This window comes from Homalodisca vitripennis, chromosome 5 (genome assembly GCF_021130785.1).
Source record: "Homalodisca vitripennis isolate AUS2020 chromosome 5, UT_GWSS_2.1, whole genome shotgun sequence".
Lineage (NCBI taxonomy): Eukaryota > Metazoa > Arthropoda > Insecta > Hemiptera > Cicadellidae > Homalodisca > Homalodisca vitripennis.
The window spans coordinates 144,868,395-144,940,483 of NC_060211.1; the positions used below are offsets into that span (position 1 = coordinate 144,868,395).

Sequence of the window (72,089 nt, forward strand, 5' to 3'; positions counted from 1 at the left end):
TGTATAGCTACAGAAACCTTACGAAGTTCGATTCTGGCCGAGTAGAAGGCGCCAAAGTGATGTTGGATTCACTGGATAAGAAAGAAAAAGAACAAAACAGAGCTTCACTCAAGCGTATAATTGACACAACTATATTATGTGGAGAAAATGAAATACCCCTTTAGGGACATTCGGCCACTGACGGCCGAAAACCCTTTAGAAAAGGAGACAATTTTCGAGCGTTGCTCGGGTACAGATCAACTAACGGTCGGAAAATGCACTGGAAAAATTCTACTAATTAGAAGTTTGGCTACTTTGGATTTCACTGATTGAGGTATTATGAATGAGTTATATGACGATTTTTTGTATCATTACACTGTAGACGAGTATATTATTATCGGAAAAAAATAAAAAAAATCACTTTCTGTCGGAAATAAAATACACCTGAAAAACTCTAATGAATAGAACTTAAACTACTTTGGACTTCGGTTATTGAGGTAAACGTGGTATTTTTGATTGAGTTAGGACGACGATTTTTTGTTATCATTAAACTGTACTCGACTACGTATATAATTATCGAGAAAAAAATCACTTCCGGTAGGTAAATGCCGAAGAAAAGCTCTCTACTGATTCAAGTTTTGACGATTTTGGATTTTACTGGTTGAGTGGTTGAGGTAAAAGTAGTACTTATAAATGTTAGGACATTGATTTTAGGTATTCATTCAACGCCGACTAATAAAATATATCGTTTGATACTTTTATGATTTAACGAAAGGACAATTATATTTTTAACAACAGTCACTTAATCAATTTAATGTTTGTAGACAAGAGTAATGATAACTCTCCTTTTTTTCTCCTGCTCCATGCTTTATTTTTTAATATGTCTTAAATTTTCGGGGGGGGGGTCCGGACCCCCCCTTCGCTACGCCACTGACCTACTTATACACGAAAAACAGCTTGAAGTCCAGGACTGGAGAAAATTTAATCCAGGCAGTTGGTCACTGCCACAGAAGTCATGAGCACAAACAACACCTCTCACCCGCACCAGTGAAAGTAGAACACTAACTAGAAAATTGTTGTGGTATCGTCTGGGAAATGCCGGCGGGAGTTATTCACATTTCCAAGGAAATTGCAGATCCTGACTACTTGGCACACAACCTTTACTTTGTGATAGTGGTTATAACAAAATATATGGACATGTTTTCAGTTACGGTTATTTAGGTAGCTAATCATGGCACCATGGCTTTTATTACGACGTTGAATCTACCCCATCCAGGCGTTCAAAGGCACACAAGCATACAAGGGACAAGTATTCATACTATATAAAAGCCCCAACAGACCGATGCAAGGAAGTAAAAAAGAATACAGTAATTGATTAACTCTTTCCCTGCTGTTAAGAGCGCCTTCTATCATATGCCTGCAAACACCAGCTGTTAGTTGTACTTTTATCCATGCATTGCGTTAACTACTAGGCGCAAGGCCTTTGGCTTTTTAGACAAAGCTTTGCCGCCTTTCATGCCAAAATCTAAGGAGTTCTTCTTTGGAACAAGACGAACATATGTCCAATCTTCTAGCCTCTTGGACCACTAATATCAAATATCATACAGAAGGGGATACAATGACAGGTTTATGAAGAACCTTCGATCCCTGTCTCACACGCTCACCAGTTTTGGACGGACGGAAATGTCCAGACGTCCATATTCGCTTAGTGTCTGGAGCCGTAAGACTTGAGGCTTACTTAAGGTCCGTTAAGACTGTACGGGAGTTTTCACACACAACGTACAGGGCACGGCGCCCCCCCACAGTTGGACCTAACAACCTAAATGCTGGACATTGCAATTTCAACACCCGCAACATTATTGGATTGACTCAAAACTTTTAAAATACATTGTAGTGGGTCCCATAATTACGAGAACCATTTCCATCATTATAGTTGAATTTTATATATATATATATATATATATATATATATATCAAAAGTACTCTTTGGTCTGAAATAAAAGTGTGATTCGATAAGTACTCTTTGCATTCATTCATGTATTAATTTTTTTCTGTATTAATTAATTAATATTATTTCTTTTATTTGTTGATCACATTTTCAAAATTGTTTGTTTATTTATGTAAATTTTGTTTGTTTGATGTACTATTTTATTATTTTTTGTTAATCCTTTTTGAGAATGGCAAATACCGAAATATTAAAGGGACATTTTGTAACAAGAAGCCTTATTAATGTTTATAATTGAGCATTTTTGCATTTATATAACCAAAGGTGAATATAGTATATATTTATATAAAATATATATTTTAATTAGAAAATATTGGTATTTGTTGTCTAATTTCTGGGACTAAGCAACTAAATTGTACTGGTGATTGTAGACGTAAATATTAAACTAGAAAATAACCATTCCTATATTATTTAGTCGTTCTAGATTTATGAGTATTTCAATACTCATTAACACTTATTAAATGCTTTCATTGACTTTTTCGTGAAGAATATTTTGTCATACAGATATTTATGTAGATCCAAGGAAAGATATGTTATAATCTGTTAAAAATTTCCAAGACTAGTAAATTTAAAAATGAAAAGAGAAGAATGTATTGTAACATATTCGTTTCGTTTTGAAAGAAAGGACTGTGATTATTAATTTCCTTGTAGCTTCTAGAAACATGTTCATTTTTGTAGCAAAAAGTAGTTCTTCTCCTGTATATAATTTACTATCTAAAGTTCTTCAACTTTATGGTATGGTTTCAGCAAACCATTATGTTGCAGGTAATTAAAAATACCAGATCCATACTTAATTTTGACTAAGAAATTAATTTTGTAGTAACCACTGTTTTTTTATGGTCACGTTTCTGGTCAAAATTAAATCACAGATATATATATTTTGGGGTCAGTAAGATGAACAACTTCTATTATAACAAAATCTTTACCCACGTTTGAACTTGCATTAGGACTATAAAATTGTATTACAAGTTCTAATAAAATGATATCATCTTACAATTAATAACATGAGTTATAATACATTAAAGTTTTAATAATTGACTCATTCTCTTCAGTTTTTAAAATTGTATCTCAGTAAAGGACTGATAATATCTTGTTCTTCTTTTCTACATTATTATTAATTATCATCTGCACATAAAATATTTTAAATATTTTTAGCTAACTAATGATTTACTTTTGAACATTAGGCATCATCAGTCCAAACTGTTCCGACAGACACAGAGTTAGTTACATCAGTTTAAACTTCTAATTTCAGCAAATTGTAGTTGGGATACAACTGAAACATAATTAGAAGGAAAAAATGCTTTGTTTAAAGTTTGGCGATGCAAGGATAACAGTATTTTGGACATTGTTATGTTACAAAAAGCATTAAAGGTTTGGGGATTTAAATTTACCCTTTACAAGTGGGGGCTATTAATATACCTTTTGTAACATATAACAAACATGCTCTTGGTAAGTAATTATTTATTACACAGATATATTATTGTACAATATATATTTTGTTATAAGTAGTTTTTAACAGAATAGACTTCAAATCCAAATTTGTGTTTTCGTTAGAACACAGGTTTTAATTATCCTTACACATACACTTAATCAAAACAGTAAATTGATATTCAAATAATTCCCAAGATTTATTTTTATTGTTGCAAAGATAGTCCAATAAAGTAAAAAAGAAAACCCACTATTAATTTTCTCTGACCCAAGGGATGCACCTACAGAAAGGGATTCAGCTCCAGACTATGGCAAAGATGGTGAAATCGCCAAAAACAGCCAATACTCTAACCACTGAAATAATGTAACATGCACCACCCCATTGCTTATTAATGAAACAAAAACGGAAAAAAAATTTGTTGTATGAAAGTATTGCTATACAAATAATACATACAGTAATTAAATGTCAAGATTTTCCATCCGCCCAAAACTGTGTGTCAAAGGATCCTGTTGGATCTTTAATAGCAGTCTGTAATGGTAGCCATCTTGATTAGATATCAATCAAAATCAAAGTACTTTTTTAGTTTTCTATGCTTTTATAAGTATTCAGAAAAAATACACTTTACAGTAAAAACACAAGCCTTTGGTTATGAATTAATATCTTTAAAATTGCTTTTAAAAGGGAAAAACTCAAGATCCTTTCACCAAAGCCGATCTTTACATTAGATTGAGAGACCACAGACAAGTAATTTCTTCTGTGTTCCACTGGCAGTTTTCTAGAGGTTGTAGTACTCAGTCCAGACAACTATTGGAGGTCAGGTATTTTAGAGATTTGAGGCTATGGAGTATCACATTTCCTTGTTAACTGGACATCTGCATGTAGCTAGACAACAGAAGCTTGGTATGTCTAGATCATGCAGTATGGGTTAAAGACCCTTACTGAGGGTTATCAGTAGGCATGAGACCATATAAACAGCTATGGTTCGCTGTGTAACATAATAGCGTCTATAAAAATGCTAAAGTACAAACCAAGTATTATTTCAGAACTTCTTGAATGTCAGTTCCTTTTCATAAAATGTAGCATAAATCATACAACTTACTTTAGCAGTTTATAATCAATAAATTTCAATACTTTATTATTGTCTTATAGTTTTGCCTTAGCAAATAATTAATATTATTTTCAATATGCCAATCCAGAGGTTTTCATTCATTTTACTTTACTAGGATCTTAACTCAAATAACAATAGCAAAATATGTACATTATCCTGACACTTTTCCCTTTCCCTCCCCATTTAGGAAATACCCCAACCTTAATTTAAAAAAGATGTTATATTTTGACCTCATTCTTACTAAACTCTAAATTTTATAATTTCTTTAACTTTCCTGTGGTAGGAGGGGGGGGGCTAAATTCAACTAAATGACATTGAAAAGCGTGTTGGGTTTTAAGGACCTATTCTAGTACCATTATGATGAAATTATACCAAACAGCAAGCACAGAAGTGGTAATGAAAAAGGTCTGTATTAAAATACAATAAAAAGACCCTCCCCTTAAAAAGTTGTATAATTTAGAGCAGATTTGTTTTAATACAGGTTTTAATTTATATTTTCGGGAAAACAAACTAAAATTTTGTTTACCTGCAAACTTTGTTTGCAAGCAATACAAAACCACAAGATGAGACATGACAAGGATAAGGGGGGGGGGGATAAAAGTAGAGTTTCATCAAACATTTTATGTTGACTACGTTCAAAAGGCCCTCTTTGTGTAAAAGTACCATGAGCCTCCTTTCAAAAGTTGACAATTTCTTACCAAATTGCTTTAACTACTCTTCCAAGAAAATTAATTTCTTTATGTGTTTATATATCTTTTTTAAATAAAATTTAAGAAATTCTTATCGGTATTAAAGGAAAAGAAGAGACAATGTCAAGCGTGGATGGAATTTATTGTTCCAACAGTAATCCACATCTACTGATCAACATGTGCGGCTGGTGTGTGCGCAGGGCGGTGGTTTCTTGGCCAGGTAGTCAGCGAACTCTGCGTATGGAGCCTTGCTCAGAGCCATGTCCTTCCACAGGTCATGGTGTCAGGTAAGCATAGGTCTTTAGCGATGGCAGCATACGTGGCCTTGGCTGGAACAAAGCACATATTCTATTATTTCTCACTTCTATCATTGTATAAACGCAAGCAGGGTTTCAATAAAACAAGAGTTTTGATATTGTGGGCAAGAGGCCAAACATGTTTATAAACTGTAAAGAAAAGAGAATTGTGTAACATTCATCGGGAGGCTGACCATAAATCATATAGTCTGCCTTGTATGGAATGTCTTTCTGTCCCCTGTAAAAATCGTGAAGGCAAGAAAACAAGCCCACACACATGCGGTTTTCAGGGGTTTTAGCACATTTTCTGTGCCAATAAGGTTAAGTCATTATAAAGTGAAACTGCCAGATAGCCATCACATCTGCTGACAATCTATCAATATCAACTAAAGTTACTACTATGTAAGTAAAACATTTATGAGACTAACAAAAACAATCAATAAATCTCTTCATTATTAATCCATTTACTACTGGCCCCTCAGTTGGTAGTGCATGTTTGATATATAATCAGAAATCATTTTGTGGTGAAGATTTTCATCATAGGCCAATGTATAATGATTGAAATATTCAAATCATAATCTATTTCAAATACTTCTGTACAAAAAAATAGTTCTAGAAAAGATAATTTTTCAAGTTTAAGCAAATTTGTTCTGTAACGACTAGTTTTCTTATCCGCCTCAGTTGGTGATGCATGAACACTTGTAATCAAAAATCATACACAGGTGTTATTTCGTCATCATAGGCTTTCATGGAGAAGGTAGAAACAAAACTTTTAACTATACAATATTTGTATATAAAATGCTGTAGAAAAATTAATAAAAATGTTATGGAACTGTTGGCTTTAGAACGATTTTACATAAAGCCAACAATCTAATTAATAAATATTGAACCAATCCTCAGCCAAATGCCTCGTATTCCACACAAAGTAACAAGTGAATGGATTTTTGTTACTTCAGGGATACGGTACGAAGTTGTCCATCATCAGACTAGTTTATTCTTAGACCAAACCTCAGAAAAAATTTGAGATATCCATGTGAATTAAGATGAACTTATGTTCGAGTGATCAAACTAATGTTCAAATATTATTGTCTCTGAAAAACAAATTCCCAAAAGAAACATACAAAACTAGTATTCTACATAAGAGGATTGAAATATATCAAATGTATCAGATTGATACAGTCACTGATTACTAAAATTGTACAACTCAGATTTTTCAGCTCTAAATTGAAAGAAAAAAAAATTGTTTTGATAGGCTAAAAAGCTATTTTTTATAAACTTGTTGCTATTTATCGCTAATTCTTTTCTGCTTGTAAAGCAATTCGTCTGTCCAATAATAATAATCAATATAAATAATAAATCAATCCTCAGCCAAATGCCTCGTATTCCACACAAAGTAACAAAGAGAATGGATTTTTGTTACTTCAGGATACGGTACGAAATTGTCATCATCGGATTACTTTCGAATTCTTAGATAAGACACAAAAAAATAGGTTTGAGATATTCATGTGTTATTAAGATAACTTATCTTGATTGATAAAAACTTTGTTTAGATATTTAGTATTTGAATCTGAATTCAAAAACACATATAAAACCTAGAATTATACATTAGATGATTGAAATATATTAAATTTCTCAAGTTTGAAAAGTTTTTTTTTTTATGAACTAAACACTATTTTAAGGCAAATTCTATTATGCTTGTAAACCAAATCCTCAGCCAAAGCCCAATGCCTCGTATTCCACACAAAGTAACAATGTGAATGGATTTTTTGTTACTTCAGGATACGGTACGAAGTTGTCCATCATTGAACTGGAATTATGAAATCTGTTTCATCATAAAAGCAGAAATACTTTCACTTGTTGATATAAATTAAATACATATTTAACTACAAATCTTTTTAACTCTGACAAAGAATTTCATTAACAAAACCCAAAATGAGAAAAATTAAATCTACAGAAATACGTGAGCTTGACACTTACCAAAGTTACCAAGTGTGCCGAGTGTGTCCGGTTGACCCACGGGCTGAAGGTGTAGCAATCTTCAATACCCCTACCGGCCATCTGCAGCAGTTTCTTGGGCACGGGAGCTCCTACAATGCCTGTACCCCTAGGTGCGGGAATCAGACGCACCTGGACTGATCCGCACTTGCCGGTCACCTGTGGACAAACTCTCATTGTTATATGTAGTCCAGGGCATCAGGGTTAAATTCTGAGTTTAAGATAGTGTAGGTTAAAATCCTCTCTGTGACCATTAGGCACAGGCGGCCGGACTGCGACCGGCCCGGCCCAGTCCGGCCTTTTGTATAACTCTGTCAAAATGCATTACAATCAAATAGACTGGGCTACTTGGTAGCAGTGGGCGGGTCGTCCAATTTATTTGTGTTGTATTTCGAACCTCACAAAAAAACCGGCGCCCAGCCACGTGCCTTAACTCTTTTGAACATTAGTACCAATCAGCGCAGTGGCCTCTGAAGATGGATTGGAATAAGGGCTAAAAGAAAACGACTTGGCCCTTCTTATATTAAGAAAAAATTGTATATAAGTTTTAAATAAGATATAAACTAACTAAATTTCTTTATAGCTCACTTTCAAGTGTAATAAAAATCCAATAAATCATTTTACCCCACCAATTTCAAGAATGGAAATTAAGAAAATGTATGCGTTTATTGATAAAAAAAATTTCGGCCTACCATTGTCAAAAACAAATACAAAATAGAAGATTTCATTAGTGTTTATATCTTGCTTTTACTGTCTGCTGTACCAAATATATCCCCCCCCCTTGAGGACTTATATTTGACAAATAATCTCAAAATATTAATGTAGAAGGATTCCTGTATTTTTTTTCCTCCCATTTTTGTTAATTTAATCTCCACACTATTCTTAAAAAGTAAGTAATTCTCTGTGAAATGGAAGAATAGTTACTATTTATAAAAATAAAGTAGTATAAACATTTTATAAATCTTACATACTGATATTTACAATTGTACCATTTCCGTTGGAACACTCAGGCAGGCACAAAGCATAGAGTTGTGTAGGATATGTTTTACTGTACCCTCCGCATATTAGCACACAAGCAGCTACATACAAGCTGAGGTGCATGCGTATATAGGGGGATGGGATTGATCTAAAAGGAGACAGATAAGAATGACTTTATTTTTAATCGAGCATACAAAAAACATGAAAAGAGCTTTAGAAATACATAGAAATTTTTAAAAAACATGCAAAATAATAACAATTTAACTAATTATAAAATAGTATTTTAGTAGTCATTTCTCGTTTTAAAGATAATTCTTTAAACCGCTTAAATAACGGTTTAGTCCTCTCTTAACTTAGAATATATAGTCTTGTTAAGTAATATAATATACAAATTTTAACTAAATTCAAATTTCTTTTTATAGCAGTCATTTTCTGTTTAACATAAATTCTTGAACCGCTTAAATAACTGTTTCATTACTTTATAACTGTTCAGTTCTTTTCTTACTTAGAAGTATATGTCTTGCTCTTCCTGATATGCTCAAAGGCATCCGCATTGAACTGTTTCTAATCTAGTGAACATGCATATTACATTTTGATTTAAGTGTGCTGGTGTGCAATTTAATGGGCATGGGAGCGATTTTGGCCTATACATGATGGATGCGAATTATTTTCTTATGAAACTTTTGCTTGCTACCAGTATTTCCCATATACCTGATAATTTCCCATCTTACATTGATGGGGCCTTATCTAGCGATAACATATTTCCACATTTCCACTAACACTTTTGAATAGGAAAAACAATCTTTTGTAGGAAAACTCCTACTGATGTCCCCCTACAAACCGATACTCTGATTTTAAACAAAGGGCTATTTTTTACTGTTTTTTAAGTAGTACTTATTCTTCATATTCGCATGTAAGAAAGAAAATTAATGTTAATTTACAAAAAAAAAACTAATGGAAAGTGATAATCTTTTACCTGAAATAGGAAGGTTATAACGTCACAACTGAGATCATGGTTTAGAACTAGAAAAATAAGGCTTTGGTTTGCCCAAGCTACTTTAAGACTTAAAATTTGTTTCAGAAAAAATGTTAGTAGCATAATCTCAGACGTCTCACACATATCATAAGGTGAAGCCTTCTGGTGGAAACCGCCTCCAAAAAGTTTTTTAAGAATAGGATTCAATTCATTGATTTGCTTTATCCAACACAATAGAACTAATTACCCGGTATTAAAATCAATATTATCTAATTTTTATTAAAATAAGGGAGAAGAGCAGCCAGAATAGATATCCTTCCTTTTTTAAACGATTTGCACTTTAGGGTATATATAGCAAATCTCCAGACGTCTCAACACATACATGAGGTGAAAAACACTTCTGGTGGAAACCGCCAAAAATTTAGTTGTTTAAAGAATAGGGATTCATCATTGATTTTGCTTTTATCCTACACGGACAATAGAACTAATACCGGGGTATTAAAAAATATTATTCAAATTTTATAAAAGGTGAGCCCTTAATAGAACCTTTTTAACAATTTGCATCTTTAGGGTATAATTAGCAAAATCTCAGACTTCTCAAACATCTTAATGAGGTGAAAAACTTCTGGTGGAAACCGCCCAAAAATTTTTCTTTAAGAAATAGGATTTCCATTATCATTGATTTGCTTATCCTACACAATAGAAACTAATACCGGTATTAATAAAATATTATCATTTTACAAAAGGGTGCCTGGAATAGAACCTTTTTTAACAATTTGCACGTTTTTAGGGTATATAATAGCAAATCCTCAGGGACGTTCTCACAAACATCATGAGTGTGATAAAAACACTTCTGGTGGAAAAACCGCAAAGAAGTTTTTTTAAGAATAGGATTCATCATTGATTTGCTTAATCTAAACACAATTAGAAACTAATACCGGGTCTTAAAAAAATTTTATATATCAATTTTACAAAAGGGAGGCTGAATAAGAAACCTTTGTTAACAATTTGCACTTTAGGGGTTTAATACGCTAATCTCAGGAAGTCTCACACATCATAAGGTGAAACTCTTCTGGTGGGAAACGCGCAAATAGTTTTTTTAAAAATCCCCCACCCCCCCCCCCCCCCACCCCCCCCCCCCCCCACCCCCCCCCCCCCCCACCCCCCCCCCCCCCCACCCCCCCCCCCCCCCACCCCCCCCCCCCCCATATATCCTAAGTATGTATCTCTTGAGTCTATAAAACTGAGTCTTTGATATGAGTAAAGATATATCTGTTTTCTGTATCCAGCTATGTTATTTAACATTTCAGTGTAGTGTGGACAGCACATGTATGGAGGCTATTTCGCTGAATCATCCCCAAAGTGATAATGACATCTATTCAATTTTCTATTACATAATTTTTTTAACTAAGTTTCTTTGAGAATCATAAAGAAGATAGCCCTTGTAAGGCTTATTGTTAGTGCTTTCCATTTTATTATAAAATACAATTTGACTTAGAAATAAGAGAGTAAATAAATAAATAAACCAGATTGTTTTAAAAGTATGATAAGGTCTAATTATATATTTTTCTTTGTTTCAGGACTATTTAATCTGAAAAGTTTATTGCATCAACAACGGGTACTCATTTAAGTGTTCCTCAAAATGTTGGACGAAAATACAACATGCTCTCCACCAATATCAGCGTCTGTGGTGGCGTCACCAGGTAATGCACCGAGCGGTGCATCTGCTGCGCCGGGTGGAGCGGTGCCGGGTGGCACGAGGCTTCGCCTCACAGAGCAGCAGCTGGAGTCTGCGTCCAAGGAAGAACTGGTCGCCCACTGCAAACAGCAAGACACTTACATCGACTCCCTTCTCTCACAGGCAACCAGCCACGAAGGTAGAAATCATTGTGGTTCCGTTCTATGAATGATTGCTTTTCGTTTGACGGTACTGTAATCGTACTGTTTCACCATACTTTACATCGTCTGACTCAGTGGTTATGAGTTGATTCAGTTTGACATGAGTTCTGTGGGTTCACCGTGATGATACTTTGTGTTCAAACTCTTATGATTTTCTCTTGTTTTAATTTTATGGTAATATTTAAGACATTGAAGTTTCATGGTTAGAACATTGATTTTCGGGTGTAAAAACTCTGAACATAATGATAATTTTGAACTAGTACACCTTGAGACAATCTAATATGAATAGAAACACAGAGCCTAGTCTAAGTGGGCATATTCTACAAAGGGATTTTCTACAATTTAAAATGTAAGTTAAATTTACTATAATTTCTTTATAGAAGTATTTAATCAGTTACTTTTTTAAATTACAGCCCATTAAATCTATTGGGTACCGTTAACCGATTGTGTGTTTATTTATATTGATTGATTACTAGTTTTGGTAATTCATTATAAAATTTCAGAAATCATATCTTTATCAAACTGAGAAAGTAGAAAACTTATTAGTCGTATCCAGTATCACAGATTCTATTTAAATATAGCTTAAACCTCTATAGATAACTAATTGGATAAATGGAGACTGCTATATAAATATGCATCATATTTACATCATATATTTACATTAGATGTAAACAAGCAAGGTTAAATACTTTTCACAACATGAGTTTAAATTCTGGAAGAGAATAACAAACTGCATGAATTGAGTCATATAAGTTATTTATTTTTAACCTCTTAGGCTAAGCAATTTTAGTTTTAAAAGAGCTAATAACCTTTCTTAGTGCTTAAGTTATGTTAAGTACGGAATGTATAAAAAGTTTTAGCTGGTTGTAAAGTGAAGGAAATAATGTCGGCTGGTGCAGGTGTGCTGGTATTGATACCAGTATTTGTGTGGTGAAGATGTGACGTGCTTTAGTGCTCGTGAAGATCTACGTGCTCAGTGTGTTCTTATCTACATCATCAATCCATTCATTTCTAGTGCCATCGGATTGTTGAAGTGCGTGTTTTTAACGGAAATTCGTTTGAATTGAAACACCCAATATGGAATACACGGTTTGTTATTTAGCTGAGTTAAGTAGTTTTTCAGCAGAAATTATTGCTTCTAGTTGTACTGATGGTTACAGAGGTTTTTCTGTCTAACTGAATATGCTAGTATTAGTGCACAATTTTATTGCTTTATACTGTGCTCCTTCATGATACATATAAAACACGACTTTTGTCAAGAAGAAAATGTTTCATGGCAGTGAGCATAAATAACCAAAACTACAAAATGGTGAAGGTAAGTGCTTTGCAGGTACAGTATGGTTCGGTAACCTAGGTTCAGTAAAATATACTCTAGTTCTAAGTTTATCACTTTGTTTCTTAAACTGAAGATAAATCGATCTCTCCATTAAAATTTGTACAAAATCACTGCAAGTTCATTGACTTAAGTTTATCAATTCTACAAAACTAGTAGTAAAGTTTCATATAAGTGTTCATTTTAACAATAGGGGACCTTTGGTGTGCTGGACCAAATTTTAATATAAAGAACTTTTTCTACTTTGTTCCAAGTATTTGTTTTTGATGGCTCATTAGAGGCTTTTTTGGGCCCACAATAGACATTATAATTGATTGTCACTCCATATTACATAAACTACATTAGAAACATTTGGTGTCCTGCAAAACAGTGGCAACCAAATTTCTGTCCACCAAGTGTTAGTGGCTATTTTCAGTTTGATTGATGAAGCATTATTGATTGCTGTATTGATTCATAGTTAACCTTGGATACCCAAGTCTCATTATCTTTTAATAATTTATTCAGTCAGGCATTCGTTTGAAATGAAAATAAGATGTGCCACCCATTGGGCACAAACATTCAATACTGGCCTAGATTCCTGTGGAAAACTCAAAGTTCTAATAGCGTGGAAAGCTTTTTAAAGATTTTTACATACTTATTTAGGTTGAATTTTGTAATCTTGTTCTCCAAAACCTGGCTGTCCATCAGTAGTTTTTATCATAGTCATTACAGATTTTCACCTACTTGTATATGAACTGATGACAGCATTCATACTAAGTTACATTTGATTCATAATTGCACAATTTCTCAATGATTGTTACTAGATTTGGGGTTTTTCGAAAGTAATATCTACACTGCTACACACTGCTGTGTGTTTTATTTAGTTATTTGGTAATCTTTTAGTAATTCATATTTTTATAATGAGCCAAATATTACCAATTAATATTTTTAATTACAAATACTTTTTAATGATGACTGTTTTTCAAGAAATACCTTGAATAGTTAATTATATTAATGGTAATAAAATACAAACAGGTAAAAGTATGTACATTTAGTATGGATAAAAAGTGCATACTTAAGTGCAAACACCGCCCGCCCGCTTATCTGCACCAGAAGCTTGCTCACGGTCATTACCTAAAAACGTAGTCAGCGTGATTTAAAAACCAAAATTAGATTGTGAAACAAGGAAATCCCAAACACGGCCACAAGTTTACCGAACTATTTGATCTTATGCGACTGGTCAGCCTGCGACCACAACTGCAACAACCCTGGTGTATCCTTAGATCGCAGTTTAACACTTCTTGGAATTTAAGTCTTAAACCTCAGGACTGCACTCAACCAATATTCATAAATAACTTAATAATACATAGAATGGTAAGACATATAAATAAAAAATTTAAAAAAACACCAAAGGTAAGAAAATGATAATAAATCTGCTAAAGTGAAAAATACTCTATTAAATGTAAAAAGAACAAAAATTAAAACCAATCTAAGTTAGGAAGTTAAACTAAAATTAGCTTGGTTATTCTTGTTCTTAGTTTTAAATTACCTTAACAATAAATGAAAGTGCAAGAACTCCCAAGTAATGGATACAAGCAGACAAAACAGATAAATCTAAATTACCAAACACAAATTGTTGTGGTAAAACAAAACTGAATGGGTTAGCCAATTAATTATATATCTAATTTATACAACAATTTATTGCTATTGACATTACAAGTTAGATGGTGATCTGATATTTCCAGCTTCAGTCTTGATCAGTGGAACTATAAAATCACCCAACCTTCACCAAATACAGATTTAATTCATAAAGGAATTTTTTCCCAGACTTAACAATAATCAATAATAGCGTAGTGAGCTATAACAAGCCCAAACAAAGCCTTAAACACACTTAGGCTTGGACAAGTCATTACAGGTCTATGCTAGTCGTAACACAAGTAATAATGTTTAGAGGCAAATTAACCCTTCTCACTCGGAATTTATCTTTTAATTTTGACTCATAACGCGTAATTAACTTTAAAATTTTTTTTACATTTTACCAACTCTAATTTTTTTTTAGTTAGTGGTGGCTATAATTGGGAATAAAAAATAATACAGTATCACATAATAATCAGACCCCTATATTTTTTTACAAATTTTCAAATTTTACAAAAAATCGTCAGGATTCGCCATTGCATAGAATAATATAGTAGGCCTATAACGACACAACAAATAAAGTAATAACAAAATAAAAAGATAATATAATGCTAAATACAACAGGAACACGAACAGTAAATAAGGAAATATTGCAAAACAGCGTTAAAAACTAAAATATGCCGTGCCGGGATATATCCGTTTACCGCGTAATGGTTCGCCGCAGACTGATTCTAAATCACACCACAAGGGACAAAGCCACGCCCTCCCACCACTGCGACGCGCCAATGAGGTTCAAACTGTAACATCTGCTTTTCGGAACAAGTATTCAACACTCCCTTGAACTCTAGCGGATTCCACGGCAACTACAATTTATTAAATAACACAAAATAGACTTTGAAAGATATATCCATTTACCACGTGGGAAGGGTTAAAGCGTGGCAAACTAGTTAGTGATTGTTAAATGCATTATACACTATGCAAAATTGTATAAGTCAATGCAGGCATAGACATGTGACAATAAACAAATTTATTTAGAAATAGAATAAATTGATTTTGATAAAAACTAAACCTCCTCAAAACTAAATAATAAAAATAATTAACTTGTGATTTACCTTCAGTGGTCACCACACCTACCTCTTCTACACAACAGCAACACAACGTAACAACAGCTACAGAAAATACGGCTCTTCTTACGGCATCAGTATCAACCAAATCGCCTGACTCACTTCACTCATTCGCGTCACAATTCACTGACTGCCTCCCACCTCCTCTCCCCACCACTAGCACGACCTGGCTCAAACTGCTTAGTGGGGGCTCATACAAAGTCATACGCTTACATCAAACACTGGGAGCACATTTTGAACTGACACAGTGTGGTGGTAGATGGGAACAGTGACAAGATAGCAAACTGGATGTGTTTCATCCAGTGTTTCAATCAATTGAATTACTTGTTGCATTTTGTGTACTTTTTTCTTATTTGAAGTACTATACAAGTTATAATATTGTGGTGATACATACAAATTATATTTTGTTTAAAAAAGTTTAGTTTTGGAAAAGGTTGGGTTTAGAAAATTTTGGTATGTGTATGTAATTATTGGCCATAAGAAAACAAACCGTAGATCTTGATCATATTTGACATGTGGATTTAGTTGGTAAATATCCAAATATAATTAGTTTTGTTTAAAAGTTAAGTTCTTTAGTTTTAACAAAAAAACATGTTTTGGTCCAGATTATTTTTTACCAGTTTCCTTAGTATTAGGGAAAGTAACTCCTCGGTTGTTTAAGTTTAGAATCAGCTAACAGTTTTTACATGCTGTCTACTGCTACTTTATTCACAGTATGTATGCTAGCAGAATATCCTCTGACATTTCATGTCCTGTTGTACTCGCTTCTGATTTATTGTATATGCAAGGGCATAAATCACTGTTATCTGGTAATTATGTTCCTATAATATCACATACTGAATTTAAACTATGAAGAAAACTTAAAAATCATGTTTGTAGAAATATTAAAAACATGATGTTCCATAAAGTGACTAATATTCTTACGCGAGTTATAAAAATACGTTCCTTGACATATAAATTAATAATATTAGCAAGTACACGAGTAATACAATTGGTTAATCGAAATTAGACAAATGATATCCATCTAGTAATCTTTGTTTAATATTTATAAAGATTGAATTAAAATTTCGACGAGTTTATAACATTGATAGGAATACAGACAATCTGATACGAATTGTCTCATTTTATGTAGATATGACATGAATATGTAATGTATGAATTTTTCAGAAAACCTTCTTATTTTTGAAGATTATTAGAAACTAATAAATTACAATTATTTGCTAAAAATAGGAAAAAATCGCATATTGCTGCTCTATTGATTTTGATTTAAGTAGCCGTAGGAACCTATTATCCATTCGTAATAATTGGAGATATAACTACCGATATATATCAAACTTTCAAGTGGCAGAGTATACTTATGCACATTCTGTGTAACTGTTTGGATACTGGTAAACAATTAATTCCTCTGAATATTTTCAAAAGTTATTGGCTGAGCGTTTGCGAAGTGTACCATTTGAGGGGCTAGAAAAAAATTCATACCTCTGTCTATCTGTCAGTACAATATCTCTAGAAGTTACCTTGTGATACTTCGCATGAAGCTTTATTTCTGTAATTGATTGTACAATAATTATTGTGTACAATCACTTGGAGCACTTAAAAAGGCATAGTGACATTTACTGTGATACTGCCAGATGCATACTAAATGTAGCTACCAATCACTTATTCGGTGACCAGATACCTCGGCAACTTGTTCTCTGAACAACCCTTGCATGTATATGCACTATAGGCTGTGGAGTGGTTGTAGAAATACAGGAATATTTTTTTTCCATAAATTCTCAAATTACTCAAAAATACTCATACTAAAAAGTTTTTGTATTTTACCATGATACAATGTCTCTAGAAAATTTCTCCTTTCAAAAATAAATTCACAAAAAATGGTTTGTAAAATACCCATTCAGACAAAAAATAGTCTTCTATAGAAGGTTTTGGATTTAGTGCTATGTTTATTTAGGATAACACCTAATAATGCCTATATTTCCTGTAAGGAAACATTTTTCCCAGTTGACCAGATAAGATCTAGGCCTAAGTGGTCCCCGCTTGTTTATTTTTTTTCTGCATAATGATTAGTTGAACAGCAACAATTTTATTTAGTATTTGAATGGTAAAACACAAGTCTGCAATACTCACAGGATTATTTTGGTCCATATACCTACCTATCAAAGGATGATGAAAATGTTGTAAAATATAAAAGAACAATATAAACTAAAGTAAACAAACAGTGAATAAATAATAAATACAGATGACTTGAACTAAATATTTCTTCCATTTGTTGTTTTAAAATTTAGACGTTTGTGGCATTAATATATGAGGAGGTGCTACATTACTATATCGTCAGGTATTTTCAGGTAAAGACATTAAGGGAATTGATGTGTAGAATGAGGACAAGTTTTATTGCCATCTTACTTAACCTTTATAGTGCTGTATGGAAAATAATCTTTGTGCTTTAGAAAGTTTTTGAATTTGTTCATGGAAGTACAGTGGTCTTTTCACTAAGAATGTATGGGTTGAGGAGAAACATTCTTGAAAAAGTTACTACTATATATGTGTTTAAACTTTGGTTTATTTTACACATGTTTACATTTTACAACATGTATAAGATGAGATAAAAAAATCTAGTGGGAAAAATGTCTAGGTGGCCTTATATAACATTTGTACAAATACTATTACACCAAAGTTTATTTAATTCACAAAAAAAATTTTAATATTATGTTAAGAGGTTTTTTTATTAGTATTAATCCAGTTAATATTAATTTTCAGTTCAATTTTATAATTCCGTTTAAATAAAATTAATAATGGTAATTGCATTGATAAATTTTAGAAAGAAATGTTTGAGTTATTAATTATTGAATTTATTTAAAGTTTATCAGTGAAAGATTTTATAACAATTCTACGTATTAAACACACTAGTTTAATTCATCGTGTGGTTAAGTAGAATGGACTAGAAGCTCCTGGAATGGTTCTGACGGTTTTGAATTTCTGGAATACTTAATGTTCTTATAATGTCCAGAAACTTTTTAGAATTATATCTAGTCAATTATGAGGGGATTCCTGCAAATTCTAAAGTTTATTTTAATTTAATTTACATAGTTTTCAGTCACTCATAAATCATTGTGCAACTTTTTTGAGACCTACTACACAATTATGGAATCTTATTAAAAAGAGATCTTTGTTGTCCTTTTGTATTTGAATTATTTTTTAGTTTTCTTACTGACAAGAATTTAGAAAAATAAATAATTAAAATTAAAGTTACAATAACTAATCAACCTTTTGTTAAAATGCGAGCGTTCCTGGATATTACTGTCATTCCCATGTAGTCTGTGCCTGTCCTAGTAATATTTGGAATAGCTGGATGATTGAAGGGATGAAATAGTATAAAGTATTTAAATTAGTTTCATGAATAATCTTCGTTAATTTCTTCTATTTTATTTCATATCCCCAAAAGAATAAATTCACTATAATATTGTAATTTGGTTATTAACAGGTAATGACTATCTAGTGTGTGTAAGTCACGTTTAAAGTTAGGAAATTGAAACAATGTAAAAGTGGAGATTGTCAATTACGTTCATACTAAATAGTAGCTTTTTCTAGTTTATAAATGAAAAAGACATTTAAATTCATATTTAAAGTAAAATTTTACTAGGATATATGTGTTTTTTTTAATGCCACATCCAGTAGCAGTGAGGAAGTAAACTGTTGTACTCGACTCTAGGTAGTGAGAATTAGAACTGTCAAAGTTTATATTGTATACGGGTGGGGGGCCGTGTTTTTAAGTAAGTACTGTTTTGAAATTCCACCGCTGCAGCACTGTGGTCGGTGTCCTGTGCTTGTCCTGTTAGCATACCTTCATCTGTTAGCAAGCCACAGATGCAATTATGGCAAAAATCTGTAATTTTTACATCTGTTGATGCATATTTCAAATGCCCCCATCAATTGAAACCCGCAATGCATATTTCAAATACGCCCGTCAAATCCGTTGGAACTCGCTGACTGTGAAGTACGTGTTGTTTTTTATTTCTTCGCACTCAAACCGTGAAAGCAGTTGAAATTGTGAAGTGCATGAACATAACATTAAGAGTATTGAACTGGCATTTATATGAGCAAGAGCTTAAAAAGATAGACAGTAGAATGCTCATGATGAGAAATGTAATTTTCCGGCGTCAATGATCACTGACAATTTGATGTAAAAAGTGAAAAATAAAGTGAAAATGAACAAATATTTCATAAATTCTTCGTTATCACAAGAGTTTTGTCAAGTTTCATGAAGTGCTCTCTATGACAAGTTAATCGAGAAACATGTTTTGCTGTATGATATGTCCGTCCACTAGCCTGTAGTCAAACAAACTCCTTACAAACAACAAACAAAACAAAGACCTTATCACAGCATTTTGCTAGGAACAGTTTGATAATCCCCAAACAGCCCCAATTTAGTGCCCAGTGACAATCGTTTGTTTTTTCATTAGAAAAAGCATCTTGAAGATAAGTGTTGCAATGACGACAATAATGTCAAAATTATTATGTTGCAGTCTTTAAATCGGGTAGACATCTTCTATAACAACACTACAACAGGTTGTTTTAGATGTGATAAGTGCCTTGATATTGATCACAATTACGTGGACAAGTAGATAAAAGTGGTGTGGGCTTTCATACAAAAATAAAATTGTTACAAAAGTTTACTTTATCTTTTTATATACCAAAACGCTTCTTACTTAAAAAAACATACCTCGTACTAGAATTAGTCAGGAACTTGCTCCTTTTGTAAATAAGTGATTTGAAACTTGCATTAAGAATATTTTGCTCTCAAGGTTGATATCAAGTGTTAGCGGAGTTACTACAGGTATGCTAGTTGGGTAGCATGTTATTGTCTATTAGACTGACTCTGCACATAATGTCTGTGGCAATCAATGGCAGCGGATCAATGTATTGTGTATTGTGTAACAGTTACCACAAACTACATCAAGAAATTACATTTTCTTTCATAGTGGTATAACTAAGATTTAGTCTTTATTGTTTGGAGTACGATAAACATTATAGTTTTTCTATATTTTAAATTGGTAACTTTATTAAATTTTCTTGCTTTACTGCTTTAATATTCAAACTTTTAAGTATTGGAATCTAAAATTGAATTGGCTTCTGTCAAGTTCTGTAATCTTTGAAAGTTTGCTTAAAAGTGGTTTTTTAATTAAAAAATTACAGTAATATCATGATATGAACATTTTCTAGAGTGAACATATTGTGAAGTCTTTATGCGAGATATGGAAATTTAAACTTTGTTGTCTACAGACTTAAGAACATGGTGATTAGAATTCATATCCCAACCCTGTTAATTTGTTCAACACTGGTAATAAAAACTATATTTAATTCACCTATTTTACTTCACCACTTCATTTGCTTTTAACTGTCTTTTTAAAGTTTTTGCTTTTTTAAACAGTCAAGCTAGTGTAAGTGGCAACTAAACCAGATTTTTATGAATTTATGGCACTGTGAAAATAATAATTAAAGTGGTTGGTTTTCTCAATATTAAAATGTTACTATTTATTAATACTAATAACATTTTACTATGGATAACATTATAAATATAAATAAAACTTATTTTAAATGAAATTTTTAAAACTAAAAAGACTTTGAGATTATTTGGATACCACTGTGCCTGTATGGGTTTGAGTACGATGAATGGATTATTTCTAAAAGTAGAGATCATACAATATGATGTGCTTTTATACATTTTTGGCTTTACGGGCAATGCATAAAAACCTACTGTACACAATGTTTCTACTTCTTAAAACAACAGTACATTAATAAGGTAGTTATTTTTAAAATTTGCGTTTTTGTTTGGCCGTAAGTTAGGATCTGATTTGAAATGTGGTTGATTATATGTATCATGAAGTGAGAGAACAGTTTTCTAGATTATAGAGTGCAGTTATTTTTCAACATGTAATCTTGGACTACAGTTGTCAGGTGATTGGTACATTATATGAATAGATGTCATCTCGTAAAAGTATTCACTCTGACACAATTGGTTTATTTTGTAAGTACGTTCCATATAGAGAAAAAAACGTTTGATTTAGTTTTACTAGTTATGAGATGGATTGAAAATTAATTATTGATAAATAATATCTTCATCTTTGATAGAACAAGTGTGACAGCAATGTATCACAGCCAAAACGTCAAGTCACCAAGTTGACTATCATAAATATTAATCTACGCACAAAACTGTATTAACAATTTTTATTTTTGTATCCTTTGTATAATATTGTGGTAGTAGTTGAAATGAGACAGAACATTTGTGCTGGAGTAAGTGTTATAATGGCCATGTATTTAGCTGTTGTATTAGTTGTGTGGAGTTGCAAGAAATTCAAAAAGATTTCTTTTACCCTTGCTGAAGAACAGCTATACATTGTTTTTGAAAAATACATTCTTTTTATATTTGTTAACATAAATCCAGCTGGTTCAATTAGAGATTTAAAATTTAAGGATTTTTTATGTCTGATAGGTAGATATCAGAACAAAATTAATACTGTAGATTCTTATCATTTTCACTTATGCTTGTAGTGAGGATGTACAGTATGTAGTGGTAGGCTTTAAGGTGATATGTGGTGGTCGTCTTTACAGTGAGCATACATATTATAAGTTAAATTGAAACGTTTTATGATTGTATTTAAATTTATAGCTCAAGTTAAGAAACGCTCCTTGGCAACTAAGCGATACCTGAGCTTGATGTATAACCATAAACAATTTAATGCAAATGTATTTAAATCATAAACATGTTCAATGACACTTCATATTAATTAATGATATTATGATTGGTTATGTTGTCTGATAATTAACAGCACTTTCATGTTGATAAAATGTATAGAGTAGTAATTTTTGTATTTTTATTTGTATGTTTGTTTAGTTATAGATAATTTAAGGAATTTTCTGATTTATTTCTTCTATAGTATTCTTTATACATTTTGTAAAAACTAGCATTATGTTTATATGCATTTAACGTGACATAAGAAATATTACAAAATATTTATATTTTATATTCATAGCATCAATTTTAAATGAAAAACACAAAAAAAATTAACACTCTTTTGTGTTTAAGATAAAAAAATGAAAATTTACCTTTTCTGTTCCACAAATTAATTGTTTTCTGATGCTTTCATAAGAAGTAAAATAAAACAAATTACAATAAAAATTTTTGTGCTATGGTTTAATTTCCAGTAAAATTATTGTGATAAATAAATGTAAGTTGTATTTTATGTGTGTAAATAATGCTTGATACCTCCACAGAGCTTGTGGGTGGCTGAGCTTGCCGAGGCCTACGTGTCTGGACACCCAGCTCAGGTCTGCCAACTCTTGAGTTTGTGTTTACTCCACAGGCTACCAACTGCGTGCTGCCAGTGTCAGTGTCGTGTTAGTGAAGTGTCTGTGTCGGCCTCAGTTTGTGATTTAGCTATTAGAAAACCTCTTGTAACCAAACATCTGTTGTCAGTATGTTAATAAAAAATACAGGGTTTTAGAATCTTAGCTTTTGATTTACAAATAACGTCAAGAATAATAGGTATAAAATCAAATCTTGAAGTCTTAGACTTAATATTTTAAATGTCTGGAATGTAACAATTAAGTCATTTATATTGTTGTCATTAAAAACAAAAGCAATTTACTTCATTATGTATATTTATAATTGGCGTTGAGTTTAAATTATACAAAATTACAGTGCAGTTTTTTGTTTTATCAAAAATATTTTAATACAGTTGATAGATGTAGATTACTTGCTTAAAAGTAATACCCTTAATATGTCACAAATTGTTTTAGAATCATAATATAAGACCAGTTTTATTAAATTGATTAGGAATCATTAGTCCCTACAAGTTTACTACAGTAGTAATTTATTTTTACTCAAATAAAGAAAGCATCAACAAGGGGTCCTGCAAAGTTCCATGACAGGACAGTTAACTGAAATGAATAAAAGTAGATAACTAAATTTGACTGGATAATGTTTTGAATTCCCAGTAACACTTCACTTTACTTGTCTTCATCAGAGGATTTTGCAACCCCTGTGTATTAAATATTAACCTAAAAAGCGTAAGACTTAGAGGTTGTATGTAACTTTTTTCAGGTACATAAAGATGATATCAAATAAAGAAAGGTTTTTCATGACATGTTCATATTCAAATCAGATTATTGACTTATAACATGATTAATTTCTCATTAATATGCAATCGTCAGTTTATTTTTGCACCCCCATTCTAAATTAAATTGAATCTTGTTTTACCAAATCACTATAACATTTTTGTATTTAGAGTGTGTTGGTATTGAATTAGACTTTTTCCATTAAAAACTGTGTGACATCCCTTACAAGAGATTTTGGTAATAGCAATTAATTATTGAAAACATTGTGTATAAACAAGAGTACATTTATTACAATATTTTTGTTTCTCATATACAAGTTCAGTTTTGCAACATTTTTTATTTTGTGATTACGTTTTTTTCACTTGACATGCCAACTGTGTTTGATGGTCCTCTTCTATATCTTATTTTTCTTTTATCAATTAGTTCTTTTTCTATAGAATGTTTAAGCAGTTGCTGTACTGCTGGTGGTTGTTTTCAACCACAACTTGTGTAGGGACATGCCCCATGCATGAGTTATGCACATCTTCATTTTTTTTACTATCTTCGGGTTTGCTCTTCTTACAACGTATCAGCTGTTTCTGTACAACCGGTGTTCCTCATCAATCAGAACTTTAGTGAGCCCATGGTCATATACATATAATGATATTTATTTCGTGCAAATTCTGAGTTTGCTTTGCTTGCAACATTTCAGCTCCCTAAAGCCCCGTTTACACTGCCCGAGCATTCGTCGCAAACAGGAGTGACGAACGATCATTCGTTCGAGGCTCAGGCAGTGTAAACAGTTTCGGCGAGCCGAGCAAGGTCGAATCGAATGCTCGTTCGTGCTCGAGCCTGATCCGCCCGATGTCGGTTTTCCGGCGAATCATCAAAGGGATGCTCGTTCGCCGCTCGCTCAGTGTAAACACCTCGGGTTTCTTCAAACAGCGTTCACCGAATTCTGTTCTTGCCTACTGGCTGTCGAGTTCACACGTCTCCCATTTCGAGTGTGGAATTCCTTCTTTAGTTTATTCTGTGTAGTAATTTTTCGTGAAAGCAGCATGGAGTGGGAGAATGAAAAGTGCCTCCTTTTAGTTTCTCTTTATGAGGGGCACCCAGAGCTGTGGCAGCCGAACCACAAGCTGTACTTCAACAAAATTAAAAAAAATGACGCTTGGGAAGCTACAGCGACGCAGTTGGAGACGACATACGACACCGTCAAAAGCAAAATAACCTCCTTGTTGGCTTCCTTGTAGTGTACTCCTGTAGTGCTTCTACGATGGCCCGACAGACTTCAGGAACAAGTAAAGAAATTGTAGGCTTTGAAACCCTGAAGAGATACATGAGGCTACCGTACGAGTCACCACTTGCTAAAAATCGAAGAGTTATCGCCAACCGGACTGATGCAGGAACGCACTCTCGGAAGTTGGTGTCGGTTTTGGCAATTTTCCCTTCTATCCTTCCCAATATGATGGTGAAATCGTCTAACGACATTCGGCTGAAGTTTTCGAAGAGCCCTCCGTGGTCTTCTTTCAAATCTCTCAGCAAAATAGTGTGGTTCCTCTTTTTCAAAAATGAAGACTCCCACACGCGTCGCCTTTTCCTTCCTCGCGTTTCCTCCTGTAACAGGATGAGGACGGCCGCAGCGGAAAAGTTTTGACAGTCCGGGTGCCATCATCAATATTCACTGCAAACGCTCACGAGAAACTGATCGACACAAATGCTCGAGCAGTGTAAACAGAGGGCTCGTTTGCGTTCGTGCTCGTTGAAAACCGGCGAGCTACGATCACGAATGCTCGATGCTCGATGCTCGGGGATGTTTGGGCAGTGTAAATGGGGCTTAAGAAAGTTCATTTCTGGCCGTTTTGTATATTTGTTGAACCTAAACTGGGTTCTGAAACAACTGATGTGTCACTTACATCTGAGCAATCCCATGGATGTCCAGAAGCGTCTCATCATCAACTGCAAACGTTGAGATATTGACTCACCCTTACTTCCAAGATGACATTACTGAGACACAGAGTCCGCTATCCCTCCTCATAGGATCTTGACATGAGACGGCCCCAATCCTCAAACTTATTCATCTTGAATATTCTGTCACTCTGGAAGTAAGCGCAAAGGTTCTTTCAGGACCAGTGCATTGAGGGCTTTATTTAAGTTTAAAAAAGTTTTAGCTGTTGCTGTACAACTGGTTGTTCTCTTGAATCATAAATTTAGCGGACCCACGCTCATTCAGGAGTTCAGTAACATCTAGATTTGAAACCAATAGTTTTGGTAATAGCTAGAAATGTTGCAAATCGTGAGACAAATATCACAGTAATTGTTGCAGTACATAATTGTACTTTTTGGATAAAGAATTAATATTTTATGAAAAAATTTAAATAAAACCTGTAAATGTTGTACACACGTGCCTTTTATTTTAATTTTTAATATATTATAATGGATATACTTAAATAAAAATAAAACTGAAAAAATAAATAACTTTTACATTACTTGTTAAAAAATACACCTAATTCTGTCATAGGTACAGTATCCTCCTCTTTCACTTTCCTTTCTCTTTCAGTATATTATTAAATTTACGTAATACAATAAAATCTCTAAATATTAGTGTTTATTTCAAATTACAATGAATGAAAGGTCAAGATATTTACTTTAAATAAAGTAAGTTAATTCTACTTGATTTTTTATAGGCAGCAAACTTGTTTATGTTAGGAATGTTAATAACAGGAATGTGTAATTTATTCTAAAGTAATTTGTGATAAAAATAATTTTAAGCAATTGAATACTTAACATATATTGAAAGTGAAAACCAAATTGGTGTTTGATAGTGAAAAGTCTAGTCAGTCATGCTTTTGCGATTTCTCCGGCGTTATGATGGTGAAATCTCCTAGTGCAAAGCACACGGAGAAACGAGCAAATAGCATGTGTCAAGTGTAGTGTGGTAAGTGAGTGCCAGTGCCACAGTGAGTGTGAAGTGGTTAGTGCTTCAGTAGTACGGCAACCGGCGTATCCTGAGCTCCTCTTGAGCCATCGTTCTGGGCTGAGCTGAGGTGGAGTCGAGTGGCAAGGAAGTAAGTGTAGCCGTAGAGCGTGTGAGACAGGAGCAGGAGCAGGAGGTCAGTGCCGGTGGGCCGACAGGCTAACGCTGTGTCTGTTATAGCGGAGATGGCGGCACTGCGGGAGACAGAAGACAGGCTGAGACAGCAACATGCGGACCTGCTGCTGCGGGAGAAAGTGTTGGTCAGACGGTTGGCAGCCAAGGAGCAGGAGATGCAGGAATATGCGGTACACAATTTTATTTTGATTCATTTTACTCTAATTGTTTACATTAATAATTCATTAAGGGAAAAAATGAAGCAATTTTTAATTTGAAGCTTTAGAAATATGAGTCCTTCTGAGAGTTAACTTGTCTAGTATTGCAATATTTTAAATTTTGTGTGTGTCAAACTGTTTGTCAATGTAAAGAGTAAGAGTAGTGAATAAAATCACAATAGTTCAAGGTGGTCCACTTCTGTCAAGTTTTTGTGAAAGGTAGGCAGGACGTAAAGAGTAGTGAATAAAATCACAATAGTTCAAGGTGGTCCACTTCTGTCAAGTTTTTGTGAAAGGTAGGCAGGACGTAAAGAGTAGTGAATAAAATCACAATAGTTCAAGGTGGTCCACTTCTGTCAAGTTTTTGTGAAAGGTAGGCAGGACGTAAAGAGTAGTGAATAAAATCACAATAGTTCAAGGTGGTCCACTTCTGTCAAATTTTTGTGAAAGGTAGGCAGGACATTTTTTTAGTTTGGCATTTTACTTTTAATGAAATTCCCAAAATACAAGCAGGGTTCAGAAATCAATTTCTTGATGTTTTGCATGAGAATACCTAAAGGTTATATACTCATTAGGTTCCAAAATGTTGTGTGATTAATATAAAACAAGAAAAGTTTTAAGTGACAGAGCTTTGAAGACAAGTGTTACAGTATTTTGCATACTGTAATATGTAAAAACAAGTGTCAGTCTTCACCTTTCAACTAATAATTATCAAGTGAAACTTAAAATACTTACTTTAAAATCATCATAGCTAGTGAAAGATCTATGAAGTTATCGGTAGTTATTTGTAGCTAGTTTTCTAAAAACTTATCAGTTGATAGTTGACCTTGTAATATTTTCAATACCTTCTCAAAACGTAACTTTTCATTGCGCAATGAATTTCGTTATTGGATCTATTCCAAATAGTTTTATTTAAATTTAAATTATCATTGACATTCCCCTTAAAGATAATCTAACTGTTAAGATCTGCGTTTCCAGCATTTCATACGAGGGTAATTTGGAAAGTATGGTCCATTTAAAAATAACACAACAGATTTTTTCAAAAAACTTGTTTTATTTGATTCCTGACATCAATCACTATTTTTCTATATAATTTCCACTTTTGTTTAAACACTTGTCATAACGATCTACAAGTTTTTGAATGCCGGTGTCATAGAAGTCGGCCGCCTGCGATGATAACCAGTCTTCTTTCACCTCGTCATCAGTTTCGAAACGCTTCCCGCCTAGGAACTCTTTTAGGTAGCGAAACAAGTGGAAGTCGCTCGGCGCCAAGTCTGGGCTGTATGGCGGGTGTTCTAGCTCTTTCCAACCAAACGATTTGATGAGATTTTGGGTTTGGTTGGCAGAGTGGGGTCTGGCATTGTCATGCAGCAACGAAACTCCAGCTGTCAATAGGCCACGTCGCTTGTTCTGTATTGCTCGTCTAAGGTTAGTCAGAGTGTTGCAATAAGTGGCCGCATTTATTGTTGTTCCTCGCTCCATGAACTCGATTAGCAATATCCCATGTCTATCCCAAAACACTGTCGCCATAACCTTGCGTGTGGACAATGTTTGTTTTGCTTTCACTTTAACCGGTGACCTCGAGTGACGCCACTCCATCGACTGGCGTTTCGTTTCTGGTGTTATGTGGGAAACCCATGTCTCGTCACCCATCACAATGTGGTCTAAAAGGTTATCACCTTCCTGATGATATTGGGTCAAAAATTCAAGAGCAATACCCATTCTTCTTTTTTTGTGTTCCTCAGTAAGCAGCCTGGGAACCCAACGTGAGCACAATTTGCGAAAATCCAAAATTTCAGAAACGATTTTGAACAATGTGGTTCTACTCACGTTTGGAAATTCTATTGCTAATGAAGAAACAGTGAATCGCCGATCTTCACGAATTTTTTCATCGACGGCTTTCACCAAATCTTCGGTGATCACTGATGGCCGACCAGACCGTGGTTCGTCATGGACATTTTCCCGTCCATCTTTAAAAGCTCTCACCCACTTCCGCACTTTGCTGTCACTCATTGCATTTGGACCATACACTTCACTTATCTGTCGATGAATATCCGCTGCTGAAACGTTCCTTGCTGTCAAAAACCGTATCACAGACCGTATTTCACAGTAGGCGGGAAGTTCAATAGTTTTAAACATTTTAAAAAGGCACAAACAGCAGACTACAATGATTTCACTCCAATGGCGTCGTTCTGCGCGCAATGCTGGCCGGGAGTCAGGGTTCATGTGCATTTCGCTGCTCGCTTACTGTTTGTCTGGTTAACGCGAATCGGACCTTACTTTCCGAATTACCCTCGTATATTGCCAAATATTCATATGGTTTAAAATTAACTGTCTACTTTTCATGGACTACACTTTTTCAATGTTATCAATCTAAAGTCAATAGCAATATCTTTGATCATTTGATGTAAATTGTGATGCTAATATGTCAGTGATGATGAATTAGAACTATCAGGGACATGTGAAAAAGTTGATACACATAAAAGGTCCAAGAAACAATGTCATAACATAAATGATATTTATTGATTGTGTGATGTAGGGCCAGTTGTCTGAATTGAAGGCCAGGGAGGCTCCGGGAGTATCGGCACTCAGATCTGCACTGTTGGACCCGGCAGTCAACTTGCTACTGCAGAAGCTAAGGCAGGAGTTGGCAGCCACTCGCACTCGTGTGGAGGAGACCCAGAACGAACTCAGTGCCTGGAAGTTCACCCCCGACAGGTACAGTGATGTCCCCTCCTCTTCCTTCCTTGCATTACGAATTTTTGCTTTGGTACTCCTAAATGCTTTCAAAATGGCTGTATGACTACAGTCTATGTGGTGGTTCCCAGTATAAGTGCATTTAAGTTTTTAATTCTTCAACATATAATTCCTCACTAGTGTGGAAGCTTACTTGGTTACTGTGTCTATTTCTACTATAACAGTATAATTAATAATATCACTACAAGAATACAACACTCATTCTAAAATACTCAAGAACCTGACCTTGTTCTTGATCCGAGGCAAACAATTAAGATTAATAAGACTTCACTAGCTTATACAGAGATTCTTTTTCCTCATAAAACTCGTTAGCATATAATATGAATGCTTTTCAAGTAGTATAAAGAAAAAAGTTATAAGTGATACATAAGTGAAAATGTGGCAGCAATGAAGGTCCAATAGTGTTAACAACCACTGACATTGACAGCCCAGCACATACCATCTGCCACCACTGACCTACCTCACTCACACAGCTGGATGTAATAAATACCTTACTACAGTACAACATATACACATATAACATATACATTCTCACTTGTTACAGTAGTAACAAAAATAGAAAAAGAAACTAAACTTTACAGATAATTTTATTACTAACAATTTGACATAATAATGCACTTGTCAGTGAAATAACTTATAAGCCAGTGACGTAACTGCCAAGTCACAGTCTACTTGATATCAACCGGCCACATCCTTACTTTGGTGACACCCAGCTGCTTGGCCACTGACCCAATCACTGTGTCAGCATTGTCCAGCTGCAGTTCTCAAATGACATTACCACATATGTTTTTATGTGACATGACAATTGTTAATTTAATCAAACCGCTGTTTACAATTATTTTCTTGTAAGTAAATTTTATCCCTTTAACAGATAATTGTTGAAGCCCAAGTACATTTTCAGGACAGTTACTCATCCTCACAAAAAACTAATGTGAGAAAGTGAGTGCTTTTTTTATCCAGACGTCCCAGGAAAAAAGCAAATTCAAAAGACGGTACAAAGCCTGAGTATTTGTGAGTTCTCTCCATCCTGCAAATAGACTGATTGCAAAATCACCGTGTTACACCAAAATATTCAAAGATTAAAGAAGAAGGTGAATGGACTGACCTATATTCTATAAGACGTCCGTCCAAATATGTTGATACTTACAGTACATGGGTTATAAGAGGAGATTTTGCATAACATCAGAGTCCCTGGCTTCTCTATAGCTGCTTATTTCAGTAGAACTAACCACACCAAAGGAGGAGTAGGAATATATGTGGAAGAAAACATAGTACACATCTCAGAGTTCATTCCTGTTAGAGCATATTGTGAATAAGAATAATTCAACTGTGAAATAGCTATCATTTCAATTGTTAATTTAATCAAACCGCTGTTTACAATTATTTTCATATATACCGCAGCTATAAATTCATAAAAATCTTTATTTTTGGAATGGATGAATGCTTCCCCATTAAAGAAATAAATAGGAAGAAATCAGCCTTACATCGCCAAAATTGGTATACTAGCGAACATCAAAAAATGAAGAGAGAAGTGGAAAGCTGGTTTCATAAGCTACAATGGGCCCTCCGTTACCGCCTGCTTGTGGAGGAAACCAAAAATAAGTATACTGCAGTTAGGAAAAAATACAAAAAATTGTTACATCTAGCGGAGATACAGGCAAATGCAGAAGCAATAAAAGCAGCGCCTAACAAAGTAAAAAAGGCATGGGAAATAATAAATTCTTCAAGAAAAGAGACTGTCCACAAAGACACTCACTCTCTCTCTGCTGATGACTTCAATGCATACTTCATCTCTGCAGTGGCTGATATTGCGAAGGAAGTCGGACAATCACTTACTACGGCTATGGATTTCCTCTCCAGTACCCAAGACGCCACGGATCAATTCCAGTGGAAGACAGTGTCTTGTGAGCAGGTGGTGGAATTTGTAGCATGAAGAGCAGTCACAGTAGAGATATATATGACATTAGTGCAGTGTTAGTAAAAAGTGTCCTACCTGTTATAGTTTACCCCTTAACGGTTTGTATAAACCAGTGTTTAAAAGCTGGCACATTTCCAGACTCCCTCAAGCAATCTAGAGTTGTACCCGTATATAAGAAGGGTGACAAGTCATCTGCTAGCAGCTATAGGCCCATCTCGATGGTACCCATATTTTCAAAAATCCTTGAAAAAGCAATGAAACACCAGGTAAAAAAAAAAAACACTCAGGTGTTCAGGTGTTTTTTGAAAGTAATTCACTTTTTTCTAAATTCCAATTTGGTTTTAGACAAGGTAGGTCGACGGTTGACGCGGTCGAGGGCCTTATAAGATCTGTACTTACAAGTTTTGAAAATCATGCTAGTACACACACCATCCTTTGTGATCTTTCTAAGGCTTTCGACTGTGTGCCGCACGACATCCTTCTTTCAAAATTACACTTTTATGGAGTAAGAGGTGTGGAGCTCAAACTGTTTGAATCATATTTGGCAAACCGAACACAAAGAGTAAATATTCAAAACTCACTCTCTGATATTGCGAAGGTTGTAAGTGGCGTGCCACAGGGATCGGTCCTAGGCCCTTTTCTGTTTTTAATCCTGATAAACGATTTACCATCTAGTTTAAGCTGTAATTCTGTAGTTTTTGCTGACGATACTACACTGTACTATAGTATGCCAAATAAGGATCTAAACAATCTTAGCCTATTTATGTCAAACGCTCTTGAAGAAAGCATACATTGGTTTAAAGCGAATGGCCTATCTTTGAACCAAACTAAAACACAACACTTAGCTTTTACTCTAAGCAGAGCCCATGTCAGTCACGAAAATTACAGTAATGTAAATCTCCTTGGCTTTGTACTCGACCCTTGTCTAAACTGGAGTGCACACATCCAAAAGGTTTGTGCTAGACTAAATAGAGTAATCTACTTATTAAGAAACTTAAGAAATAAGTTACCAGAGCCACTATTAAAAAATGCTTATTTTGCTTTTTTCCATAGCATTCTGTTGTATTGGATAAGTGTTTGGGGTGGAAGTCACCATCTAAAAAGTGTATTGTTACTACAAAAAAAAGCAATCAGAATTATGAGAAGGGCGTCATTAAATGCTCATTGTAAACCTTTTTTTATTGCTGAGGGAATTTTAACTGTAGTAAATGTATATATATATATATATATATATATATATATATATATATATATATATATATATATATATATGTATATGTATGTCTTAGTAAAGTTAAGGAAAATTTTGATAGTTTTAAGCTGATCTGTGATAACCACCAACATAACACCAGAAATGACTATCAGTTGCAAGAACCCTTCTGTAGGCTAAGTCTAACAAAAAATTGGCTTGATAGTGTCAGTCTTAAAATGTTCAATAAGTTACCACCTTGTGTTCATCAAGTAAGCCTTTGCAAATTTCGGTCTTCCGTGTACAATTTCCTAGTGGTTAGGCCATTTTATGATATTAAGGAATTTTTTGAGTTACCATCTAGGGAATTCATTACTGCTTTTAGTTCGGGCTAGCCCATTTTTTCTGTAGGCTACCTTGTTTTATTGATGTGTTGTTTAAAATGTCTATTTTATTGTACTGTAAATGTTTCATGTATGCCTGATCTATATTTTAGTGTTTTAAACCAGTTAGATGTTTTTATTGTAAATGTTGTTTTAACTTTCCGACAAATCAACCATTTATGTAAATAGTTATGACATGTAGGCATTGTTATGCAACTATATTAATTTGTGTTCTAGGTACATTGATACTGTACTGAAACAGATTGACTTACTATATTGACATTGTATATTGCTTGTTAAAGTTTAATGACAGAAATAAATCTTGAATCTTGCTATGATTAAGCTGACATTGAATAAAAACAATCTATATAGCAGGTGTATGTAGATCTCCTGACAGCTAAAAGAGAGCACTAAATCTCATCTCAGGAATGCTTGAAGACACAAAAGTGGAAAAAGTCACCAGACCCTGATACTTAGTGACATAAATTTTGACTGTTTAAGGCATAATCAGGGTCACAAAAATCTTGACAATGTCTTAATCAGTCACAATATAAAGAGGTTGATTCTGCCTCTTACCAGGATTACCTCAAACTCAAGATCATCAATTGATTGCATCTGTTCAAATTTCAAAGCAATCATCTTGAACATAAAGTTTTTCATAGTTGCTTATCTGACCATACTGCACAACTGTGTATGGCCCAGCTAACATTTAATCTCGGAGTTCCTGCATATCAAAAGGGAATGAAACAAAGTTTTAGTGGAAAGAATCTTACCACTTTAAATTCCGTACTAATTAAGGAAAACTGGGAAGAGGTTCTCAAAGGTCCAATAGCAGAAGAAGCCTGTACTAAATTTATAACAACAGTAACCATTGCCCTTGAACAAGCATGCCTTCTAAGAACAGTTAGACCAAAAAGAGAAAGTGAAGAATATTCATTTTGCTGATAGATACGCTTGTATCTATATATATATATATATATATCTATATATATAAAAATGAATGTTTGTATGTTTGTCCTTTATGGAATCGTGAACTATTGGACCGATCATGATGAAAATTTGTACGTATATGTATTTTTCCACGGAGAAGGTTTATAAGCTATGCCCATCCCTTTCCCGATTCAGGATTCCGCCCCACTGGTTACAGAAATACCCATAAGAAATGCATTGCAGCAAACATATGTTAACGTCTTTTCAAATTTCTAATCAGCTGTTCTTTGTAAACATATATTACACTTATAGTTTTAAAGCATAGAGTAAGCTTAAGAGAAACGACAAATTTTGTTTAAACTGTTTTTGCAATCACTGTTAAACATAGACTTTACTATCCAGATAATACAATTCAAATTTGACGTAAAAATTCACCTTTAACTGCAATATTTATTTAATATAAACCATGCTCATGCTTGATCAGAAGAGTAATGCAGATATCATAATTACTATCTTACGTTGGCTACAAATATAAAGAATGTTATAAAATCAACCTTAGTTGTTTTTTTTTGACAGAAGTATGGTTCTCAAAACTCCGTGTGTACATATTCTCTCGATCGAGACAACAAAGCAAGCTCAATCGTGGCATCGGAGATATAACTAATTTAATCTAAAATTTATTATAGTAAAAAAAAAAATTTACTAAGTAATATAAGGACTTCGGTTCTTAAGATTTGCGTGCGAAGCCGTGGGTAACAGCTAGATAGAGGCAGGAATATGGTACATACCTTCATAATACGCCCAAGAGGCTCACGATGGAACGACTATCAATTATCTCAGCAATGTTTAGAATGTGATAGAAAAAGAATAAGTGAATATAGTGTACTGTTTTCAACGGGAAATTGCGTGCGAAGCCGCGGAGCAACTTTTGCAAAAAATTATTGAAATGCGCAGCAAAGCGCGCCGGGCCCGCTAGTATATATATATAAATGAATGTTTGTGTGTTTGTCCTTTATGGAATCGTGAACTACTTGACTGATCACTATGAAAATTTGTATATATATGTATTCCTCCACGTAGAAGGTTTATATGTTATGCTCATTGATGTAACTCACCACCAGGCGGCGCTGCAAAAGATTAAAGTTTTCAAAGCGCCTGCACTTTATAAACTGCAATTACGAGACAGTTACGTATATTAGATATCCAAACTCTATATGACGGCGCTAAGTTATGATGTATATTTGTCTTTAAGATAAACTTATTGTTGAACTAAAGCTTGAGTGTTAGACCACTTTATAATAAAGTACATGTACGTGTACAATGGCTATAAACATACACAGATATTCTGATTGAGGCAACAAGGCAGACTCTACATCAGTGTTGGAAATAAATTCATTCGAGCCAGAAGTGCACATACATAGGCAAAGCTTATGAAAAGCGTGTGAAGCCACGGGAAACAGCTAGTTCTATATAAAACTACCTCAAAATTCTGATGAAAGATGAACAATCTAATAATGAGAAAGACAGAATTTACCTAGCCACTGCTAAAAAAGACTATGATTTTAGGCTGAGAGAGTTAAGAAAAGAGGGTTCAGCCAATTTCACAAACAATGCAGAACAAAATCTAAAGCCCTGTGGCAACTAATAAACAATGACAGAATGTAAAAAAAATGCAACAAAAAAATTTGAAGCTAAAAGTCAAGAGAAAGCAAGAAGACGACCCATATTCCGTAGGTAACCACATGAATTATTTCTTCACTAGCATTGCAGAGAGAAAATTGATTAACAACCATAAATCAACCAATAGCTACAATTTAGAACCAAATAGGCCTACTGCACATGAACATACAAACTTCTTTCAAAATACAAATCCAGTAGAAGTATATGATATTAAAAATCTCAAACCTAAAACCTTTGCACCAACAGTCAACGTCTCCACAAAATTTTTAAAGCACAACAGTGATTCTCTTACAACATCTCTCACAAATATAACTAACAAATCCCTCAATCAAGGTCAATTTTCCTCAGCATTAAAACTGGCAAAAGTGATCCCAATATACAAAAACAGCAGTAAAACAGAAGTGAATAATTACAGACCGATTTCAATACCTTCTCAAAGGTTTTAGAGAAAGTATTTCTAAAGAGGCACTATGAGTGCTATAACTTATTAACAGACAAGCAACACGGATTCATTAAAGGGAAAACTACCACTAAAGCCCTGATCAACTTTGCTGACTTTGTACTTGACAACCTTGAACAAGGGAAACTTGTAATAACCCTTTTCCTAGACTTGAGGGGAGCAGGCCATTTTTAATATCACTGTCTCTGCAATGTTAAAAAATGTAAGACAGTTTTACTCTCAAAATACATGTTCCTCTTTAGTAAAAAATTATTTTTTCCTGAAAAATGGTTGGTTTTAATATTATATTTCAATTTGAAAAAGATCACAATTTCATAATACTTGTGTATAGATGTTGCCAATGTATGAATGCCTAATTTATTAGTTCTACATTAATAAATGTACCCTCAATTTAACTTACTTACATTAAAACATAAAACCAATATTTAATACTTTTATTATTTTGTGAGGCCTTTCGATATCAAGGATATCTTATTCAGACAGATCACAAAAGTTAAAGGTTTATCTCTCTCTAAGAGATACATTGTCAAATTGGGAAAGAGACAATAAATCAGATAAAAGTTTAGATATGAAACTTCCACTATTTTTGTCCATAAATTGGGTGCATAAATATTAATATCAAGATGTTTCTTTCGCTATCTTGCTGTCATTGAGGATCCACAGTGTAGTAACAAGTGACTGAAGTATGGATGTGTGGTTTGCAGCAACACAGGCAAGCGGCTGATGGCCAAGTGTCGTCTGTTGTACCAGGAGAATGAGGAGCTCGGCCGCGTGATTGCTAGTGGCCGTGTGGCCAAGCTGGAGGGAGAACTGGCTCTACAGAAGAGCTTCAGTGAAGAAGTCAAGAAGTCTCAGTCAGGTAAACCTCCAGATTACTCTTCAGCGTGATTTCACACTATAATCTCGACCGTTTCATGTGAACACCACATTTTAGTGTAGACAATATTCCTATGTGATCCATTAGTAGCATTACTTCAAGCAGTTATTTCTCGCTCTAGAACATAAAATATGCATCTTTTTGTCAGTATTATAATGTTTTGTTTGGATTATTCAACTACCTTTTTGTTAACCAAACAGATGATTACTAGAACACACCAAAGAAACACAAACAAAAGAAACATCAAAGAATTTGTGAGGAATATTTATTGTAGATAAATAGTTTCTGTAATGATTATAACTAGAAAACATAACAACAGATAAAACAATTTTTCTTGTATAAGTTGACTAAATCACAATGGGCAATTGCCAGAAGAATCAAGCTAGGCTCAAATGGTTGTGTTTTCAACAGCTGACAATACTATATAATAACTACCGGCAAAGAGGTACAAAAGATGTCAAATCAAAGAACAGATCTTGATCTTTCTTTTAATATAAATACAATTTACAAAAATATATTAATTTACCGTTTCTACATAAAATTGTAACATACTGTTTTCCTTGGTTAATGCCATATAATCGCTCTGAGTGCAGAGCTAATTTATAAATTCACAGTTTGAAAGCAATATATTTGAATAACTACAGATGTTTGCAAAGTACAATATGCTTGATAAATTTCTTATGACTTTGGACTTGTAACAGTTCTAATTCTGTGTGATTTTTCAAAGTTCATCAATTTTTCCATTGTAACAATTTGTAGCGCTACAACTAAGATGACCAGAAGCATTATATAGATGAACTTAAAAGATAAGAAGCCCATCTTTTCAGTGGTATACAGTATGTTAGGTTTCATTAGTTTAAATGATCAAATCTGGAATAAAATGGTTTATTACACCAGTTGACAGAATCTGTAAGTTTCTCCCTCTAGTGTGTGTTTACCATTTTTAGGGTTAATATATTTTAATTTTATCATTCCTTGGTAATGATTTCTTTTATTTCTTTTAGACGAGTAGAAATAGATATTGTTTGAGTTTTGTTTTAAAAATTGTGTTTTTTACTATGAAAAAGCCTACTTTACTTAACCCTTTCCGGACGAAACACAGACAGTGCTCAGTATGCTGTATTTCCGCTAGCGGACAAATCACAGGCACTGCATGGCTGGCATACTACGTCTCGTTTCACAGATTAGTTTGGTGGGTTCCACTGGCTCTGCATTGTGCTGCTACCTCTCGGAAATAGTTTGAACTATTTGAAACAATATTGCAGCTGTTTTTTCACAGTACATTTACTGGTTTGTTGACTAGCAACAAAAGCTCTAGCTGAATAAATTGTCTGCTGATGTAAGCAAACTAGTCGAGCTACTGTGAACCGATTTGCTTCCTCCACTTGATCTAGGCTTAGATATCCCTATCAGTAGCGATATGTATAATTTTTTTACAGTTTATTGGAGTAGAAATAATATTACAAAACCAAAAGAAATAAGTTAAAGTTACACATATTCAATAAAAAATAAGATTTTATGCACCAACAGCTTTCAAATATAAATTAAGCTTGGGATTTTGGTTTAAAATAACTAAAAAATATTTGTTTTTTGTCTTAAATTATAAAGTAAAAATATAATTGTGAAACAAAAACCTTTGTATTAGACCTTGTTTTACTCTACATTTAAAGCCTAATCATAAAAATCATGCATGTACTGTATTGTTTCAAGATAAAAAAATACAAAACCTTACTTTAGCTGAACATTTATAAATAGATGATAAAATAGAAAAATTAGCACTTTTTAATGAGTCCTGAAAGGGTTAAATATACTGGGACTAAAAGTGGGCACTCATAGAATTGACGTTGCAGAGTTGGACGAGTTTCTGCAAGACCTGGATGAGGATGTGGAGGGAATGCAGAGCACCATTTACTACTTGCAGCAGGAGCTGCGCAAGGCCAAGGACACTTTGGCTGCGTACGAGCAGGAGCGTAAAGCTGGGACAGCCAACGGCAAGTCAGCATGTAATGGTGATTCGGGCAGTGAGACACATGCGTCGCCACCGCCACCACCACCGCGTAGACGGACCAGTAGTGAGGACAGTGACGATTTGCCCCTCATCAAGAAAGTGCGGAGGGACTCTGAGTTATCGGTTCATTACAGTGACGAGGAAGTTGGTGGTGGCTTGACTAACGGTGAATCTTCTGCTAAGTAATGATAAGTTAGATTAATTTTTAATTTAATTCAACGTATTGAATTTTTATTATTTTATAACTTTAACTCCGTAATCGATCATGTAATATCTATTGTACATACAAAAGCAGTTTGTATATTTTGTAAATAACGTTATTCTTCAGAATCAAAAGTGTGCAAATTAATATCACCCAATTTGCAAATATATATGTACATATCTGTTGACCTTATTGTTTTATTGATATCCTTATGTGTTTAGGCAGTCTAATTCTACTGTTGTTTATAACACACTGTACTCACTGAACCCTTTCGGTCGTAAAGGACTCCATGGTAAACTCTGATTAATGTTTGAACATATCAACTGTAATAGAGACCCTTAAGCTTTTAATTTTTATTACTGGTTTATCATTCAAAATGCTGCAAAACTTGAGATCCTTGTACTAAAACATACAAACTTCACAAAACATGACAAATATTTAACATTGTAGTTTTCATCCTTTATTTAATTGGTAATAACCCTACGACCAATGTAACTTTCACAAAAACTGTCTATACTTAACTTGTACAAAAGTTGGAAACTTCATATATGTTTCATTTTTCTAATATTTAAGTTTGGTTTAAACTGTATGTGTCTAAAAAAGTATACAGCCACGATTAATACTCATTATAATATCTATCTTCATGTTTTAAATCTTTTTAAAGCATTATCAGGTAAATATAAAACATTATCTCCTTGACATCCTGTTTTATAATGAAGAAGTAGATTAAGTTATAGATAAAGTTTGTTATAAGCAATCAGTACTGCATCTTCCACTAAGCCTACTAGCCTCAGGCCTTGGGTGCAACATTTTAAAAGGTGCAAAAATGCTCTTTGTAATTTTAGAAAATAAGTTGCGAATATTTGAATGTACTAGCCACGTGTATCTTGTTTGTAAGAATTATTAACTTATTCGAAAGCGTAATTATTGCAGTTTAGATTCTTAACGGCTGCAAAATAGGATGCCGCACTTCAATCCTCGTGCAGACCTTTGTGCGCTGTGGGCGTGGGTGGACAAGAGTCATAGGTTTAAACTTACTTCCCTTTTGGCAAGTGATTTGAGTCGTCTAGTGCGCTGCCCCACTCTGCTAGGTAGTAGCTTGCACCTATCATTCTGTCGTCTTTCTTTGCTCATTGACTGTGTGTAGTCTGAGCTGTTTACTGCAAATAGGTTTTTCAAATTTTTTACTCATTGTAATGGTAAGTTATTCTATTATTAACTTTGAAAAATTTAAATAAAAAATATTAATAAGATAATTCACATCAACAGCTTTATAATCCCTTGAAAACCTATGTAAATAGTAATAAATGATATACACATATTTTCTCTGTTTATTATAATGTCTTTAAGCTTTACATGAAATTATTGACTAGACATGTGTCGTATCGATGATTCTTTAGAGACTTAAGGTGAGGGTTTGCTCCACGTACAAAAACTAGTGCTGAGGTTAGGAGTGACTTCATCTCGAAAATATGAGTGTGGGATTCTTCCCCTCTCAGGCCACTAAAAATTTGTATAATAATAATGAACATTAAAAATTATATTTTAATAATTTGCTTATGGTTGACAGCTTAAGTGCATACTTACTAATTACATAATTTCTCTTGGGTATACAACAACTAAGTGATGGTGAAATAAGAAAACGAGCTAAAGAAATAGAAGAAAGGAATGAACAGTTTTTAAGTAAAGTTCCCAAAATTAGTGGTTTTTTCTGCACAGAGATAAAAGACCCGGTCCAGTTGCTAGTGAAAGTAATGTATCGAACATCGGAAATTTAGAACGTGTGTATGTAGTTAAAGATAAAGGTGTTGTTAGTGCAAGTATTACCAATTCTGATAATTTGCGTTCCAAGGATAAACAAAATGTATCTGATGTTGCTGCTTTGTGAAATATAGACGACAAAACCTCGAGGCAATATAGCTAAAAATGGGTTCAAACTAAATGTTGAAGCTGATTTTTTTTACGCTTTGGAGTGGATTTCAGGAGTAAAAAAAGGTGGTGTATTAAGAGCTATTTTGAAAATCACCATAAGAATAGTGAAATGAAAATACGTGATTGGCTTGTTTATTCTTTTGATAATGGACAACACTGTTCTCAAAAGAATTATTCAAGATTTAAAGAAAGCAAAACTCCTTCATTGTGGATTCTCTACAGATATTGGCCATATAGACAAAGGTACATTATTGTGCAATATATAGTACCCAAAGGTAGGATCACTACGCCAGTAGAGAGGATTTTAGAATTTCTCCCTCCCCAACACTGGATACAAATCAGATGAGTTGGCTACAGCTTTATTGAAAAATCTACTAGTGTCACGGAATTGATATAAAAGATTGTCATAACCAGAGCTTCGATAATGTTTCCAACATGGCAGGAGTGTACCCTGGTCTTGAAGCCAAAATAAAGAAAAAATGTCCATTAGCAGAGTATACTCCAGGTTTCTCACATGTATTGAAATTAGTTGGAGTAGCATCTGCAGAGGCATCAGAAAAGCTGAAGTATTTTTCGATTTCATGCAAGGGATATACATGTACAATGTTTTTTCTTCTTCAACTTATCACTGGAATATCCTAAACATTGTCTTTAAAGATAGATTCCCAGTTGTGAAATCACGTTATATTACCACGTGGTCAGCTCGAGACAATGCTCTCAAAGCAATTTATAAGTCACTTCGAGATATATTAAAGGCACTAGAAAATGAAAAGATCACAACTTGGCAAGTGGCCAAGGAACTGGAAAATAAAATGAAACTTAATAACACCTTTTACTCATCTTTTGGAAAAAGGTAATGGAAAAATGTTGGAAAGGAAATGCTACTCTGCAAAGTAAAACTATGACTTAGAGCATTGGAACACTATATGACTCACCTAAGTCTTAAATGCAAGAACTAAGAAACAATTTCCATCAGCAACAGAAAGGTTGACTAAAGCAAATAATTGGATTCTTGTGCTGTAAAAAAATGTTTAAGGCTGACAGTTTGGCAGGAAATAGTGTGTTATAAACAGAGAATGTTCAAAACAATGGTGTATCCAAATTTGTTTAAAGGAGGATTTGCAAGCCCATGTACTAATATTTCATGAGGAGGAGGTATCTTAGACTAGTCCTTTTTGAACATTAATATGTGACAAAGATTGAAAAATGTGAACACAAACTTCGATAAGTGAGTAAAAAGATTTTACTATCCAGAACCTGTACAGGAACAAAACGGCTTTTTATAGCTTGTATATTTTCAACAACTACTTAAAAGTGCATGAAGCTATGTTTTTATCTACTATGTTGTGATGGATAATGTGAAGCAATGTTTGCTTTTCTAAATCTTATATAAGTGGTTGTTTTTGAAATGGGATCTATCGGTATTGGAAATTTCTAATGACATTGAATGCAAGATATATCAAATAAGCAGGCAGTAAATAATTTCAAATTTAAATTGATGTTTAATTTTATTTCTATAGTATTTATAATCAAAATTAAGAGAATTCAGACCTAATAATAATATATATAAGAATCTGAAGACTACTCTGATGCAACTTCTAATTATGATGATTCAACGAATGAGCCAGGCTGCTGCTGTTTGTTTCTACAGTGCTGCTGAAATAATCATAGTTTCTTAGGCTTGGGTGGAAGTAACTAAAGCAGATCTAAGAGTAATAAATTATGAAATTACAAGTTTATATTATTATAGCATTATTTTATAGTGCTAAGGTTATAAGTAATATACTCTTACCAGAAAAATGTATTTTTTCTTAGATGGACCCCACTCCCCCCCCCTGGTTTCATAGTCCAGAATAGTTTGCTAGTTCAGAATTATTGAGAAATCTCTGAAAATATTAAAGAAGAGAAATATCTAAAACATATTGCATTCAGTTATTGATGCCTTCTTCTTAGGTCCCTTGACATGAATTGTGTGCGCACTAATTACTAAAGCTATTATCAGACGCAATTTTTTGTTCTCTTTGGTCAAAAAGCTGAGAAACATTCCATTGCACTTAGTCCTAAAAGGACCTTTACACTTCCTTCTGGAGTGACAAGATGGGCAAGATTGGGAATAGGGGCTGCCTCCTGTCGAGATTCATGAGGAAGAATTATGGGCATTATTCCCAGTTATGCCTCCTTGGAAGAAGGGAAAGCTAGCTCTGTACCAACCTCTCCAGTCATAGCCAGCAGGGGTGGCTCACCCGTATGTCTAGGCTAGGAACTGCTTTTAACACATAGGGAGCCTCACCAACTCCAACAGTCATCCTTCACAGTAGACAAGACCCATTGGTCTACCCTTGCACTCCAGTATCTCTACATTTGCGGTTAGTGATGTGCCACTCATGGACATCCATAAGGTAAACCAGATTCTTGTGACACATCGGTTTTTGCTGTATCCAGGGTAGGTTCAACTGGACAGTATAAACCAACCAGAAGCGAATTATCCTGGGTGATCAAAGGGTATTAGTAATTGCATATATTGATTTTGGCTAAGATATAAACATTTTAAGGTGTAGAAAGTACATGTGTATTCTTATTGTAATATGAAAAACTGAATGTATTTTTAATGTATATATTATACTTGTATTTTAATGGGGGTGGCAGTTAGTAAAACCTTTATTATTCAGGTACTACTTGTTTTAGCAAAGTAAACTTTTATCTTAATGTTTATATTAAATTAACCCATTTCTCACCATTCTTGTAAATTTACGTAAAATCTGTTAAAATCACGTAGCAAAGCATACAATCCTGATACATCCGCGAAACTTCCAGCATCAAAACAAACTTCAAATAAAGAAACGGACTTATTCAGAAATAGTGACATCACATTCTGCCTGGTGTATCTGTTTTTGATCTAACTGACCATAAAATATAGAAAATGCTTATTGGTGTTAGAGGAATATTAGCAGATTTTTCAGGCCAGTCATATGTAGATCACAAAGGTTGGTAGGTGAGAATATAAGTACACCACTCAAACATTGTAGTTTTGTCTAAAAAAACTGCCACTGCCTAAAAATGTGTACACCTCTGACCTACCCAGTTGTACGAAAATGGTCCACCAATATATAAAATCACCATCAGCTTCATTTGTCCTGTTATCTGTAATTCATTGAAGATGCATTCAGATGATCTTAAATGCATATCCTCATGAGAACAATGGCCTTAAAATATGATAGAGAATATGATGTGCACTACAAAATCTGTATCATCTGGCACTACAAAATGTGATACAATTGCTAGTGAGAGTGGCATGAATATTATACATGTGGAAAGTGCTTGACCAGACGATATACTTTAATTACATGCTCTTTAAGAACAGTAAATCGAGTCAATGTTTGAAGGTCAATCTATAACTTTATGGGTCATGAGATAAATAAAATTAAACATGTTTAATTGTCAAAAAATTCCTTTTTGTGTACTAAGGATTGTTTTGTAACCATATATTTAGCTTTATCTTAAGTGTCTTGGTTGGTTCCTGTTTAAGATGGTCTGGTAGGCGGTTGAAGTATGGTGCTCCCTTGTATGAGGGTTTCCTTCTAAACAGGTGGTGAGTTGGCAGTATGAAATTTGCAGTATGGTGAGTAATGTGGTGGTGCATGTCTTTATGTATGAGCTGTGCTGTATTGACAGCTTGTTGAATCACTTCCTGAATGTGAAATGATACTACTGTGAGGATCCTTTGTTCTTTGAAGGCATTTCAACAGCTTTCTCTTGGGGCGATATTTGCTAGTTATCCGATGCCCTTTTTAGTTGTACCATAAATTCTCTCTAGATTGATATTACTTATGTCTCACCAGATTGTGATACCATTCCTCATATGCGAATTGAATAATGCAAATTATCCTGTTTTCACTTATTTGTTTTAATCTCCTTATAACATAAGTGCATGATGAGAGCTTTTTGCAGAGGTAGTCTATGTGGGCTATCCAGGACATGGTAGAATCTATTGTTATTCCTAGGTATTTTGTGCTGTTGTTTGACTCTATGCCTGGTAGTGTTATATTAGTGTAGTTTTAGGTTTTTGGTAGTAAAGGTTAGCTGGATTGTTTACTTTCCATTAAGGACTAGTTTGTTTGTTGTGCAGTACTGTTTGGAAGTGTCAAGGGCGATGTTTGTGTTCTGACCAGTGATTCCGTTGATCTATTTGCCAGTGTGACAACTGTGTTGTCGATGTACTTTACTGTATCGCAGGAGTCCTATAGGTCATTATCAGTAGAAGGTACAGTACGAAGTCCAGAACAGAGTTTTGGAAAACTCCTTGACACACTGTTAAGTTCTGATTAGATTTTTTCATTGGTGTTGATATTTGTGTAGTGTACCTCGACAAGCTGTTTCTTGTCATGTAGGTAACTCTGAAACTATTGCTCGGATGTCCCTGTCACACCTAGAGCTCTTAATTTGGTAAGTAGTCAGCTATGACTGAGACAGTTGAAAGCCTTGCTAATGTCTAGAAATAGGTTTGTTATACTTTGTTTCTCTTTTCTAGTTCGTCAATTATAAGTTATGTGAATTGTATCAGAGCAGTATCAGTTGACCTTCCTTTTAAAAATCCCTGATGTTGGCTTGTGAGTAGTTTGCTATAGGTGAACGAGAAGTTATTCCAGAACTACTTTTTCTATTAGTTTTGAGCAAGTCGAGATGGAGGAAGTTGGCCTATAGCTACCTATGCTGTTGGTTTTGCCGTTCCTATATGTCGGATACACTTTTGCTGTTATCATTAGATCAGGGAAGATTCTTTGTTGGAGTGATTTATTTGTGATATTTGTGTCATAGGCATTGTTATCTCATTTTTACAGGTCTTTTTTAGTTTTGCTGATATCTCATCAATGCCTGAAGAGGCTTTTAGCTTGAGTGAGTTTATGGCATTTTTATATCAGCATTCTTGAGTCACAAATTGAAATTTCTGTTGTGAAGGGTTGAGGCTGATATTTCTCGTTTAAAGTGTTCTATCTTCAACTGTGGCAAATGAATTGTTGAAACAGTTTGCTATGTTTGCGGGATCTTGTATGGTTTTATTGTCTGTTGTAGTTTCCATTCAATGGTTGTGTATGGTATGGCTTGTCTCAAGTACTATGGTAAAATCCCTAGGTGATGTATCTGACAGCAATTTTTCAATTTCAAATCATCTCGCACTAATCACACGAATCGAATCGTACATAATCAGCGAGGTATTGGCAGGCTGAAAGGTCTATATAGATTCAGGAACATACTGCCAGAATCTATCAAACTACAACTTATTATTCTTGGATTTTTCAGTGTTTAATTGTTACTATCCTGCATACGGAATAGCATAAGGGAGGCACAATAGAATTCAAAGAATAAAAATGCAGCAAGATATGTTCAATTTGACATTTGTTCTCTATAATAATAATAATAATAATAATAATAATATTTTATTGCCATACAAAATTTTTACATTCATCGACAAAGTCAAAGTACAGCCAGTAGCCAAGTCAAACTTAGTTTACTAATCAAAATGTTAGTGTATATAAACTAATTTACCATAAACTATTACAAAATAAAAAAATTACATAAAGTAATTTTGGTTAAAAACCAATACAAGGTACAGCAAAAAATTCTTCAATTGAATAAAAAGGATTGGCTAGAAGTCAACTATAGAGCCTATTACAAAAAACATTTCTTGAATATTTATTTACTAACTGAGACAACTTATTATAAATTTTCAATGATAAAACCTGGTGACTATTAACTGATTTATCTAGCCTACAGAAATTAATTGTAGTAAGCCTACTTGCCTTACTCCTCCTTGTATTATAATTGTGACTGGCATACTTTATAGTACTAGGGTTGCGAAAGGTATACAAAACCAAGTCATACACAAACAAATTAATAATAGTTTGAATTTTTGACTTAATAAATAATGGTCTACAATGTTCTAAAAAAATTGGCACCACAAATGATTCTGATAACTTTTTTTGCAAAATTAATATTTCATTTTATCCTGCTGCAGTTTCCGTAAAATATTAAACCGTACGTAAGAATTGACTGAAAGTAAGAAAAATTACGTGGATCTAATATAATTTTGTTCAATACGGCTAGTAAAGCCTTTTCATTAAGAAGATAACCCTAGACAATTTTGAGCTAATATAATCAATGTGAGGTCCCCAAGATAGATTTTTATCAATTTGTTACTCCCAAAAACTTTACTTGATTAGAAAATTGATCAAAATTGGTATTAATATTAATATCAAAAGGTCTTAAAGTATAAATTATGTTTTGGGTTTTTTCTTCATTCAAAAGGAAACCGTTTTGCCTTAAACCAACCCGAATGCCCTATCTAAAGCACCTTGTGCCAAGACATTAAGAGTATCGATATTTGAATTGATGTTAACAAATGTTGTATCGTCTGCATACAGGATTGTTTTACAATTTATAAAAGCTGGTAGGTCATTAATAGAAATTAAAAAAGAGCAAAGGACCTAAAACCGATCCCTGAGGGGACACCATATTTTAACTGAAACCTCCTTTGACCAATCGCCATTTACTAAAAACCTTCTGCTTACGCTCAAAAAGGTATGATCTAAAAAATTCCATCTGCAAATTAAGAACTCCATAGTATTTCAATTTGAACAATAATTCTGAGTGATTCACAAAGTCAAAAGGCTTTGCTCAAGTCACAAAGAGTTAGCCCTAGCAAAACCCTTACTTTCGAAACGCTAGTAGCACTTCATGCACCAGCTTATCTATGGCATCTACTGTGGACTTACCTTTTCTAAAACCAAACTGAGAAAGACTTAAAAGATTGTTTTTTTCAAAATAACTACTTAACTGATCAAAAAACTAAAAGTTCAAATACTTTGGATATTACAGGAATAACTGAAATTGGCCTGTAGCTCTCAGGTTTTTCCTTTGATCCTTTTTTTAAAACACTGGACTAATCCTTGAAATTTTTAATTCATTAGGAAATATTCCTTTCTGAGAGACAAAGGTTTAAAGCAGCAGGATAACGGTATAGATAGGTTATAAATGATTTTCTTTAACAAATATTGGACATTTAGGTATACATCATTACAATCAGAGTTTTTTTAAACGCTTTAGTTGCTTCAATTACATCGAGTGGTGTTATAGTATTTCATGTGAATTGTACATTCCGGGACAGGTATACCAGTGGATGCAAGCAACTGCTCAGAGCTAGTAGGAGGAAAGCCTATGCTGTTTTTAATGGTCTCAACCGAATTAAGGAAACAATTATTAAAAGTATCGGGGCATATTAATGAATTTTTTAAGACTTACATTGCTATCACTATATATATATCGTATGGGGGACAAAGGCAGCTATCCATAAATAAATAAATTAAAAATTACAATTATTAAAAAGTACGTAAGAACAAAGTTCTTGAGTCATAAATTAAAAAAATAATATTAAAATCTCCCGTCACAAAAGCTAAATCCAAATTACTGAGCCAGTTTAGAGACCCATCCCTAAACCACTCAGACCAGCCAGACCACCAGAAAACAATCGCAAAGGGCAGTCGTTTACAATGTGCTCAATTGTCTGAGAGTTTGCGCCACAATCACACGTCTGGTCGTCAGTAATACCCCACTCTTGAATTTCAGTGATTGCTATTCTTCTCCCAACCCCAGTTCGAAAACGATTCAAATAAAACCCATTCCTTTCGAGGAATTTCCAAGCCACCCGCTGCTTTCGTAGGATCGGATATCAAGAAACTTGTTCCGTCCATCGAATGATTCCCAGGATGACGCCCAGTTAGCATTAGGCGTAAAGTTTCTCCTCTATCAACTGGGATGCTGTTCGTAGTGATGGCTTGCGTGATTTGAGCCGGCTATCTTGCTGAGGAAGGTCGCGCGTAACGGGCATTTCGGGATTGGACACGATCTTATTGAACACTCTCTCAGAAGAGCCTCTTTGCGTCTAATCTCAGGTGGTGCTATATTGCTCAGCACTGGAAGCCAAGGTGTTGGTGTTGCCATGAGAGTTCCAGTAATTGTCCTCATGGCCCTATTAATGAACGACATCGACCTCTCGCACATGTGCACTATTAAGCCACACAGGAGCACAATATTCAGCAGCGGAGTACACAAGGGACAAAGAAGTGGTACGCAGTACTTTAGCGTTGGCTCTATTGCTATCACTATTATTGCTTTTAAATAATATTTCCATGCTGTTCTACACTTGTTACTACTCCCTTCTATGACACTTGTGTTATATTTAATTTTGGCTTTCTTTAATGCTTTTTCTGTTATGGTGCTTTAAGTTTATTGTATGTCTGTTTGATTGCATGGGAATTCCTGATGTTATTTTTTTTACTAAACTGTCTAAGAAAATTAATCTATTTTTCATGACAGCTAATTCATTATTGAACCAAAGGTTATTACTTTTTTTTATAATTATTGGTATTTACTTTTAACTGGTTTAGAGAGATAGTTAATGTTTATTTGGTTAATATATTTAAAATTATGGAACAGACATTCTGAGCGTCAAAAACATTAGGGCTCATAATATTATTTCCAATCATAGCACCCCCAATCCTGTCCTGCTAACTCGCATATATTTTTTTGTTTTGGCAAGATAATTTTAAAAAGAGGCATACTACTACACGATACGTTTAGATTGATTAGGATTGAATATTCATTTATAAGTGTAAGACCACAGAGGTCTGAAAACGGAAAATTAAAAATACTACAACTAAGATTAATTATTTTTATGGGAATTTACAAGAATATTGTCTAAACAGTTATTTCCTCGGGTAGGCTGACTATTTAGGTGATAAAAGTTATACTGTCGCAAAAGATTAAGAAATTGCTTAGAAAAATTACTACCCTTAGTTACATCAAAATTACAATTAAAATCACCCCCAATCACAGTTGTGTAATTAGACCATTTTATAAAGAATTGCAGTAATTCCTCAAAAGAATCAAGAAAGATATGTGGGTTACCTGATGGAGAGTGATAAACATTTACAACAATCAATTTCAGATTATCGATAGAGATAGCAGCCACCTCCAAATCCAACCCAGAACAAAATTGCTTTACGTCACATTTTCTTACATTAAAATTTGCATGTGTAAAAATTAGAGAACCGCCTCTAATATGGTCAGATTCTACAGTATGCGCTTTTACAAAGATAACCATCAGGCAGAACTGAGAAAATCTCTTCTTCTTTAATGCTAGTGCTCAGATAAACCAATTACGTTTATATTGTTAGTTGTTAAAAAAGATTCTAAGATTAAATTTTTGTTGATAAGCCCTTGGATGTTTAAAAAAAAAAATATAGTGTCATGTCCTCAGTCCGTATTTGCCGATGGCAGTCCCTGTATTGCAGGCTTACTACTTTTTTGATTAGATTAAAATACCCTGCTTACCTATGGTTAAATGGCAGAGACATACTTGAATGATTAAGTTGGACAATATTGTCTACACTACATTCTTCTACTTCTATTACACACTCATTTACACTGGAACTGACTTTCAACACTGCACAGGACACTTGGACCACTGGTATGAAGACTGTAGAGATGTTGGTTCACACAGACGATGGGGCTGACAGGACATGGGAAAGTAGATGTGTTAGTGCCCCGTCATCAGCACACCCGCTCCCGTGAATCACCAGCTGGTAACTGAGATGCAATTAGGCTCTTCAGGGTCTCCACGAATTTATCATGCGCAAGTCCCCTCCATAGACTTCTTCTTGCCTGTTGATCGTACGTGATAATTTTCACATTGGCCCCAGTTACTTTGTGAAAATTTTATGATATTTGTAATGGAAATGTTGTGGTTCAATAAGGTCACGGACAACACCCCATCGCAGAGCAGATCAGAGTAGCATAACCCACTGGATTTGAAATCGTTTTGAAGTTGATCAAAAGCCGCATCATAGTCAGCCAACGTGGGCTTGCCAAAGTATCTGCTTTTCGTTACTAAGCTGTAAATAGGTAGGTCCATTTATAGGATTTTGCCTGGCCAAATTGTTGTATATGAGGTCAGAAATTTGCGGACGTCCAAATTTCTTCCTAAAAGCCACAGCCACTCCGGCAGACATATGTATGGGTCTTGAAAAGTCTGATGATATGGTGTGAGCAAATGCAGTGGATTTAGTGTCCGTGACTTCCCCAAAAACAACCCTCATGTCAGATTCCACAACAGTTATTCCACTTGTTTTTTGGTAATAAAGGTGAGCAAGTAGAGTTTAAGGTAGATTTGACTATTTTCTGCTAGTTGTGGTAATGATTTTAACTATCATTTCGGCTACTCTTAAATTTTCCTCTCTTGTTCAGGTGTAAGCCGTGATTAGTAAAGAGGTGGCGAGGTAGATGATGAAGCGGAAGAACAAGTGACAGTTGTTCTTGGCAGCAATAACTTCAATTTCCCTATTATTTTGGAAATTTTTAAATCTAAATTTAAATTAGGCTGGTCGTGCCTCATTGGCAGCGTCGCAAGAATTGGCAAGATACTGATGTTCTTCAAAGAACTATTGGTGGGTATTTACCAGTTGTGGATACATTACACTACAGTGTGAAGGCAGTACTTGTGAAAGAAGCAGGCATAGTGTTCCCAAATACTTGCTACGATAAATAGCTTTATTTCTGCAAAGTGAGGCTGCAGATGGACAGGATCTTCACCTATTTCAGTCCTATTATGTATAATAGGATCTCTGAATAATTAAGGAATCTTTCTATCCTTAAATTTAATCAGTCAATCAATCAATAATTGTTTTATATAATATGAATTTTACCTTTTTTATAGACGTAAAAACTTAAACCTGTAACCTAAGGGTAAATTTTTTAACGGTAAATCCCAGCTGAACATGTTATGATAATGTGCAGATGATAAAACAATCAGATGCTAAGTACTTTCACAGACTAAAGATATTTTTTAGAAATAAAAATTGGTCTCTGGTACTGTCTAAAGAGTTGTACTGGGCCCCTACTCATGAGGTCTTTGATGGTCTCTTTAAAACTGTAGAATGTCCTTCCAGCCTTGTTTCTGGATAGAACAAAAGTGATTCAAAACGGGAAAGTATTATTATATCTGTGCATGAAGATGAAGATATGATTAATTTGAAGGATTGTTAACGTAAGGATACCCATAATGTATCTATGATGGGAAGGGATGAGTCAATGTGAATGTTGAGTTTAAGTCCAGATCACCTTCTGCTTAGTGCAGTGTCTGAAATCTGATGCTGTCACATTGACTTGACTCCTGGAATCTGGATACATTTAAATAGTGTTTCTTTCTGAAAACAAGTCTGATAGTTATGATGTAAAAATTGTCAGGTAATAGTTAAGTAATTAGTATCATTAAAAATAAAACTAGTATGTCAGCATAAAGTGATAAGAACAAACATAAATCATTGTTCTATTCTAACCCATAAGGATTTTTTATTTTTTAAATTATTAGTATGTCTTTGAGTAAAAATGACAAAGAACTCACCAGAGTTCTTTGCATTCGAGAAGCACATTTTTCTATAATTATTACTATTAATATTTTATAAATTATAGAATTTAAATGAGATTTCCAGATTCATTTTTCCAGACTCAACTTCTGGTAAATGATTTCCATGCCAAAAGTAGCCAAAGAGCTGGAAAGAAAGCCTGAATGAATGCTGATGCGCAATGTACAGGGCCAATGGCAGCATTTCAACTTTACTGTGCAATAAAGCCCAATGTATTATTCATAACATTCAATATCTCCTTGACATCTGGAGAACAGATGGCATCTATACTAGTGATCATTGCATATGTTTGGACCATCTTTGTTTATTTGTTACTTGGAGTAATAACCTGTTGTATAAATTAGTAATATTAATTAATTAGCATACTGTGCAAATAGGTTTGTTATTAAGTTGTTATAACATTACGTTCCTGTCTTGTATCACAGTTATTATAATTTCTATTTTCAGTTCCATTGTTTACTATTTCATTTAAATTACTTCAAATTTACGTCTGGTTGTATAAAAATTGGTTTTAGAATAATTTAAAATATTAATTTTTATCACTTTCACCATATATTTAACAGTGACACACTTAGAAATAGTCACATACTGACACTTGCAGCCAGGATTCCTCCACTTTTAGTTTTTGTCTGTGTGCTTTTAAAAATAATGGTTTATTGAATATTAAAATAAGTCTCTTTGCTATATTATTATGATTTATACTTAGTATATTTAATATAGTCATTCAAGCAAGTAAAATGACAACATGCAGGTGGGGATTCCTTCATATTTTTAATATTCCTTAACATCAGAATGTTTTCCTGCACTTTCATTATCTAATTTTATAATTATATTTTTAACTGAGTTAACTTATAACAGAAATCCATGGATAGCAGTAAACCACATAAAAGTTCACAACCAAAAACGTTACACAGTAACCCCGCCAACGACATTTGAAAGCCTTTATGATAACTCCAAAATGCTCAAGGCCATCTGAGACTCTAAGGGTGATGTGTGGGAGAGGTAGATGAAATATTTCCTAGTGATGCAACCTAAAATTAATACGTATTCTGCTCTGTAAAAAAATTCATCAAAAGCGGGGAATCCCCGCCTCGCGTGTCATGCAGAGTTAATCTTGTATGATATTTTAAAATAATTACTTCTACATTTTTGAAAATCTTTTTAAGTATAATGATTTTGTTATCTTAGTGTTATCTAGGTGGTTGACAGAAACTGCTTGTCCGATCTTTTCCTTTAATAAAATAGTTTTCTTACCATTTTCGCTTTTTTGTAGAAAAACTAAAAACATATTAGTATAATAGAATTCTAAATAAAATATTTTGTTTCTTATAATTTGTTCACATCATAGAAGTAGGAAAACTCCTGGTATTAGTTAAGTAATCTTGTTAATTTGTTCTAATCAGAAGCCTAGACTTTGTTATCTCAGTGTGGAGTTTTACAGATCATACAAAACTAAATATATTGACAGAAAAAATTTCAGAAAACTTAGTATCTAATATATAAGCTATATATTTCCATATGATAAATAATTATGGTATAATATACTAAGTATCTACAAAGTATAGGGCTTTTTTATATAAATATGTAAATTTAATTCGTAGAGCATTTTGTACCTGAAAAAAGAATATTTTATTGTAAACCTCAAATGAAGACAAATATACAACTAATGTCCGCAGCTCAAAATAAATCTGAATTAGTTAATAAGATTAAAAATTTAGAAAAATTCATCTTTTATAAAAAGTATTATACTTTCTATTTCTTATATAATATAGTATATAATATAATACAATATAATACAAAGTTATAATATAATATTTGTTAACTTATATAATATAGAAATAAAAAAAAATATAAATAAATGTCTAAAAGCGTACTGTTTAATTTAACTTATTTTTGTTTTAATCGTTCTTTTTATTATTAATTATGTTACCTAAAACGTGTTTGAAGTGATTTTAAAAATATTTTAAAATTCTTTATGACAAAATATTCAAAGTATGAGTAACTTACACTTGTACATACATACGTATATTTTTTGTATGTGTGTGTGTGTGTGTGTGTGTGTGTGTGTGTGTGTGTGTGTGTGTGTGTGTGTGTGTGTGTGTGTGTGTGTGTGTGTGTAATATTACTTATTATTATAAATTATAGTATTATTTACATTATATTTGAAGATCTTTAAAAAATAACCCTACCCTCCCTTCCAAGTGCCCGCAATTATTTTGGAGTATTTTTGGGTGTTAAATTATTTTCTTGAATTCTTTGTGGTCGAAATAAGGGTGTTTTTGTTTAAACGAATAGGATGTTTCTCAGTTCAACCGTTATATATCGCGGACAAGTGGTCTGCTTATTCCTGTTTATATAAATTCCCTTGTTAATAAATCGAGGTAACTCTGACGAGCTGTCGGAGAAAAATGCAAGGAGTTTTTATTTGTTTAATTGAATACATTATTTTATCTGTATCCAAGAAATGATTTTAAAGTATATCTTTAGTCTCTAAAGTGACCCGTCCACCATTAAGTATTGCAAACAACAACATTTACTTTTGCCCAGTTAACGTGAAAAGGCGACGGAAGAGGTTAAGTTTGTGTAGAGCATTAAGGTCCAGCACTTTGTAAGGCAAACATGTCGGCCTATTCCGCTGCGTACTTCATTTATAATGGAAAATCTGTGTTAGATGGATTTTATAGAAAGTATGCCTACGGCAATCACCCTCACCATGTCGGAGATTCCGGGAGATGTTTTTTTTTATTTTCACTTATCGTTGCTCCCAGAACTCAAAAACCACCACAATCCAAAATTTTTTATTTGTATGTAAGTATGATCTTACGTAATGAAATACGTATGTAGGTTGTAAACACACCCAAGTTAAAACTTTATTGAGGGATGTGATTCATTCTTTTAGTAGTGTTCATTTGCTCGATGGTGATTTTGTCATTATTACCGTACCCAATATTACTTATGTAAATCCAATAGTGAGTGTTTTAAAAATAACCAATGACTAATACGTAGGCGAGGCTAAACATATCGTTGTATTTTCAAATAAATTCAACCATTTTCAAATGCTCGATATACTCGTACGCACGCATCATGTTCCAGCAACCCTTTTTCGTGGTAAACAAGTGGTCCTAGTTACCTACCGCCCAATAATCTGCACCGCTCAAAATTCCCGCCAGTCGGTCGTTGCCAACAGGACAGAAAATATGTATATGTTTAAAGAATGAATAATTGCGAGAAGTGAAGTTACGTTATCGCTTCTTAACTGCAGAAATGCTTGTTTGTAACGTAATGAAATGTATTCGAATTAGGTGAGCGTATGCAGAAGCTTTTTAGGCGATAGAATTCATTGTTTCTTGGAGTATAATTTTTATACCCATAACAATATATATATATATATAATATATATATATGTTTCAATAGCTGACTAACATTCACTAATAACAGGTGATTCAAAAAGAGGCCGGTTTTGAAAAGACCGGTACATTTTATTTTATCGGCTGGCAACAATATTTGCAACCTTGATTCTATTTCTGACTACATTCCGATTGTTTACGCAGCTGATATTTCTCTCATTAGTGCATTCTGTGTCTAACCATGGAGAAGTTTACTTGTGCGCAACGAGTGTTAATAGTGAAAACGTTTTATCAGAGTGGAGAGAGTTATGCGGCTACTGTTAGGCGGCTTCGCGGTACTCTAGGACGTAATGAAGCACCGAATGAATCAACAGTTCGCAGACTCATGAAAAAGTTTCAAGAAACGGGTTCGACCTCAAAAGTTCTGGACGTCGTCGTTGTGCCCGAACTGAACAGAACATTGAGGTGGTTCGTGACAGTGTGGCTGTTAGTCCAGCGAAATTAATACGTCGCCGTTCTCAACAATTGGGTTTAAGATGTTCTTCTGTACGGAGAATTCTTCGGTACGATCTCAAATATCACCCCTATAAAATTCAGCTGACGCAACAATTGAAAGTGGCAGATCACCAGAAGAGACGACAGTTTGTTGATTGGGTATTGAGAAATTCGCAGGAGGAAGAAAACTTCGCAATGAGTATCACCTTCAGTGATGAAGCGCACTTCCAATTGAATGGATTTGTTAATAAACAGAACTGCCGTATCTGGGGTTCAGAAAACCCTCGCATGATTAACGAAAGGGAAATGTATCCACAACGAGTGACAGTTTGGTGCGGCTTTTGGTCGGGCGGCGTCATTGGCCCTTATTTCTTTGAAGATCAGGAAGGGCAAGCTGTGACAGTGAATGGAGACCGATACCGTACGATGATTAGGGAGTTTTTGTGGCCTCATTTGGATAACATAGACATTGACCAGTTGTTGTTTCAGCAGGATGGTGCCACCTGCCACGTTGCCCGTGAAACAATTGTGTTGCTCCGTGACCACTTTCAGGATCGCGTCATTTCTCGTAATTCCGACCACCAATGGCCACCAAGGTCGTGTGACTTAACACCTTGTGACTTTCATCTTTGGGGTTATCTAAAGTCATTAGCTTATGCAAATAAACACCGAACCATCAATGAGTTGAAGGAGGAAATTCGACGGGTTGTCGGCCTAACTAAAGTGGAAACTTGTCGTGCAGTCATGGCTAATTTCATGGACAGAGTTGTTGCGTGTTAGCGTAGCAGAGGAGGACACAAGCATGACATTATTTTTCATACATGAAATCGGAAGGTTAGATGAACATATTTATGTATTTGATTTCAGATTTTCATTAAAATAAATCTCTTAATTTGATATATCAAAACCGGCGCTCTTTTTAAATCACCCGTTATAATGGTTAAGTGTTCCTATTTTGATGAACACAATTCCCACGATTCCTAAAAAATATTATTAATACAATCAATACCTGAAGAATCAATCTGAAATTCTTCATTTGCCCAGATCTGCTTCTGTAGTGGCTCAAACAATACCATAAATACGAAGGGCGCTACAGAAAGATGAAGGTCCAATTTAAAAGCTTATTAAAAACCGGTCTTTAGTCTGCAATGTAAACTGTACGCCACTATAGATAAGTACTATAATATGAAACTAATATTACTGCCTCATGTGTTTTTCAATTCAATACAGGCGACAAAAATTATATCTATACAGCAAGTTAATTGTGTATCCTTTAATGTCCCATAAGAATTCGTCTAGATTTAGAAGGAAGAATTATACAAACATTATTTCTATTTGGATATAACCTTAATAATAAATCATAAAAACAAATCAAGTTAAAGATTAGATGACTAAAGATGTAAGTTAGTTTAAAAAACAAATGGGTTTTATCCTATTGCAGTAGCTAAGCAGACTACTGTGTTCCGGGCAATTGCCAAATCCAGTCCCTGACACAGGACCGTAAGTCGGGAGCCAATCACGCCCGCCCCCTGACCCGGTTACAGAGACAAGACACGATTGACTGACAAACTTCTCCCTCACGCCGACAGTTCCGCAGAAAACCAACTCATAAATAACAATTCTACAGGGCGAGGTTTACGTAACTTCGCCCTTTATCATTTCCAGCATTCTTTAGAGAAAATGAAATGTCTCGCCACATCCAATCATACTTTGTAGCAGATACTAACTTTTGACGTGATTATTAACTTTGTCCGCTCAACACTGGTGGCAACTTCATTTCCTTGAATATAAACATCGTTTTCTCTCCAGATTTATCTCCCTCCTCTTGGATTATTTTTGTTACAATTGTATTTTAGTTATAGAATATTTTTATACATTTCAAAAAATAAAAATACCTAGTCAAGTTATTTTTAGGTCTGTTTGAAATAAAAAAAAATTTTCAGTCCATAACAATCATATGCTATGATTTAAAAAGTCCTTTATGTAATTTAATTTGAGATAGAGAATTTTGTAAATGTATAATATAGACCCTACTAGCTGTTTTTCGCGTCTTCGCACGTTTTTCGTAAGCTTTGCCCGTATATGAGCACTTCTTTTTCAAGTAAATTATATTACCAACAGCGATGTAGAGTTTGAGTTGCCACGATCAAGAAAATCTGTCAAAAGAATATTTTCATAGTTTTAGTACACGCACGTATACTTTATTATAAAGTAGTCTAACACTCAAGATTTAAATGCAACCAGACATTTATTTAAACACAAATATACGTCACAACTTAGTGCCTTCAAATAATGTTTGGCTATTTAATATACGCAATTGTCTCGTAATTGCAGTGTATTATGTGCGGACGCTTTGAAAACGTTTATTTCTTGCAGCGCTGCATGGTGGCGAGTTACCTCAACGGGCATAGCATACAAATCTTCTCCGTGGAAATATACATATACATACAAATTTTCAAAATGATCAGTCGAATAATTTCTGAGTCTATAAAGGACATACATACAAACATTATATATATATATATATATATATATATATATATATACAAATTTGTATAAGTAGCAATAACCTAATTTCATTTCAATAAACATTGGATCACAAAAAGTACTTGCTCCGCCGGGACTGGAACCCGGATTTCTCATTATATATATATATATATATATATATATATATATATATACAACTCTACTCCCTCCCTTCCACTGTGAGTGTCAGGTCTGTTTAAAAATGTATGGGTGATTGAGCTATTTCTAAAAAAGGACGGAAGACTTGAAAAATTATAACAGAATGTTTTAATACATTGGAGCTAACATCTGAATTGTAAAGGAACCCATTATTTGCTTCCCATTGTCAAACAATAAAAGACGTGCAGTGTAGTCTTCATTCATGAAGCAGTCGGGCGGTTTATTTGTCAACATCAGATTAAATTATGATCTATTTTCGTTTTTTCCACGGCACATGTGCGTATTGGCACATCTCCAGACTGCTTTATGATATATTGCCGGTGACGCGCTACGGGTTTTACTGTGAAACTACGCAAAATCTGCTTTTTGTCTAGTAACGTAAAATGGCATGTACTGCTACAACCAAGTAGGTAACACTGAATATTTCCTAGTAAAACAACATCATGTGGCACTTGACAATGCTTGGTGGGTTCTTTGAAAACAAAGAATTGTGATGCTGTAGCACCACGGTACCCTTATGCATGATCTCATTAAATGACATATATTTAAAGTAACTAAGGACCTATTTAATTTATCTTCATTAATTATTATATTTGACTCCTGTAAACTATTTTCCCATGAGAAATAGGACATTGGAAGTTTCCTATAGGAAACTGATAATGCGTAATCACTGGGTGATACACTAAAAGTAGCACAATGATGTAGGTCATATAACGAGCCAATCCTGGTTTGCCATTTCAGAGTAATACCATTTATGGTAATGAAGTTCTTATTAGATATCGAATAACGAATAGAAATTAACTAGATCAAGTGGAGTAGGGAGAATCCAGTGACTCCTCAGTCGTAGAATTTTTCCTCAGTCTGTTCCTGGTCCTGATGCTCAACAGACCGATGAGATACACAGTAAGTGGCCCCTTTCCCTTAACTATGCGCTAGCCGTTTGTTAACGTTTTGCCAAGAATCCAAACATTCCAAATTATAAATGAACTAAATCTTAATTTCATTTCTCGATTCTAATTTGTTCTACTCTAACAGTAAATACTCATGAGTAGACTTTCACACAAGGATTGAGTATTCTGGAAAAAAATTGTAGTTTAATATGAAATCATTGTGAGTTTGTGTTTGCTTATTCCAATAAACGTTTTGCTTGTAATTCGATTGTCTTTAGTAACGTACCCTACGTCAGTCGTGATCTGGTACGGCACGACAGAATAGTGTGAGGTTTTGCTCTCACCGTACAAGGTAGGCCTACGTGACACCACGTGTCGCAACAGGCTTCGCTGAGGTTGCATGTAAAATTTAAAATCTATATCTCATAAAAACCTCTAGATGGCATGCGGGCAGGTAGACAGACAGATAACCATATCAAAGAGAAGTTGACACACAAATGACGCATCATAGAAGTCGTTCTTGTAGAAATAAGGTTTAATGCAAAATGTAAGTCAAAATATGAAATATTTCTCATCCTTTATTACTACACGATATATTAAAATTTTGTTCATTACACTGCTTTTAATAGAAGTGTTCAAATAATACAAAGTCAACACAAGAAGTCACCATAAAATGATGTTGTATGTGTTGCGAAAGTTAGGATACATATGTTAATATGTCACATGTATTGAATCACCTACGGATGTATTGAATTTGTTTTAAAATGTATTTATTCTGCTATTTTATCGTTGCCATCAGGATTGCAGAATGTAAAAAGGCTCAACATATCACACAATACGTTTTTCTCATATCACAGAGCTATTAGGTTGACACTTTTAACTCCAGCAATCAGACACACAAAAAATAGTAAAATCAGTGTTATATACAGTTGTGACTGCAGCTCAGCGCAAACTGACTAATTGAACTCGACAGTGACAAATGTTGTAGCGGAGAAGATGCGCGATCAACTACTGCGCACACTGTGGACCTGCCACGTGTCTGCCGTCATGGGGTAAGATCGGAGGTTGAAAACAATGACCCTCGTATCTCTTAGAATCTAGACTTAGAACTTATAACACAACCTCACTTACTTACTTAGGCCGTCCTCAGCGATGGACATCTCTGTCTTGGCCATTTATGAAAACACATTGGAACGTCTAGAAGATGGGTCGGCAAGTCTCTTTCAACATATGAGGCTAAATTGTAACTCCACTGAACCCGCTTAAAGAATTAATCAGAACTTCCGATGCTTTTGACTCAGGTAAAAGAACTACTCACGTGGCGATTGGATTTGATTAAATAAGTTTAATTTCGAATTTTTACTCACTAATACAATCGGTCATTAAATTCATGCTATAAAATAATACAAGTAATACTTTAGAAACAAACTAAATTTAGAAGATGTTTTTTAACCAATGCTACATTAATTACAGAGGTAGAGAGGACGCGGACCGAGATGTTAACTACATATAATTTTGAACGCGACTGACGATCACCGGCTCAGCAGGTCAAGCCGCGGTCATCGCCTCAGCGGCCGTGGCCAATCAAAAAGGACTAGGCCTGTGTGAGAGGCTAGCTAGCCCTGGAGTCAGCAATTTGTATCAGCAGTGCACGAGGCTAGCTGCACAATTCCAGCTCCATAACTTTGTTCTATTTCTATTGCAATAATATTCGATTCCAGTTTCTGGGCTCAAACCTTATATTACTTAGTTGGTGACGGGTCAAATTAACTATTATTATTTAAAAAATGGATTTCTTTTAAAATGGAAAAATTAGGTGACCAATAAATATATACTATATTAATTCTGAAATCATAGTTAACATATATTTTGTCTGTCGGTAACGATTTACCAACGGGGCGTTACAAAATCATTGGGCAAACAGGTGGAGTTCAGAAAACACTCTTAAATGAGACTTGAAACCTAGTGAAATTATCGATTATAGGTATTGTAACAAATAATCAATATCGATTGCTGAATTATCTTAGTCACCTGCCATAAGGCCTCTGTTTTCCAATAATTTAAACGTGTAATTAAATATTATCAGAGTCATTAATTTTTAACATAAAGCCTATTGACCTTGACGAATTTACAATACAAATGTGAATTCCTATTGATACATAATGAAACAAATGCTAATATTATCTAACTATATTGTACTATACTTATTTTTAAGATGTCTTGTACAGAAAACATCTAGAAATGTTTAATTGTGCCAATGAATATAATATTTATTAAAAATACAATATAGGCTAATTGGCGCAGTCTTACAGTTTAAACCGCGTTGGAAAATATTTCTGCCTCACTCTGGAGATCCATCTTCAGTCAACAGATGTTATACCAAAACTGAATATCGGTATCTGTTGACCGAAAGTGTTTCTCCACAGCGAGGCCGAAGTATTTCATGAAGACAATAAACTTAAAAGCATTGCTTCGCCGCTGTTGGAACCGGACGACTATGTTGCCAATTTATAACGCCGGCCGTGTAAGCCTTAAGATTAAAAATTTACTTATTCCCTAATAAACATATGTGTAACTTATATCCTGTCTATAGTTGCGATACTGTTCAAAATTATTTAATGGAGAAAGGTTTAGCTACATTTCACCAAGATAACTTAATTTCGGACGATTTCCCTTTCTTTCCTTGAGGCATTTTTTCAGAATAAGATTTTAGCTTTATTAGGGTATGTTACAGAAATATTACCTTTTAAATTTAATAATAGAAATGGCGAACTTTGATATTCCGGAGACCACTCTGTCCCTAATTGCAACTTATTATTACGCGATATAAGTAGGTTTAGATTAGGTTATCATAAATTTGTTAGTAGTAGTACCAAAGTTAAAAATTACCTTTGCGAGCACACACGTGATTTCAAGCTTGAATTTGAATACTATTTTGAGGGATATTTTTCTTATTTTCCCACTCAGATCACGTCCCAGATCGTTCCAACTTTTCCGACGTCAGATCACATTGGACGATCTGGCACTTAACCTGAGATCGGGAAATAACGAACGGAAATGTACCTTTCCATCAGTGCGGGCTTCAGTGGCCCCGCACTTCTGGAGAAAAAAAGGAAAATATCCCTCAAGATAGTACCAAAATTCAAGCTCAGATCACGTGAGCGCTCGTAAACATTCTGTAGTATATTTATAATATGTACGTTTGTATGTATTTATCTACTTATATAGCCCAATAACAAATAGTAGGTAGGGACAGAGTGGCCTCCGGATAATAAATACCAAAGTAACAAAAATGCCAATATAAATTTAATTAAAGCATTATAAATTGCAAAACACACAACATAGACTAATCAGAACAACAAACAGTAACTAACTTCTATTGAGAGAGTCACATGACTGAATACAGCCGCGTGACTGGCTTAGAGTATTAAGATGGTTTAGGAACATATCGTTCGGGATCGTATTCAAATTCCACTCACCATCTATTATTAACTGTTGGATTTATGGATTCTGTGAGAATGATAATTGATTACTTTGTAAGCTTTGGGAATGATAGCACTGTTCTATTATTAAGAGATGTCCGATCTCTTATTCTAAAATTTCAAGTAAAATTCTTGCACTTAATTTTTAAATCCACGTTGAAGAATTAACTCGTAAAAGTGCCCTTTATGTTTGATCTTCCTGTGTTATCTTTGAATGTCGGACATTTCCTGCGATAAAGGGTTATCTCATTCAATTTTGGAAGGTCAAAATTCAATACTCTATAGGTTAAAAATATATGTTATCCAGAGTTATCAAGCTACTCACTGGTTTTAATTTTCTACGTCGAGATCTCAGGCTAAACAAATCCCCAAAAAGAACCAAATGTTTTAGTACTCAGTTAAAAATATAAATAACATTAATTTCGCATTTTTTGTTTATTCCTCTGTCATTGTCAACCATGTTACGAATAAGTCCAGTGCAGGTTTTTTGCATAAAATTGATTGGTATGATCCTTTACCCCAGGTAAACTTTTTAAATTTTAGTTAATTTATTGTAATAACATTGTAAACATGTAAAGCTTTAACATTAGGCTACACACGTACTCGTTCATCCAGTCAGACTGGTGGTCGACCATGCCAAAAACAAACTTTCACTGTTTTAAGGTTTAAAATGCTGTTAAATTCTTGTCAAAATGGATTCTGCGGAGTCGTGAAGATATATTACAGGATCTGAAGCTTTACTGATATACCTGTCTCTATTTCCCTGCTGTCAAATACAATATTAACTCTAATTAAACCAGGTTTTGAAGTAAGAGTACCTCATATGGATGTAAGTATTGTGCATTATTCTGTGCACAAATGAATACAATGGGCTGTTATGGATTAAGCTATATAAATGGGAAATATTCATCAAGGAAGGAGCAAGCATATTCAGCAAGCAACATCGAACTGAAACATGTGGCCAGCTATTTCTACAACGTTAAGGAAGGATATAGAAAACTAATATTTCTTACTACTTAAATAACTGAATCAGCTGTATATTTTGTAGTCACACAAATAATAGTGTAAAAAACTCATGAAACTATATTCAAATCTGTCTGAGGAGAAAAAAAATTCTGCTTCATGTTAGTAACATATATATATAGTATATATATATATATATATATATATATAATATATATATCTTATATATATAAAAATCTTGAGTCACGATGTATGTTGCCAATAAAACTCCAAAACGACTGAACCAATTTCAATCAAATTTCACATGTATCCGTAATTTAGTCTAACTTAGAAGATAGGATAGTTATTATTCTGAATTATTCGTCTTATGTCGTGAATATAAACGAATAAAATGAAGAAAAGTTTTCAAAGCGCCTGCACATTATAACCTGCAATTACGAGATAGATACGTATATTAAACAGTGAAACACAATTTGAAGGCGCTAAGTTATGATGTATAATTGTCTAAACTAAATTTTTGGTTGAACTTAAAGGTTGAGTGGTAGACCACTTTGTAATAAAATACATTATGCATGTACAATACATTTTTGACATATTTTCTTGATCGTGACATCAAGGTAAAATCTACATCGGGGTTGGAATATAATTTACTTCAACCAGAAATGCTCATAATGCGAAAAGCGTGCGAAGCCGCGGGAAACAGCTAGTATATATATATATATATATATATATATATATATAGTATAAAACACCTTTACTTAGAAGTTAACCGATCAGAATCAAGTTTTACGGTGAATATTTCGTGAAAACATAACTACACTGTCTAGCTTAGTCGTAATTTTTATAGACTATCTCGTCTAAGGGCTTTTAGGCTCTCCGCCGATACATTTTTCTATATTTCAACGACTAAACTAACAGTATTACCCTTATTCGAATAATCATAAGGTCTGTACCACAATACCACCTGTCATAATACCACACTCTGATCTCTCTAATAAATTCAATGTTTCATGACCGTGGGTCTTTTTAATTTTATTCATATTATTCTCTTTATAGAATCAAAATATTGCATATAACGTCAAAAATGAAACAGACCCACTGAAAAGAATGAATTTTGGTTATGAGAACCGTGAAATAATATTTTAGAGGCTTCGATTTAAGAAGGACCACTTCACACTAGGCAGTGAAGACGCCGAACACACTGATTTTTAACAAGAGTTCACCAGGTTACACATAATGAGTTTATGAACAGTGCATATTCAAATAAAGTTTAGAAATTGTAAACAGTTACCTTTGTTTTCATGAGAGGTACCTAACCGTAGTCTGCTGTTGTTGATGGCCAGGTTGTGATCAGTAAGTGTGGAAATAGGCTGCAGCAGTCTTGTAGGCAGGCGTGAAGACGGAAGATGTCTTCACGGATTCACTCACGCACAATACGACCGCAAACGAATAGTTCATAACACTGTGGCCAGTCCTGTAGAGCACGGTAGACGCGGGTGTTGTCCGGGAGCAGAGACGTTTCTGGTAGAGATTGCCAATCCAGAGCACTGACTTTAATGTTAATGTAAATGTACAACAAATAGAAATTAAAAACTAATATTTTAAGTGAGAGAGTAACACATGGGGGAGAGATAAGTATGGTCAGCAGTGGCTAGAGAGTACATAAGTGTCCCAGGCGGGACCGAGAGTATAACGAGCAAGCGTGCCTACGCTTGCAAGGTGGGCAATTGATAACCTAACCCAGGTTGGAGGTTGCGGGAAGGAGTGCTCCACTTGAGGCGCTGCTGAAGAGTCTGGAGATATTCTCGCTGCCAACGCTTCCAGATACGTTGGTGCAAGCGCTTGGACCAGCTGCCAGTGAGAAAGGCGGTTCGTGGGTATGTCCAGCAAGTTCTCTTCAGGCACGGAAACCAGAGGAGAGCCGATCAAGAAGTGTCCAGAGCGTCAGTGGGAGAAGATCGCTGGGATCACTGGAGAGAGCGGTGAGCGGGCGGGAGTTGAGCATCGCTTCAACCTGACTTGTGAGCGTCATGAATTGAGACAAAGTTAGTATGTGAAGTCCCATGACACGTTTTAAATGGTGTTTAACACTCTTGATGGCATTGCACTTTCCCAAATTCCACCTTGATGGGGAGCAGCAGGAGGGTTGAAGTGGAATTCGCATTGAACGGTCAGCAGCAAAGTCTTGGGACTTTGCGCTGGTCAGCCGTGAGGATTTTGTGTAGGGCATTTTATTTTAGCACCTACGAAGTTTGTGCCACAGTCACTATAAAGGTCTGTGCACAGTCACGACGAGAAACGAAACGAAGCGAGTGAGAGCACCAAGGAAAGCTTCGGTGGACAGGTCCGTCAACCACCTCAATGTGAAACGGCCTTCGTAACCATACAAACAAAAATACAAATATAGGCCTTAATAATGCGGACAGAGCGTAAATTATGGACCTTGAGCGAAAAGGGGCCACCATAGTCCATGCCGGTGGAGAGAAAAGCTCGGGCTGGAGTAATGCGAGCTTTGGGGAGGTCGCCCATGAGAGGGGCGTTATTTTTTTAGGCCCGATTCTTAAAACATGTGAGGCATCTAAAAATGCGAGATCTCACCACGCTGCGTGCAGAGAGGATCCAGACTTGCTGGGAGAGCAGAGAGAGAGTAAGCTGCGCGCCAGCGTGGGAGATGTTTGACATGGACATGGTCAATGAGGAGGTCCACGACAGGGTGCTTCTTGGGCAGGATGCACGGGTGAGACACGTTCGGGCGGGAGGTCAGCGTGGCGCAGTCTGCCGCCGACGCGGAGAAGTCCATCCGGACCCTGGAATGGGGCAAGGCGTTGAAGTCTGGTAGAAACACGTCTTTCGGTCCCGCAGTAGAGCCAGATCTTCAGTGAAAGCTTCCTCTTGCACGGTCTTGAAAATTCGCAGCTGGGGCGGAGTCCCGTTTCTGTCTTGGAGAGAGGTCCGACGTGGCGGTTTGGTGAGCGACAGTTGTGGATAAAACGCAATACGTAGGCCATCACGTGCAACAATTTCCTCCTCCAGGAAGAGTACTGGATGAGGAGGTCCCACGTAGGCGGTGCTGTGGCCAAGGCAATGACAGGAGTGGAATGCTTCAGCTCCCCTAGCTCCTCCATAGAGACCAAGTCTAGGCTGGAATCAGTATTTGGCCAGGCCGAGGAGGGGGGAACGGAACCAGTCGGGTCCATGCCACCAAAGGGGATGATCCACCAATTGAGAGGGAAGGATCCCACGGAGGCGCAGTCAGCAGGATTGGAAGCACTGGGTATGTAACGCCAGCAATCCACAGCCACAAGCTCTTGAGTTTGCGCCACACGATTAGCCACATAGGTTTTTTGAGGCGATAAGAAGGTGTTTTGATCCACGCGAGGGTCACAGTAGAGTCGCACCAGCAAACAATAGAACCAAACTTGCGGGTGGGAGCCAATTGAGTAACACAATATTTTCACAAGTTGGGCCAGGAGATGAGCTGCGCATAGTTCCAGTCGGGGCAGCGTCACTCTTTTGAGAGGGAGCGACGCGAGTTTTTAGCCATAAAACTTGGCTTACGTGCACCGTGTCATTGGAGGGTAGAGCGGATGTAGACTACAGCAGCATAGCCTAGTTCTGAGGCGTCAGAGAAACCATGCAAGTCCCAGTTGAGTAGCAGCAGCAGAGTAGGGGATAGCACGAGGAATTGTAATAGTAGCAACGCAACGTGCTTAAGTTCAAATAAAAAGGCGTGCCATTTTTGGTATATTTCTGGAGGGAGCGGATCATCCCAATCTATGCCAGATATCCATGTGAGTTGCATAATATTTTTTGCGAGCATTATACAAGGCGCCAAAAAAACCACAGGGGTCATAGACTTGAGAAATGAGACTTAACACTTTACGCTTAGTGGGGTTTTCACAAGAAAAATTAAAGTTAAACGTAAAAGTGTCAGTCAGAGGGGTCCATTTTAGGCCCAAAATAGAGAAATGAGGCTCCTGAGAGGGTTGCAGAAAAACTGGGATTTCCCGATGATCTTCAGGAAGGTGTTGCAGAAGTCTCGGAGAGTTCGAGACCCACTTCCGGAGCTCAAAGCCACCGAGCCAAAGGGGTTTAATGAGTTGATCTTGAAGTTCAGCGGCGAGTTCTTCAGTCTCAGCTCCGCAGATCAGGTCGCTCGACGTAGCTCTGGTGCTTGAGAATCTCAGCAGCATGGGGTAGCGGTGACCTTCGTCTTCTGCCAATTGATGTAGCGTTTTGATGGCCAAGTAGGGGTGAACCAGTTCAGGCCGTAGGTAACTGTCGTGAGCTTGAACGTGGACATCAAGTCGGTGGAGGTGATCACGCCATAAGATCATCAGTTGGAAATGTTGATCGTCAGGATGCACCTTGATTTGGCGTACATCTGTCCTGATGTCACAAGAGAACACTACGTTTCTGAAGGCGGGAGGGAAGCGCAGAAGAATGTCACAAATATTATTTTGCAGTTTAGGTCCGGTCAACAGAGTGTCGTTGAGAAGAGAGTCCGGAACTGGTTTTGGCACTGGCGTCAAAAACGACGCGTAGTTTGGTGTGTGCTACTTTGTGCCTTAGAAACACCGTGGTGTGTGGCAGAAAGTAGTGGGGAGTGCTTAAGTCAGGAGTAGGGCAGCCCTGCATATGGCCTAGAGAGAGAGATATTCATGTATAAAATCAGAATATAAATTATAATACTCACATTAGTGGGAGCGTGGAGCTTGCGCTCGAGTGAATAGAGTCTACTTTCAGCATGAACTTTGGAACTTCCCAGATGAGTACTGGTGTTCTTGAAAGGGAGGCGGACCATATATCGACCCTCACGGTCCCTGGAGTGCGTGGTAGAAAAATATTCATCGCATTGAGTTTCCTCTGCAGACCTTTTACTGGGAGCAGGCAGTTCCTCTTGTGTCCAGAAACGCTGCAGAGAGGCGTGGAGGTCCACCTCAGCAGTCGAGAGAAGAGAGACAGCCATAGTAGAGACAGACTGCGTCAGTGGTGTGCAGGGAGCCGTCCCCATCAGCACGAAACCAAAACAGGTACCCAGGGCGTGAGGTAAATTGAGACCAAGAGAGTAGGTCTCGTGAGTAAGAATATGTGGAAATAGCGCTCCACCAATAAGCACGTCAATGCCACCAGGGAGGTGGAAAGGTTGGATCAGCCAGTGTAATATTTTTAACCTTATTCATGACCTCCTGAGATATTTGCACTCGTGGGAGGTCTACAGTGATTTGTGGCAATATGTGGAACGAGTGCGGGGCGGCAACTGGGTGGCCAGCAATAGTTTCCACGCCCAGAGTTAAAAATCCGCGTGTGTGAGCAGAGGTTTGAGAAAGGCCGGCGACATTAATAGTGGCCGGACGGCGCTGTGTACCCAACAGTTGGGAGGCTTTCTCGCTAAATAAAATTTTAGCATGCTTCCTGAATCAATTAAGGCACGAAAGACATAAGCTTGTCCGTTTAGAGGCGGTGAGCTTGGACAAGAGAAGTACCCAGAAGAACCGTGGTACTAGGGGCGAGGTCTTGATGCAGTGTGCCATGAGCATGTAGTGTGTGGTGTTGTTCGGCCGGGCTAGGAGGTGAGAGCGCTGTGGTCGCAGGCGAGGGGCGGACAGCAGGTGTAGGTGTTGCCACTGCTCAGCGCAGACCGGCCGCCGTCTCGGCCGTTCTCCACAACGGGACGAAACGCGGTCCCGACGTACTAACACTGGACCGAGTTGGCCGATCAGTGAAGTGTAGCAAAGGTATGATGACGACCACGACATGTTCGACACGTGAATTTAGACTGACATTCACTTAATCTGTGCGTCCCCCAAACAAGAAGAACAGCGGTTGTTGCTGTTTAATAAATCCCGTGCCGTTCTTGAGGTGTGTCTTTTGGCCGAAGCTGGGACAGCCATAAATTTTTATGGACCGCTCTGATGGCAATAAAAACATGATGGGCCTTGTTTATAGGCCGAGGAGGGTGGAGAGGAAGCCGCTAACAAGCTCACGTTTTTAAGAGACGATTTGGGTTTATCAAATTTGGGTTTTTTGACCCATAATAAGAACTTGAAAGCGTTCTTGGGGGTCCACAATATTATCATGTAGACTACTGTCCTCAATGTGGCTGCATTCCAGGTTGAGAAACTCAATTATTTGTTCAACCGAGGGCAAAGTATGAAGCTCTTCCTTTTTTCGAAACTGTTCTAGGCGGGGTGACCATCCGATTATCAATCTTGCGTAATAACAAGGCTGAGAGAAGTGGGTTGTTACTAGTGATGTCATTGTTTAATGCTTTAAGTGATTGCGTATGTTCGTGAAAAAGATTAAGGAAAGCACGGATATTCTTTCACAGATGTGCTGGAGATGACAGGAAGGTCTAGTATTTGATTTAAATGTAGTGTGAGTAGACGCCTAGTATTATGGTAGCGATCCTTCAGCAGCTGATAAGCGATTGCATAATTTTGCTCAGTTATATTTAGCGACTTTATCAGAGAGAGTGGTTCGCCTGAAAGCACGCTCAAGAGATATTGAAATTTCATTACATCGCTTAAGTGCGCATTGTTTGTGTACGGCTTGTTCATAAACGTTGATGAACGTACAGAAGTCCAAAGCAGCTCCGTCGAAAGTTTTTTAATTTCCAATTTCGGTAGCCGGACGTTGACTTGAGGGGAGGCAGGCGGAATAGTTTCGCTTTTATTAGCTTTAGCTTGTCTCTTGGTCTCAATCATAAGCACGTTAGCAGAAATGTAATCAACTAACTCGTCCACGCTCGCTAATGCGGAATAGTTAGGTGTATAGTCGGCATCCACTTTTAATTCCAACTCGTGGCACAAGTCTAATATCGCTGAAAATTCCTGTCTAAGTCTCTGAATAGATTTAGCTCTGACAAGCAACTGCTGAAGTATATTTGGATCGGAAGTCTTCTTAGTTAAATCATAGATACTATTGTATCTGAGAAAAGAGGTGTTCTCGCTTTGGCATTGGCCACTTTAAGAGACATCGCCATGTTGAAAGTGTTTGTAGAGAAAATTAATCAATTTGAGTAAAACTTCAAAGGTGAAAAATTAAACAAAATATTGTCCTCTTGAACTGAGACAGTGATAAAAATAGAAACTAAATTATTTTCCTCTGAAGTATTTTCCCCAAGAAATAAGAAGTATCTAAACAATATAATACAATGAAAATACACTTTAAAAAATTATTGTTTAGTTTTTGAGGTAAAAACTCAATAATAATGCAATAAGTAGAGGAGGCTCGTATAGGCCTATAATATAGTTTTGTTTTGAGAAAATAAAATACACTGTTATTATGGAAAAACGTAAACAAGACAAGTTGTTATTAAATAATAAACAACAATTAAGGTTATTGTTGAGCTAAATTCAGCTATAATGTAGCAGAGGCTCTGGAAAACATTATGAGCACATACTACATGTAAACTGTCAGTGGTAAAAGTATGGTAGTGTTGTGACAGTAACCATAAAACCATGCATACATATGCGTGAGCAATGTTTCAAATAGAAATTAATAATAAAACAATTGTGAGCAGTAAGTAGCTTTTTTTTTCTTTTAAGCTGAGACTAGAATATAGTGTTGACAAAATAAACATT

General features: G+C 35.1%; 2 protein-coding genes across 4 annotated transcripts; one reads left to right on the forward strand and one right to left on the reverse strand.

The window, feature by feature from the left end:
• Positions 1-5,333: 5,333 nt before the first annotated feature.
• LOC124362980 (40S ribosomal protein S2) lies at positions 5,334-7,694 on the reverse strand. The gene is given in 6 exon segments (XM_046817905.1): positions 5,334-5,487; positions 5,489-5,512; positions 5,514-5,539; positions 7,484-7,502; positions 7,504-7,530; positions 7,532-7,694. Coding segments are annotated over 6 exon segments (348 nt in total). The 5' UTR covers positions 7,679-7,694; the 3' UTR covers positions 5,334-5,382.
• A 3,316-nt stretch (positions 7,695-11,010) lies between these two features.
• Positions 11,011-39,419, forward strand: LOC124362981 (pre-mRNA-splicing regulator female-lethal(2)D). Of its 3 annotated transcripts, none has more exons than XM_046817906.1 (5): positions 11,011-11,332; positions 26,677-26,801; positions 29,368-29,546; positions 36,850-37,004; positions 38,873-39,419. In XM_046817906.1, exons 1-5 carry the CDS (start codon positions 11,098-11,100, stop codon positions 39,214-39,216), a joined length of 1,038 nt encoding a protein of 345 aa, XP_046673862.1. In that variant the 5' UTR covers positions 11,011-11,097; the 3' UTR covers positions 39,217-39,419. The 3 variants fall into 3 exon arrangements, with proteins under 3 accessions (XP_046673862.1, XP_046673864.1, XP_046673863.1); XM_046817908.1 differs by lacking the exon at positions 11,011-11,332 and adding an exon at positions 11,339-11,703; XM_046817907.1 differs by lacking the exon at positions 11,011-11,332 and adding an exon at positions 25,355-26,587.
• The last annotated feature ends 32,670 nt before the right edge of the window (positions 39,420-72,089 follow it).

What these genes read in the sequence shown, in the direction of transcription:
- LOC124362981 (XM_046817906.1), top strand. Translation starts at nt 11,098, where the DNA reads ATGTTGGACGAAAATACAACATGCTCTCCACCAATATCAGCGTCTGTG. An exon ending in ACAGGCAACCAGCCACGAAG is followed by an intron (nt 11,333 to 26,676) that starts GTAGAAATCATT and finishes TGTCTGTTATAG; the next exon opens with CGGAGATGGCGGCACTGCGG. An exon ending in AGTCAAGAAGTCTCAGTCAG is followed by an intron (nt 37,005 to 38,872) that starts GTAAACCTCCAG and finishes TTGACGTTGCAG; the next exon opens with AGTTGGACGAGTTTCTGCAA.